A 72089-nucleotide genomic window follows, 5' to 3' on the forward strand; every position below is an offset into this window, starting at 1 on the left:
CTCTCTGACTGCACTTGAATTATGAGCGGCTGGTAGCTACTTGTTAGCGGAATGTAGGGTTCAACCAGCACGTGTGTTATGTTGAATACTGCTATGAAATGACGAAGAAACGAACAGCAGTAGGTTAGCAACATCATTCGGTCCGTTGGGTTTGAGCCTGTCGTTGTGGTCATTGATCTTGTACTGTTCCACAGGGTGTTTCACACGCCATTATACAAAATAGTCCTATCTTCAGTCACTGATGCAAATGGCACTGATACGCACAACTATCTGTCTGAGATACCACCTTGTAAGTATGTTAGTATGAAAATTATGTGCAGTGAGCGGGGTAAATTACCACCCTGATGAAAGCTGCTCCCACTAGCGATCAAAAACGTTGGAATATTATGCACCACGTTGTGCTCACACACTAACAAGAATTTTATTAATACTGACGCTGATCGTAACAGCTGTGTTCATGACTGCTCTATATGACAGTTGCTACGAGACCATGGTGGTCGAAAGCAGTTCACTGCTGACAGGCTCGATCTGGCGTTACTTATGTGCAATGAGTAAGTGGGAAGTTAATTGTTTAAAAAAGATTACAGTGCATCCAACTTAAATTCAGTGTCTGGATTATATCAGATTTATGTTTCTCTTTGTGCAGTTCTTCTCCACTCCTATCGCATCCTGTTTCAGCCGCCACCAGTTAAGTACCCAGCTGTCTTCATTTTAAAAATGACTTTCAAATGTAGAGCGGATGAACAAACATAAATCATCGCTTGAATGAATAAACTCTTCATTACACCTACGCAGCACTCAATACACGCTGGTAAACAACGATTTAAACAGGAAGAGCAGTGATAGTACTTGCTTATTCATAAGACAAAATTTACAATGACTGTTTCTTTCCGCACTGAATTCTATTACCGCCATTCAGCACAGCACTTAAAAAATCTCGTAATCTTGCCGAGTGAATATTAATCTATAACTATTCAAAATACTTTTCTCTGCGCCTATAAAACAAGACCGTAGAGAAATACGGATATGCTGAAATCTTATTTCACAACGACAGATTCTACATATATAGGCAGTTGAAGCTATCATAAAAGGTTATCCTGCAGTAATATAGATCTATCGGTCTGTTCGTCATATTGATCAAAATAAAACTCTTCAAAATACAAGGAACAGTAACATATAATACATACAGAACTTGCTACATGGCTCAAATTGCAAATCAGCTGGAAAGGATTTTTTTTCAAAAAAGAAAAATATCAGCACATATACACCGACTAACTGAAAATGAAAAGAAGAAAATAGTAGGTTTTGTGCACTCACCCATTGTCAGAATGAAATCACAAAAGAAAAAAATGCAAATCTTACAGTTGGCACATGTCAGAAAAATAAGAAGATGAGAAAATTAGGCATATGGAAAAGGAACTGTCTCTGAAAGAACCATTATACAATAAAAGATGAAAAAAACAATAATAAACCACAGAATTGACGCCAGTGGATAAAACGTGAAACAGTCAACTGTTATCAAGTACAGCCGCCTAAAACAAAGAGTGAACAGAAACCTGACAAAATTGAAAGTCTGTCCCGAAACGCAGTAAGAACGGACTCATCTTTGCAGATCATCATGTACCTGATGCTACAATTAATACCGATCGGCCACCGATAGATATCAAAAGTTTGTGGTTTCATTTGATTATAGTATCGGGGTGTTACTAATATTTGTCAACCATACTTAATTTGCAGTACTGTATCATCTGAACAACATCGGAAAGCCAATGACTTTTGTAACTTTTATTGGAAACAGCTTTGTATTGTTAACGAAGCCATCTGTTTCCAGTCTCGATCTGAAGCTTGGAATCCATGCCGGGATAAACTGATTGCCAGAGGTCTTCCTAGGAAGTTAATGGAAATAATTTGTACCAGCATCATTTCTCCACACACACACACACACACACCTTTCCCATTCCATACGTGAATGATGTCAGGGAAGAAAAAGCGTCAACATCCCGCTGTAGCCGGCTGTTGTGGTCGAGCGGTTCTAGGCGCCTCAGTCTGGAACCGCGCGACCGCTACGGTCGTAGGTTTGAATCCTGCCTCGGGCATGGATATATGTGATGTCCTTAGGTTAGTTAGGTTTAAGTAGTTCTAAGTCCTAGGGGACTGATGACCTCAGATGTTAAGTCCCATAATACTCAGAGCCATCCCGCTGTATGCGCCAGAATTTACCTGATTTTAAAGGCGTGTAGAGGATACAGTATGTCCGTAGATTCGTTATGGAACGTGAACCCCGGAAAAATGCGGTAAGCCTCTCTGTGATTTATGTAGTCTTCTGTGACGTTCTTACGTTCATTCAAAAATCTCGTGTAGAATAGTTCGGCTATACTTTGAACCATTTTTGTTTTTTCCGTTAATCCAAATTGGTAATGATGCTAGACCGACGAACAATAATTAACAATTGGCTATACTTTGAACCATTTTTGTTTTTTCCGTTAATCCAAATTGGTAATGATGCTAGACCGACGAACAATAATTAACAATTGGTCGATAAAGGTATCTGTAAGTGGCCTCTCTGGGGCATTAATTACACTTCCATAGGATTCTTCCAGTAGATCTGTCAGTCACCTGACTTTTCCACGATTAATTTATATAATTATTCCGCCAAAAATCACTCAATAAAGAGACTCCTAGAGACTTATATAAGAAGGTTGTAACTGACGCCATGAACTGATTGCTAACCGTGTAGTCAGAAAATATGGAATACTTTCGTCTGTTTAAGTAATTTGTATGTAATTACCTGTTACTAGTGTGTTGATGTTCCAGTAATGTATTTCTACGATTGCGTTTGTGGGTGATGTCATGGGAGAAATATCAATAACGTCATAGTGTAGACGGACATTAAAAATTAGTTTTCATTTTTCTTTGTTATTCCCTTTATTCGTAAGTTAGAAACAGAGTGGAAAGATTCTCAATTGCGGTTAGTTATTTCTTAGCCGTGCGCAACATGAATCCCGCTTTATGTGTATGATACAGATATTGATACCATTAGATTTACGCAAATAGTATGTATATTTAGCGAAGCAGTACTTTCGCAGTTCTACAGCGAAAGAACAGATGATGACACAGTGACTGAGTTAACAACAAACAGATTTTTGTAACGATAAGTACGGTCGATACGATCGAGTGAGAGGTGCAAATAACTTTGTTTGTAAACGAAAGTGATGGAGGTGACATCTTTGTTGCAGAGAACGTGAGAGATTGCTCCTATTCACAGGTATTCGTAATTCGCATACTTGTCGTAGCATTACAAATGTTCAGTAATCTGATAGGTGGAGTTTACTTGACAGGTAACCAGCCAGTAGAGTTGTAGTTTTTACATGAATTACGGTTAGCTGTACTGTCAACCGGACCGGTAGCAATTACTTTTTAGTCTTCTGAATCCAGAAGATAAGACATGTAATAATTAATATAACGAGCTTAAAACGATATACAATTGTTTAATAATTCTGTTTGATTTAACTTGTATATGTACAGAGTTGAGGGTAGAGCGTCAAAAACAAAAAACAAACAGAAATATACCATCTTGTTCAAGGCGTTGTTTAACCTTTACTTTTTTTTTTAAATGATCTTCCAATTTAAATTATGCCATTCTCGTCAGACGATGAATCTGAAAAATATAAATACGTAACACAATTCCTGGAATGCCACAGCAAAAGAAGTGTTCAATAATAGCCGATGGTAATTGAAAATTTTAGTACACGCACATTCCTACAGAATAATGAGTGCAGTGGCAATCTAAACTGTTGAAGAGAATAGACTTTGTATGGAAAAATGAGTACGCAAGCTTGCATAGAAAATTTACAGCCAAATAGCAAACTGATCGTTTCCTAATACACAACCATGCATAAAAAATTTCGGTTTACAGTTGCTAAAGAATTTTTTGATACAGTGATTTTTACACAGAATAGTTGGCAGACGGGCATTATTTAAATGTACACATCAATGAAACTTCTGGGTACAACGCAAAAAGATGTATGTATGGTAGTAATGAATACAAGGAGTTATTCACAATGTTTTAAGTATTATTAGAGAAATAATGGATAACGCATATGCATTTTCCACATTTAAACATATTTCTCTATCTGCAATTTATACATGTCACAGATGAGATACGTCAGAGAAACAAGGCGCCTGCATACATAAAACGAATATTTACATCCATTGCGAAACAATCCTGAACGAAAATGTTGTTGATAGACTTTATCGGCTAAAAAGCCTGCTTAGAAAGCTTACGGCTGCAACAGAAAATTGATCGTTCCGTAATACAAGAGCATGAATGTAAAATTTCTGGTTAGAACAGCTGAGCAGTTTCCTGATGATACTTGTTTTTGTTCAGCGTAATTAACAGACGAGCATTATATAAATGTACATGTCAACAAAACTCCTGGCTAGCATCCAAAAGAATGTGTTTGGTAGTGATAAACGTAAGGAGTTATTGAGGAAGCTTATAAGGATTACAAGAGCGTTCCATAACATATTTATTGTATACATTTAAACATTTTTCTTTCTTAAATATATTCAAGTCAGAAAAACAAGACGCTTGGATATAAAACGAGTATTTATATGCTTGCTGCGGCATCAAGTTTGCTTAGCTTATGTGCTTGGAAAAGTGGTTACAACACAAAGATATTGGTAATGCAGTAAATATAGCATGCCATTACCACCGACAGCGGATTATCACTACATTACGACAACTATACGACAACTATAAAATATATATTAAATGAACTGTTTAAGGTAACTGATTTTATACCGAACGTTTGGCATTCGCGAATTATTTAAATGAACATGGAGAACGCTTTTGCAGCCGGGAGAGCCTCAGTCTAACAGTAACGGTTAGTCATAAATTAGTGCCGAACAGAGCTGTTCGCCAATTGAGTCGTTAGCTTTCGGCCGGCGTTTCGCGCAGCCGGACAGTGACTTACGGCTTCCGCTGCGGTGCGAGCGTCGGCGCTACGTGCAGACCACGTGTCGCGGCGGCGAGCGAGGCGCGGCTCCCACGTGGCGAGCGCGGCCCCGGGCGCGGCTGCCGCAGCGCGGGCGACCGGCCGCCGACTGCGCGCCGCCCGCCAACCGCCGCGCCGGCCGCAGCCGCCGGCTGATCGCCCGCCGGTCCTGCGCCGTGCGACGCGCGCCTCGCCGCCGCGCGAGCCGGCCGCCGCGCACAGTGGCGCGGGCGCGCTGCCGCCGGCCGGCCGGCCGCGGCTGCCCGCTCGGCGCTCCGAATAGCGGCGTATCGCTTTCCGTAGAAACATACCGTGCAACAGGTTCGCGTTTAGCTTGGTGCAGTAATGAAGCCAGCCGCCGCTGAGAGCTGTTCTATGAAGTACTTTACGTTACGCTCTACCTGGGGAGCTCTGCTATCCAGTATTTTGCGTTACACTCTACCTGCAGAATATACAGGCACAGATAAGTTCCTAAGACAAGCGGCGCGTTTCACGAAGGCGCGCTCACACACTAGGCCAACGAACGGCAGCCAACCGCTTCATTGACCGAGATTTTCTTAGCTTTTCTATTTTTTATTTTATTAACAGAATCTTCCGTCGCTTCTTGGTAGAACAACATTATAATAAATGAAAAGCATCAGTTTGTTTTTGCTCTACAATATTACTTTTATTGCTAACCGGTTTTCGGCTTACAAGGCCGTCTTCAGACATTTACTGAGTATTATCACCAAAGAAGTTAAATGTTAGCAGACAACATTGGAAGACAAGTAACACATCTAGACTGTATGTTTCTGCTTCATGTTTACTATTAAAACAGTCTTGATCACGATTTATTTATCAAGGTGACCGGTTTCGACCACTACTGTGGTCATCTTCAGACCATTGAGTAGGAACCTCTTTCTGTTGGAGAAGTGATTCTCCAACAGAAAGAGGTTCCTACTCAATGGTCTGAAGATGATCACAGTAGTGGTTGAAACCGGTCACCTTGATAAATAAATCGTGATCAAGACTGTTTTAATAGTAAACATTTGTAAGACATTGATCACTGCCTTTCCCGTAATGTATTCAAAAGTAGTTTCTACTTCAGTCTAGATGTGTTACTTCTCTTCGAATGTTGTCTGCTAACATTTAACTTCTTTGGTGATAATACTCAGTAAATGTCTGAAGATGGCCTTGTAAGCCGAAAACCGGTTAGCAGTAAAAGTAATATTGTAGAACAAAAGCAAACTGGTGCTTTTCATTTATTATTTTTTATTTATTTATTTATTTTTTAAAGACATCACATTAATCACCGATTGTAAAAATTATTTGTTTCACAGTTGCATTTTCAAGTGTTACTGCAAAAGATTTTGCTTCAGCGCGTGTCAAACTTCAAAATCCTCTGTCGTGTACATGTGTCATCGTCAAAAACCGGCCTTTTCACTGAAGTCCAGTTACATGTTGAAGCAAAATCTTTTGCAGTGCCTCTTGAAAATGGCCTAAAGACCGAAATCGCGATTCTGAAGTAAATTATTTTTACAGATAATGGCGAATGTGATGACCTTTGAAAAATTCCACCTGACTGTCAACCGCGACCATGATAAGTTTTTCTTAGTGTGTACAGGTGGCAAATCAGAGCCAACGAAGCGGTTACTATTATTTGCGGTTGGGTCTGATGACGGTAACATCAAAGCGTTGCCGGTTGCTTAGCGTTCGGAGCTCCCTTCCAGTCTGAATGCAAGATCAAATGTTCATTGGTTCAGCAGTGGTTTGTTGTGTCCCTAGAACGGCTCTATGTTTAAGATTTTAGGAAAACTACAAATCGCGCTTTGTATGTTCTAGTGGCCGGATTCGCTGTTTAATTTAAGAAGTTGCATAATCACCAAGTCTGGAATTTACACTCTAAAGTACAGTAGTTGGCCGTTAAAATAATGAGTGAAACCAGCCAATAAAACATTCTGGCGGCAATTTCTGGCTGTCCTGAAAAACTTAATTTCAACAATGGCTGTTTCACCTGCAGGTAATTCCTATTCTCGCTAAGTTTGTGTATTTATTTTGTTTAAAAATACTGCACTACAGAGTCGAGTATGGGGAAAAAATTAAATCTGATAGAGTTTTATCGTGAACTGGAATGTTTATGGGCTACTAGGAACTGCGATTATAGAAATAAACTGAAAAGACTAGACGCTCGGAGGGAAATATCTGAGCTATTAGAAAGTGATATGGACGATGTGCAAAAGAGAATTGTTTCCTTATTGAACGACAAGGAGCAACGAGCAAAACTGGTAGCAACTGTTAAATTTCAGCTACAGATGCAGCTCTCCTAAAAGACGTGTTATCTTTGAAAATTGTATGGCCTCCACAATTCAACAACAATGCCAAATCTGTAGCTTTCATTACGAAAACCATATGAAACAGCTCATATTTCAGTTCACCTTTAAGGTAGACACTAATTCTGTCCCACCACACTGCTCCCTACTTTTAAAAGGAGAGGTCGTCCACCAGTGTCATTTCTTCTTCTTCTTCTTTTTCTGACGATCAGCTTCCTGCAGTGAAGTAAATGCTACACAGGCAATGACCGCAAAATACTCTCCTTCCCTCATTATATCGGCCAGTGAAATTAAAGTTAAAAGGCTACTGTGTAATAATGACAAAACAGGAGCAAGTCGGCCAGTTACCAGAGTCAACGCCGATTCCACGTGAGCGAGTCCCTCGGTGCCAACCCCTTCACTTGGTGTGGATAAGGAGCCGAATACCGATGTACGGCCGAATCCAGTCTCTGTCGTTCGTTGCCCTAGTGAGCGCACACACCTTAATGTGGGTCGTTAGGACGGCTCGATTACATTGCGTAGGTACTCAACGAACACCGGTGGCAGACAATACAGGAGAGGCATTGTTACCACGGTGAAGTTTACTGGTGAAATTTAGAGAGCGTAAATTCAGGGAAAAGTCAGGCAACACTTTGCTTCCTCCCACACACCTGTGAAATGACAACAACGAAGTAGTCGGAGAAATTAGGACTCATACGGAGGTTTACCGTTTCTTCCTAGGCGTCATTCGCGAGTGGAACAGGGCAAGGGGAAAAAATAGATGATGTGTTGATAGTGATGTTCAGCACTTCTTTCTAACTGTAACATGTTGCCAACATGGCTGTGGCTATCTGAAGATGTTTGTCTGACAATTAAAACTAGTCAAGTCAATTAGGTAATACGTACATTAACTACAACGGTATCTGTGTTGCCGCAGGCGATGCCTGTGGTTGATATACTTCTCTGTTTTTTCAGTCACATCTCAGGTTACGATCAGTGTTATAACTGGCTTCGGGCGTATATTCGCAATAAATTTTTTTGCCATTTTTCATGGTAGCTGAGAAAAGATTTCGTATGACAGTGTATGTCTGGAAAGCTTTGTCGGCGAAATGCGACTCTGACGCATAGATATCAACAGTATATATTCTGATTTCTGTCGTATGCCAAAAGTAAAACAGCAATTTATTTTGCAGATTTTAAGGCTTTAATGAAGTCTTTTTCTCCTTTTTATTGCAGTTTCAGCAGATGGACAATCAACGGCCGTAAATAGAGGAGTGTAATGATACTATACTTGTTAGAATTTTCAGGGAAATGCTTGACAAAGAAAGGAGAGAAAAAGTGCTAAGTGTACTTTTAAAGAGCACTGGTGATATTTAGATTCTGCTCCGTTATGCTGTTTTACGTGGCGAAACTGGTGAAACTTTCCTATAACGAGCATCTCAGCCTTCATGTTTAGGACACCTCTATTTCTTTTTAAGAAAATTTCACCACTGTATGGCATTCTACCCACCTACACACTTACTATTCATTTGTTGAGAGCCTAGCTCGAAGTCTCCAATGTGTTAGAGGACTTTTTAGTCAGCAAATTAGCTGGTTCAAATGGCTCTGAGCACTATGGGACTTAACATCTATGGTCATCAGTCCCCTAGAACTTAGAAATACTTAAATCTAACTAACCTAAGGACATCACAGACATCCATGCCCGAGGAGCAAATTAGCTGACTTCCCTCTATGTTATCATATGTACTGCACAAGTAACTCAATAGTCCATTATAGAGGGTGCATACTCGACCATCCCGGATAAATGAGGGCGTTAACTCGCCCTTCCCGACACGCAAGGAGGCAAACCTGCCCTGGATGGAATACGCCTCGCAAATTAACGACGATGGCAAATTTGGCAAATTTGGCAAATTTGGCAAATTGGATGCGGTTTTCAGGTGGTTACTCACACCAACTAGGTAAATACTGCGGTGGTTTCCATGTCCTTCCTGAGATACACGCTACGCAAATATTTAGAAAACGTTCTCACACTCGAAGATAAGATTAACATCGGTCAAAGGAATAAAGCGGAATGGACACTGTGTTGCAGCGCCCTCAAGCGACGGAGAGCAGAACAGTAAGCAAGCAACACACAGCACAGTGCAGTATGATTAGGCACCAGCTGAGCTACACTATGACTCACAAATATTCTTGGAAGGTGTAACATAATGAAAGGCAGCATCTAATAGCAAGAAAAATATCCGTATCACACACTTCCCAAGAGCAGAAATAACGTTATAATTCATTCTACCGGGTTGCTCTAACAGACTCTATTTTCCTAACCATCCAAAATCTTCAGTCTGCAGCGTTATACTGCAAGTATAAAAGTCTTACAGCTTGTAGTATGAGAGAATTAAAGAATGAAAAGACAGAGATCTCATGTTCGAATCAAACGCGGCTATTATCTTATCTGATTTTAAGTTCTCTTTGTAATTTTTTTTTTGTTTTCTTTGTGAACGTATTTGATTCAACCACTTAACTCAAAATATTGTTCGGCGTGCTGGAAGTATATGTGACTTAATGATGTTCCCTTCGTGGGGGACCACAGTCGCGTAGAAGTTTTTGAAAGAAATTATCGCAATTTGGCTGGTAATTCTCCATTTATTTCACACAGTCATGATTTCGGCTTTATAGCTATTCTCAAGTGCATGTTGAAATGTTAAAATATGTCTGACCAGTCTGTGACATGTCATCGTCGAAAAAATATATTTCTGGACCAGTTGTCCCATTACAGATGTGAGTACGTATCGAAGGTGATAATATGGCTAACACCGTGTAGACTGAAAACCTATTAACACAGAGTATGACGTATATATAAGTTAACGCCAATTGATGAACAGAAGTGACGAATGCAGGTTGTAGGAATATATTAGCTGATAAATAAGCCATACTGTGTGTTAATGGTTTTTCACTGTACACCGTGTCACCCGTATTATGTATCTTCGATAATTACTCTTATCATGCAATACGACAGCTGGTCTATAAGACCAAAAATATGTTCTTTCGAAGATGGCATGTCATAGGCAGGTCAGACATATTTTCACATTTCAATAAGGACTAGAGAATGGCCGTAAAGCCGTAAACATGAATGTGTGAAACGAGTGAACAGTTAACAGTTCAATGGCGCAAATTTCTTTCAAAAAATATTGGTGACTTGTTTTCACGCTGACAGTTGGGAATAATTTTAATATAACTCAACAACATTTTTATGATATGATTAATGACATCCCTTTTTCAATGGAAACTATAGTTTGGATATTGAGCAATTTCCGGAAAGACAGATGTGGTTAAATAACTACTTCGTGATAAGAATTATAAGACGATATTTTTTATAATCTGATTACTTACATTCCTTTTTCAAGGGAAACTATTGTTTGGCTTTTGCATAGATTTCGGAAAGAGATGGAGTGACGTAACATTCGTTTGGTCTGACAAGAGAGATCAAGTGATATTTCTCTGGTGCTTCTAGAGATCGTTTTACTTTTGCAATGTGTGACTACAGCAGCCAAAACAATATAGATTTACTAGCCAGCTGTTTTATTATTCATGAATTCATAAATCCTGTCGATACAGAAATCTCAGTTAGTTGAGATATTCAGTTCATAGATCCTTTTGTTAGTGACAGTGAAAGAAGAGGAATAATCAGTATTTCTATGACCTACTGTAAATATCTTTCGAACCTACGGATCGAGAAGGAAATTCAGTTGACGAATTCGTATGGAGCTATGAGATTCAATAAGAATTATTTTACAGGAAATGCTACAGTGTGAAGGGAACATACAGTAAATGCGTCTTTGACATTTCAAGTAGAGAATTAAAGTAAATCTCCAGTCGATACTCCTGGGTAGAATTCAGCAGCAGTGCTTCTACGATGCAGAACTGTTTTTCATGATCTTCGTGTATGCAGTGGTCAGTAATAAAGAACTCTGCTTGTTCCACATAGTCGAGTCATATGATGGTTAAGCAATGGCAATACAGTATCACATTAAATTCCATGTTCGATCAACTTCTAAGCGATAAAAAACAAAATGAAAATTAAAACACCTTCAGCTGTCAGTCGCATTCCTTTGTTAAGAGGAACTGTTGTTTAGACGGCTGAAGGTGTCTTTAGTTTTAAATTTTATATCGTACAGCCGAGGTCCCTCAACGATCTTGTACAAAGATGGACTTACAGAGACTTATCAAGGATATTTTACAGTCTGCCAACGACCATATCAACACCGGCCATCAATAAGCGTCTGCAATCAGTAACTCAAATAACACCAGCACAGGAATGTCCGTTTCCACGAGCTTGTGGTACAAATAGTTAGTTGGTCTGACCGACCATCTTACCACTCTTGAGTTCACATGAAGGAGTATACGGAAACAATACGTGGGATCAGATAGCGTATACGTGCAAATTTTTCTGCCAAGAAACGGGAGGCTTGATTTCTTTTATTCTTCTTGTTACATACAAAAATATATATTCCTTTGTCCTTACTTTTATTTACTTTGGTGAAAAACACTGAGGTACTATTGTTTCTGTTCTCTACATAAAAATTACTGATAATTTAAATTCATTCGCAAATGACATATTTTTTCACACCACCCGTTTAATATTCTCATTGCCTCCGACAAAATGACAGACTTAGATCTTATACATAATGAGCAATAAAAATTTTGGAACGTTCTATTTCAGTGCAGTAATGTGATAGCAGTAGATTTAGAACACTTTTTTTATTCCCTGAATTTTTAATTTTTGTGTTCACGCACTAACACAGAAGTTATTTCCAAGTTTAACAAAACTTCTGATGGGAAGTAAAGGCTTGCGGTTGGAGCCCAACGTTTTATGTTCCCTCGCTTTTTTTCGAACCGGAACGAGTTGGAGATAGTCCGACTGAAATTCTGCAAAAAAAAGTCTGCTTCCGGAAAAGCCGCTCATCCAACACTTCCACCCCTACCACAGTCACCACCACCACCACCACCACCACCACCATCACCACCATTTCTACTGCCAAGTATTGCCATTTCAACTATTGTCATTTCCTACAAGGGTCATCTGTCTTAACATGCAGTGCCTTCCTCTCATACTTAATTGCTGAAAGTGCATAACCGACACACCTTTGAACGATCAACTACATCTTGATGCATAGACGTATCTTCATTTCTTACAGTTCAAAAGCACCCTTTCAGCATTCGGTATCTGCTCCAATAGCTGCTTAATATCCAAAACACAGTGTACGTATCTACACAGCTTTGACAACAAGCTCGATGCTTACATTGTAAATTACTTACTGCTCTCCAGTTTCCAAAATTACTTAAGACTTACTTCTTGAATATACTGTGCTTAAGTGTTTACTTCATGCTGGAAAGATGTGCAACACGTTGTAGACGCTTGTCACGTGAAGTCTTACACTTTTCCAACGCCCTACTTCTTCTCTCTGTTTCTTTTCTTCTAACCTTAATCGTAACTTCAGATGATATACAGGCGCAGATCGAAGAGGGGTGAATGGCAAGGGGTCATGATCACTCCTTTCCCCTCCAAACTTAGTTTTTCACATACCCATAAAAGAATAAATGCAATACACACAACGCAATGTGATTTTTGCATCAAATTCATTATACTGTCAGTAGTTGAAACTGCTCCAAGGTTCCCAAACTGTGTTTTACATCTCGCCCCTTACTGCCACCAGTCCTATCCCAGAAGCGAAATTGCACCATGTCTGCCGTCTATCAGCCAAGAGACCTCGAAAACTATGGATACAGTGCTGGTTCCTTTTTCCACTATTTTTACTTACCACCCCTTTACACCTGCACTTCATCGCTAAAGGTGCTGCTTTTTCTGATAGTAAATTGTATGTAGTTTGACTGAAACTACTCCAGGTGTTCCAGAGCTACTCTTAGCAAGTCATCACTTCCCCACCTCCACACTACAAATACGAGTGAATACTAAATCACACATGTATATGTTTTGTAGAAATTGTTGCAATTACGTCCTCACTCCCACGGCAATATTCTCCTTTTATTAACTAGGTTGGTACTAATGTTGGTTAAAATTTTCCCCAGAGTTCCATTGTTATGCTACAGCGTACGTACACACACATTACCACTAAATGTTACGTAAAAGTTCATATATCTACACCGCAAATAGATGTATTGCCGGCACAAGAGATCTCAGGATGTATAAGCAAATACATATATAGAATAAAAATAAATAATAATCTAGAGATGACAAACCTTAAACTTCTCTACTTCCTTTGAATAATGCACTTCAAGACAGAGCTTTCTCGATATTTCCTCTGAACTGACCTTAGAAGTTGGTGGGTGTTTCTGCTTTCTAATTTACAAACGACAGAATATTTTACAACTGTGCTTTGGTGCACTCACGGATAACGACCATTCGCCGACAAGGTCACTATAGGCAGAACACTAGCTCACAATGGATAATGAAGGAGGAGGATAGTGACCATGGCTTTCGAAGGAAGCATCCCGGAACCCGTCTTAAGCGATTTAGGAAAATCACAAAAGATTGTAAGTAGAGATGACCGCAGGCGGTTTCGAACTGCCCTGCTTCCAAATACGAGTCCAGTATCTTCTAACTGCGTCACCGCAAGCGCTGTTAAGTGAATAAATGATTAATGCCAGATAAACATATTGCAAGAGTATGTCGCTTGGTTGAATTTGTTTGTAAAATAAAAACCATTCTTCGGAATCAGCGAAGTACGTCTAACGTATCGTATAGAAAAGACATTTTTGGCAAACAAAAACGTTTTCTAATGTCTTCCTAATTGTGCATCGCTTCTCGCCAATCAACAACGCAGGTCGCAGGTAACACTGGCATTGGAAACTTCCGTAAGATCGATTTCTGCTACAGTCGTGCAGCAGGAAGGTTTCGTTTAGTACGAATTTAAGCTGAGAAAGAGACTAAGAGAGAAACAGGATGGGAAATACGGAATACAATGTCGCTGTCAAAATATTTTACGAGTGCTTCTTCTTTTTTTTTTTTTTTTTTTTTTTTTTTTTTTTTTTCTCGTCCGCCGCTTCCTTCAGTGAGTTACGTCGACTGCTATTACGTAGCGCTTGATTAATTTACTGCGCGTCACGCACTGAGATATTTCACTTTATGATGGCTGATGAACGACAGGTAAGCATGCGAACAAAAGAAAACAGAATCTGCGTTCTGTAATTGCAGACAGCATTTCTCTTCTTGCGTGCAGGTAAGATCCGTGTTTCCTGTGACCACGTAAACATTCTTAGGGAAACGTTCCTTATTTATTGACGATTATCCTGTAGAAAAGCCAGTTTGTGTTTGATGCATTACAGCCTACAAGCGGAGAGATGCGAACAGCTGTGCGTCTGACAGTACAAACTGAAGTGTTTATTTTCTTCTTCGCCTTTCTAAGCTTTTGTAACATAACGTCAGCGGCACATAAGCTCATATGTCCATAGTCATCTTTGTTTTTCCTTGACAACTAAATTATTGGCCTGTTACACACGTTAACAATGAAATTACTGCAATAGGCGGTGGAGTCTGCAGGTAGTCACAAGCTGAATGTTTAAGGGGAGCTGTCAGAAATGGCCGGATGCCGCAAATGGAAAAGCTCTGCACTCAAAATTTAGTTTGCATATCGTGTGAATAGGTTCCTCCCTCACTCATTTCTAGAAAAATAACTTATTTATCAGTGGCTACATGAACTGAATTGTCTATGGTATTCATTTATCGTGTTATAAAGTTCTCCTTTCATAAGAGCAGAGTCAGACAGTAACATCTGTATGACAATTCCTTTTTAAGATAAAAATCGGTTTACGAGTAAATAAACAGATTAATAACATAAGTAAATATTCGTTATATGTTACTTTACCACTGATTTCCCCTCACCCCCCCCCCAAAAAAAAAAAAAGAAAATTTAATAATAAGCCACGGTATGAGAAAGGCGTCATTGACAAGTAAGACGCATCGTTTGGCCAACAAAAAAGTAAGCAAATATATTTAAACTGAAAGTGGGTTTCTCGCATTATTTTCCAAGAAAATTGCATCAGAGAATCGTATTTCATACAGTAAGGAAGCAGTGTAAACGGTAAATGTCCTTTGTCGGCTACTTTTAAGAGACCAACTCCTGTACTTTATTTTGTTCTTTAACCTTAGAATAGAGAGTCCAAAATCGTTGTTAGCTTAAATTAACACTGGGAGTTGTTTCTGAGTCCACATGAAAATTATGAAAAATTGTATCATATTCATCCAAATACTTTTGTTATAATGTTACGTGGAGCACATACACGACCTATCCTATGTTTTCTTGTTTGTTTGGCGCTAGTTCCTTTCACAAGCGCCGTTCATGGGAATGTGCATATGTCATCAGCGATGAAGATTATGTCATTTAGTTGCTCAATGGACTATACAGGATCTACGTAAAGACCTAATGTAGGAGGGTAGAAAGTGATGGCAGCAGTAATTAATCTGAACGTATCTGAACCTACTGCTAGCGCACTGGCTTCTTATTGCAGTCATCTGCGTTGGAACCTCGGCACAGGACACAGTTTCAACGTGTCTCTAATATTCAAAGCACGCGTATGATACACTAAACGGTTGAAGTATGTCCCCTCAAGAATTTATTTACTTGTACAGTAACTGTTAACGAAGATCGTGCACTTACAATTTGTGAAACACCTTCTATCAGTCTTTACGCTAAAAAGATATCACCACATAATGCCACTGTATTCAAAGTATTCTAATACTTCGTTTGAAAAAACCTTTGAAAGAGTTGTGTTACATCAACAAAACATTAAACGCTTCATAGGACACCTTTCTGAGTTTTCAAATTTCGATCTGAAACAACACAGCACAAAGCAGAACAGTAGTTGCTCATGTGCAATGCCAACCATATTTTCTACTTAAATGGAGCGTAACTGAAACCGAATTTTCGTTATCGTGTATAGTTGTAAATAACAACGTATGTGGCTCAGCGGATAAATTTCAGAATATGCTAATGGTTCTACTTCAAGCACTATGTTTCACTGACACCACCCACACTATACGCTTGAGGCAGAGCTGCGATCTTTTGATCAAGACTAAATTAATATACACGATAACTGCATTTTACGCACCAGAGGGGAGCTGGAGTCGAATTCCACGTGTCTGTTACCCACACTGAACGTCATAATTATTGCCACTTCAGAAGTTGGCACGTGTCTGTTCTTGCTAATCAACGACACATGCAATGAAAGACTAGAGTACAGGCCGGTATTCTGCTTTCATTGTTGTGGTCTTATGTATAACTGACTCCTGATGATGTGCGCAATCTTGCTCCGGAAAAAAATGTGGTTATTAGAGGTAACGCACGACTACAGAAACGGAACTTATAGTGTCGTTTGAAATGAAGCCACTTTTATGCAACTATCAGCAAAATAAAGCGTCACCTCGAGACGAAATTGATTTCAAACAACTCTAAGCAACATGAAGTAGCTTGTACTTTTCAGGTGCCTTTCTAACAAACTTGCGATATTGCGGAGCTATTTATATATTTATCTTGCCGGACTTGCCAAGTCCCTACGCATACACTAGCATAAAATGCTTGAAGAGCCATAACCTACTTTTCGTATTAAACAATCGTGACTAAAGATCCGAAAAAATTACTTTCCTAGGTAATATGGAACACTCTTTTCTTAAAAAAAAGCCTTGAAATGAGTAGAAAATGACTTTTGTCGCTTTCCATACCACGGAACAACGTGAACGTACCCATGGAGTCACTGTAAGTTGTTGGGAATCGGATGTTATTGAGAAGGCTTTTGCTACAAAACATCAGATGACTGTGTGTTGTGTGATGTCCTTAGTTTAGTAAGGTTTAAGTAGTTCTAAGTTCTAGGGGACTGATGACCATAGATGTTACGCCCCATAGTGCTCAGAGCCATTTGAACCATTTACAAAACATCAGAACTTTATATAATTTTCAATAGTGTTATAAATTAATGAAATATATTAATGAAAACAAATAGTTTAAGAGCTTCTTTACATAAGGGAAAAATGACACACAGAAAAAGTACATTAAACAACGTGAGATGTGTGGGAAGATTCAAAGCGTCCACAGGATTCACGGAACGAATTCAGTAACTGTTCCATTACTGCACAGAACCGTTTCTGTAACAAATCTCTTAGAAAATTCTTTTGCCACCTTCACTTGATACTCAAGAGCAGCACATCCTAGACTGCAGCACATTGATTTTCATCCGACGATGTAGAGGGAATGTTGAACGGCCCCGTCAGTCTTACCAATGTTCCAAGAAAGTGTCGACTGGAGACTCGTAAACTCAGCTCTTCGTATTAATCCAGAACATATCATCGACGTCATACCTGGTCATGGGGCTGTCTGTGGAATCAGGGCGATCCACTGTGCCATAAACTCTATAAAACAACGACCCATTTGCAACTCGTGAATAAAATAGAAGAATGGAGAAATAATTCTCAGTTACTAATTTGCAGGAGATTCATTGATTTAAAGGAAGATCTACATGTAATTTTAACAAAATCTGTTTCAATAATCCTTGAAAAGCAATATCGTTTGAGGCTTTTTGTCATAATCCTATGCGACAGCCATACCTGAGGGAGCTTATGTTGACGTCTAAAAGGAAAAACATACGAGCACTAGAAAAAACAACACCTGCTGCGCTACTGGAAGTCTGTATATTCCAAATAAGTGCTTCATTGCTGGTGGTCCATGGTGGTATATTGATGAGTTTTTGTATTTAGGTCAGTAGAAGACAATGACTGGTTGGAGGGGCAAAAATATCGGAGGAGTGCTAAAGAAGTTTTTAAAACTCAGTCTCCATTGTATCCGAAGTGGAAAAAAATTATCAATATTCTTGACTAATGACAGTCAACAGCGACTTTTAATGCGTAAACCTTGCAATAATAATTTAGGTTTGCTAAGGAAGCTGTAGGTTTATTTATTCATTTATCTATCACGTTCCCACGAACACTGTGAGTCCGAGTTACTTGCTCATGGAGTGAGTGAGTACACAGTTTACTGAACACCTATTCAAAAGAGTTGAAGAATTAATAAAACACGAAAAAATGTGAGTGACTGTATAAATAACACATTACAACGAAATGTTCGCAGCTACTACGAGGATCTGCTGTACAGAACAAAAGGTGTGTGCCACACGGAAGCTTTCCAACTTGAATACTTGTGAGTTTATCACCATTTTCATTCATTCCAGCTGGAAGCCTATTGAAAAAGAAATCTTCTGAACAGTGCACACTATTCTGTACAATGATTACGGACGCGTTGTTCAAGTGCGTATCGTTTTTCTGTTTAGTGTTCACTGAATGAACCAGTACAGTCAAAAAGAAATCTCTTGATGGAATATGTGTACAGAGATGACAGAGTTAGAATTAAGAGACACCTCAACAGCGGTCTACACGAAGTTAGTGAACTGACATCTCAGATCAGTGTACAGCTCTTTTCTCGGCTGAGAATACTCTTGATGAGTGCAAAGAGCTTTCTCAGACGAGATAACAGAGCGAAAGAAAGCGAAGTAAACAAGCATTCGTGTTTCATTGTCTGAGACAGTACTGATTGTTCTTAAAGTGAAAAGAATAGCATTCACACTATGCGTAAGATGTTGAATGCGAGGTGCAATGGAAGGTAGGAACATGACATGGGAGAACATAGAGGAGCTACATTAATTCGTGTAGCTGTATACTTCAGTGCATGAAGAAGTCAAGAGGATGCTTCATTCAACAGTAGATGCCAAGTGTCCGATCTCGACGGCGATTATTATTATTCGTATAGCTTACGTAGTCATTTTACATTCTTCTGTTTCAGTGGTTAAATATACGTAAAATAGTACATAATATGAAAACAAACCAAAACGCGTGTACGTTATTGTTAAATTTCTAGGTCTCTTAACCAGTCCAGATATCATAAATGTCACCGAATGTAATTCATTGACTCCACCAGGAAATTTCCGTAGTAAAACCTCTTCGATCAGTTGTTACGAAGTTTACACAGCAAAGCCACATTGGCACGCCGGGACATCTTTAAAACTCCCATTCTCAGAAACAAGAACCACACATTTATTATTCTGTATTGAAGACTAAATCCATTCACTCGTTTAATATTGGCAGTAACTAGGCGAGAATCTGCTGTCGGAAACTTCTGCCAAACCTGTCTTCATTTCTTGACACATATCACATGCAAGAGGCTCATTTTGCGTTTGTCAGAGTGGTTTTCTGGTTTGCAGTCTGTCGATAGGCGTGTTCTGTAGTTAATAGTACGGATTGTGCGGAAGTGAGTTCTCATGAGTAGTACTCTCTTAAACAGCTGCTGTTTCTCGTCTAATTCACGGTAGTGGAAAACACAGGAAGCGTACGAAGTGGTCGAAGTGGTGCTGATTCAGTAGTGCCAGCCATTATCCTCACTGATTTAGTTTAACATCCATTTTGCATGTTTTTCCGTGTTGGAGCACAGACACTTCTCTATCGGAGAGAAGACCAATGCCGATACAGCAGTTAGTCTTTGCACCCCGTCCGGAGTCAGTCAGGTTTTTAGTAATATCAGTTCTGAAGTTCACTCTTTTGCTGTATTTTCCATGTGTTCCTAAAAAATAAGGACACGATCTAAAGTGAGCCCCAGATATTTTGAACATTGTTCTTTCGGAGGAAAATTATCGAACACCACATCTAATCTGTGATTCGCCTCACGGTTATTAAGATGGTAAACATGTACCTCTGTTCTAGATTTATTGGTTTCAGTCAACAATTCTTGAAGGAATGATCCATAGTCTCTTCCAGATTTCCTGCTTGATAAAGTAGTCCAAGGTAGTTAGAAAATTGCATGTTTTTAGCATCTGTATTGGGCACATAGCCGCTGTAAAGATTAAAATTGTTTGTGGATAGCACAGAGCCCAGAAGTAGGCGATCATTTAGCCTTCGCTGTCTACTACCATTTTCTCTAGGCAATACTTTGAATCACATGTTAATAAGCATTCTATCCATTGGATACCCCACGATTTTGCATGATATAATATCTGCAAATCTAAGCAGCAGGCCATAGTGTCATTCTGTATCAAATGCGGCCTGAAGATCAATTAATGTTACTGCAGTCTCTAATTTACATTGGTAAACTTTTTCAGTCACTGACTGAATTCAATTTAGTAACATCCTTTCCAGTAGTTTATAAAGTACGCTATATGATATTTGTTTATTAAATATTTCATTTATTTATTTAACCTGATCTGGTTAGGTCGATTTGGCCCTCCCTTACATCTGACGAGGGTTACACATCTATGGCATCTATTACAAAATAGTTACCTAAGTAAATAACAATTTTAATATGACAACTAGTATTACAATTATTTGAGTATCTGAAGTGACGGCGTGAGTAAATTATACTGACTGTGAACTAACGGAGTTGATACTGCCATTACGTGCAATATCGCAGCTGCAGCCACTGACAGTAATAATAATAATAATAATAATAACAAAAAAATGCCTCTGAGCACTGTGGGACTTAACAGCTATGGTCATCAGTCCCCTAGAACTTAGAACCACTGAAACCTAACTAACCTAAGGACAGCACACAACACCCAGCCATCACGAGGCAGAGGAAATCCCTGACCCCGCCGGGAATCGAACCCGGGAACCCGGGCGTGGGAAGCGAGAACGCTACCGCACGACCACGAGATGCGGTCGATAATAATAACAATAACTATAATAATAACGACAATAATCTTGACATTAATAACAAAATGATAATGGCAGATGAAAGAAAAGTTTATAGGTTTACAAAACAGATGTTTTCTGATATAGCGAGTTCTGGGAAAGGAAATTTAGAGAGACTACATCGGCTAAGAATACTGGGAAACAAGGAAGATCAGGTTGCAAAAACGGGTGTACAACGGTAACGAGTACGACGAGTACGTAAGGGGCAATGATGACATTGTTGCTTTTATAGATATGTCATTACCTGAATAAAATTTTCACTCTGCAGCGGAGTGTTCGCTCATATGAAACTTTCTGGCATATTAAAATGATGGGCCGGACCGAGACTCGAACTCGGGACATTTGCCTTTCGCGGTCAAGTGCTCTACATTCTGAGTACCCAAGCACGACTCACGCCCCGTCCTCACAGCTTCACTTCTGCCGGTACCTCGTCTCCTACCTTGAGCACTTGCCCCCGAAAGGCAAAGGTCTCCAGTTCGAATCTCGGTCCGACACACAGTTTTAATCCGCTAGGAACTTTCATGTCATTACCTGTCTTCAGAAACTGTAGATGTTACTTAGTTCTCTAATACAATGCGGGAGGTTGTTCCAGAGTCAGATTCCTGCTACTGAGAAGAGGTGGTTGAACGATGCAGTGGGACTAAAAGGATTTTGGTTTGATGTGAGCGGGTGTTACTGTCGTGTTGTTGAGAGAAGAGCGTTGAGGTCGATGAGAGATATGATTGACTGTGCTCGTTGATACGACAGTAGAGAAGACAGAGGGCACGAATATCTCTGCTCTTGTCTGCACGCAGACAGATTAACTGTGCATATGATTGTGAAATATGAGCAAATATTCGAAAACATCACAGATGTAAAGAACACAGGCTTTCATTACCAGTGCCAGGCGCTCCTGAGAAAGGCCTTGCAGGACAACATTGCTCTAATCAGTACTTGGAAGTATGAGTGTTTGTAGAAGTTTCTTTTTCAGGTCAAGATGAAAGAGCTTTTTTATATTTCTTTAAGGCACCGAGAGATGGTCAGGCTTCTTGCACGTTACCCACCACAGCAAGAAAAAAAGTGCCACGAAGTCGTTACGCTGTCCGGCACTTTGCACCTGCTCAGTGCGCCGTGTCGTTACTCCAGCACGGACTTTGCCTTAGCCTTAGAGGACTGCCAGTACGGAGACAGTGCAGACAACGGCGCCCACGTAGGCTCCTAGAGGCGCTTCATTAGCTCCATTTTTTTCTTTCAAAGTCTATCCCCTTTAACTGGCTTGCGCAAAGGTGAGTGGCGTAACTGCTGGCAGAGAGCCGCAGTCGCGCATCCATCGCAGCGAGGGCCAATCAACGTCGTGCGTAATCGTCATTAATCCGCGCCTGGCGACCGCAACGGCGCCACACCGGTTGCCCGGCAACAGATCGCATCGCAGCAGATTAACATTCCCCGGCCGGGAGGCCGCTTAAGATGCGTGCGCCGTGAGCGGCTCTCTCTGACACGCAATGCGGAACGTTTCGCGTGCGCCGGCCTTGAAACAGTACAGGATGAGCACTCCGGGGCCGGCGGCGGGACGCGCAGGGACTCCCAACGCGCACTCGGGTATTCCGTACGGCTGACCGTCATCAACTTCCTACACAGACTGATTACCGGCGCTGCTCCCAGATTCTAGATACCTGCTCCAGAGGGTCACTACAAAAGGATTCCATCTCGCTTTCTTTGTTCACCGTTTCGTTCTTAGTATACTAAGGTAGGTTCCTTTTATTATCACGCGGCTAAGAATCGTAAATGAAGACTCTCAAGCAGTGAGCTACATATTATACCTGATGTGCCGTATCGTATGCACTATGAACCGAAATTTTATGGCCTAGTGGCATTGCGGGTACACGATGCAGTAAGAAAAGTACAGGAACTGGTCGAGAATATGGGAACACCCCGAGAAATGCTTGCTTCATCTACATCTACATCTACATCTGCATGAATACTCTGCAAATCACACTTCCGTGCCTGGCAGAGGATTCTTCGAACCACTTTCACAATAGTTCTCTATTGTTCCAATGTCGAACTGCGCGCGGAAAATACGAACACCTATATGTTTCTGCAGGCAACGGCCTTGCCGCAGAGGATACACAGGTTCCCGTGCGATCACCGAAGTTAAGCGCTGTCGGGCGTGGTCGGCACTTGGATGGGTGACCATCCCGGCCGCCATGCGCTGTTGCCAATTTTAGGGTTGCACTCAGTCTCGTGATGCCAATTGAGGAGCCACTCGACCGAACAGTAGCGGCTTCGGTCAAGAATACCATCATAACGACCGGGAGAGCGGTGTGCTGACCCCACGCCACTCCTATCCGCATGCTCTACTGAGGATGACACGGCGGTCGGATGGTCCCGGTAGGCCAATCGTGGCCTGAAGACGGAGTGTTTTTTATATGTTTCTGTGCGAGCTCTGATTTTCCTTATTTTACTACAATGATCGTTTCTCCCTATGTAGGTCGACGTCAACAAAATACTTTCGCGTTCGGACGAGAAAGTTGGTGATTGAAATTTCATGAGAAGATTTCGCCACAACGAAAAAAGCCTTTCTTTTAATGATGTCCACTCCAAATCCTGTATCATGTCAGTGACAATCGCACTCCTATTTCGCGATAACACAAAATGTGCAGCTCTTCTTTGAACTTTCTAGATCTACTCCGTTAACTCTATCTGATAGTGATCTCAGACCCCGCAGCAGTACTCCAAAAGAGGACGGAAAAGCATAGCGTAGGCAGTTTCTTGACTAGATCTGTTACATTTTCTGAGTGCTCTGCCAATCTACATCTACGTGATTACTCTGGTATTCACAATAAAGTGCTTGGCAGAGGGTTCAATTAACCGCCTTCAAAATTTTCTCTCTGCCGTTCCACTCTCGAAAGGTACGCGGAGAAAAACGAGCACTTAAATTTTTCTGTGGGAGCCCTGATTTCTTTTATTTCAGCGCCATGACCATTTCTCCATACGTAGATGGATGCCAACAGAACGTTTTCGCAATTGGAGGACAAAACTGGTGATTGAAATTTCATGAGAAGATCCCGTCGCAACGAAAAACGACTTTGTTTTAATTATTGCCACTCCAATTCACGCATCATGTCTGTGGCACTATCTCCCCTATTTCGCGATAACAGAGAACGAGATGCCCTTCTTCGAACTATTTCGATGTCATCCGTCAGTCCCGCCTGATGCGGATCCCACACCGCACAGTAGTACTCCAGAATATGGCGGAAAACCGTGGTGTAAGCAGTCTCTTTAGTAGACCTGTTGCACCTTGTCAGTCTTCTGTCAATGAATCGCAGTCTTTGGTCTGCTCTCCCAGCAACATTATCTATGTGATCCTTCTAGTTCACGTTATTTGTAATTGTAAACCCTAAGTATTTACATTTGTGTGACTTCACATTTGTGTGACTTACCGCGTAATCGAAATTTAGCGGATTTCTTGCAGTACTCATGTGAATGACTTCGCACTTCTCTTTATTCAGGGTCAATTGCCTCTTTTCGCACGATGCAGATATCTTATTTAAATCATTTTTCAATTCGTTTTGGCCATCTGATGACTTTACAAGACGGTAAATGACAGCATCTTCTGGAAACAATCTAAGAGGTCTACTCATATTGTCTCCTACGTTGTTAACTTAGATCAGAAACAACTGAGGGCCTATAACACTTCCTTGGGGGACGCCGGATATTACTCCCGCTTCACTCGATGACTTTCCGTCTATTACTACGAACTGTGACCTTGTAAGTAGGCTGTTTATGTTTTCTTTATGTAAGTAGGCTGTTTACGTTTTCTTATTGGCAAAGTTACGTAGCGCTCTATATGAAAATCACTGGCTGTGCTGTGTGCAGACTGTGGCTAGTTTGCATTGTTGTCTGCCATTGTAGTGTTGGGGGGCAACTGGATATGAACAGCGCATAGCGTTGGGCAGTTGGAGGTGAGCCGCCAGCAGTGGTGGATGTGGGGAGAGAGATGGCGGAGTTTTGAAATTGAACTGCTATATATATTATGATTATTAAGGTAAATACAGTGTTTGTTCTCTATTAAAATCTTTCATTTGCTAACTATCCCTATCAGTAGTTAGTGACTTCCGTAGTTTGAATCTTTTATTTAGCTGGCAGTAGTGGCGCTCGCTGTATTGCAGTAGTTCGAGTAACGAAGATTTTTGGTGAGGTAAGTGATTTGTGAAACGTATAGGTTAATGTTAGTCAGGGCCATTCCTTTGTATGGATTTCTGAAAGTCAGATTGCGTTGCGCTAAAGAAATATTGTGTGTCAGTTTAAGCACAGTCATGTATAAAATGTTCTAAGGGGACGTTTCAACCTTTCTAACAGGAAATCACGAATCCAGTCGCACAACTAAGGCAACATTCCATATGCACGCAATTTGGTTAGGAGACGCTTGTGAGGAACGGTATCTGGAAATCTAAAAATATGGAATCAATGTGAGATCCCTTGTCGATCGCACTCATTACTTCATGAAACGCAGTCTTTGGTTTGCCTTCCCCACAACATTTTCTATGTGTTCTTTCAAATTTAAATTATGTAATTGTAAAGCCTAGGTATTTAGTTGAATTTACGGCCTTTAGATTTGATTGATTTATCGTGTGACCGAAATTTAACGGATTCGTATAAGCAGTTATGTGGATGACCTCACACCTTTAATTATTTAGTGTCAATGCTTGAGGATAAATGCAGATGCTAGCAAAGTCCGCATGCTATGCTGTTGTATCTGCGCACAAGTGGCACCGGTGTGATGTCCTCAACATGTTGTTAGTGTCAGTCGTAGTCAGAATAGTTTTCTGTGTAGTTGTGAGTGCATCACGTCGTAGCTAAGTGAACTCTAACGTGGGCAAATTGTAGGTGCTCGTATAACGGATGATTCCTCAGCCGAGATAGCCGAAGTGTTCCCTGTTACAACAGGCACCGCATCGAAAATTTATACACCACACAGGAAAAGTGGAAGAACATCTACCGCTTAGTTAGAACGTAAGCTTGTGTTATGTGATAATGATCATTCTAGAGGACTATGACGAAAAAAAGAAAGGAGGACGAAAGATGCAAAAGTCATTACAGAATTGTAAGTCACGTTTGCAAACCTTGTCAGCATTAAAACAACACAAAGGGAGCTCCGTGAGCAATTGCACGGCGAGATGGAATTCCAAAATCTCTCAACAGCAAAGAAAATATGAGTAACCGGAAAACTTGGTGGAAAATCCATATATGTTCGACTTTGGAGCAATGTAAGAACGTCATTTAATTGGATGAGTCGTGTTTCAAGCAGTCCCAGGAATGTAATATGTCAGGAGTTCGGTGGTTATTTGGGTAGCTTTATCAAATGGTTCAAATGTCTCTGAGCACTATGGGACTTAATATCTGAGCACATCAGTCCCCTGGAACTTAGAACTACTTAAACCTAACTAACCTAAGGACATCACATACATCCATGCCCGAGGCAGGATTCGAACCTGCGCCCGTAGTGGTCGCGCGGTTCCAGACTGAAGCGCCTAGAACCGCTCGGCCACATCGGCCGGCGGTTGCTTTATCGTGGTACTCCTTGACCCCCATGAGTATTTTGCAAATTCGCATTATTGCTAAGGACTACGTGACCATTTTGGCTGATGAGGTTCATCGCATGGCACAATGTTTGCTCGTGAATGGTTTGTACTGTGTTCCAGGGCCTCTGTTAACACATATCTCATAATCCAAGACTGGTTTTGTCAGCACGAGTTTGAACTGACGCAACCCTCCTGGTCACGACGTCACTAGATCTCAATATTAGTGAGCCTTTTTGCTCTATTTTAGAGGGAAGGGTGTGTGATCGGTATGCATCTACTCGAACTTGCCAGTATTTTACAGCATTGGTGTCAGATTCCCTTGAAAACCACTTTCGACCAGTATTTATCCATCCAGAGGCGCCTGGAAGCTGTTTATTGAATGTCAACAGGTTTACTACATCGTATTAGGCGTGTTAATGAGTTGCATGTCTAGTGTTTCCTTATTTTTCCCACCCTTGTATATAAGCAAAGCTGAGAAAAATGAGAAATCATTCTAAAGATGAAACGGGCAGCCTATTGGGCAATACACACACATAAGCGATTTTGACAAAGGACAGACTGTCACGGCCCAGTATCTGGAAACGAGCATCGCAAAAACAGTTCAGGTGGCCAGTTGTTCTCGTGCTGCGGTCGTGTGCGTCTATGGAATGTGTCTGAAGGACGATGGAACTATAAACAGGCGACAAGGTATTGGAGGTCCTCCCCACATCGCAGAACATGCACGGCTTGGTCTTGCCTGCTCTGTAAAATTGGACAGGCGCAGATATGTGGCAGAGTTGATGACAGAGTACAATACTGATGCAGATGCAACTGATTCGGAGCACGCCAGTCAGCACACGTCATTGCCAATAGGGCTCCACAGAAGACCCCATGCTACTTCTTTTTCCTCCGCTTGCATCGTATCTTCACGGGATTGGCATATTAATTTGGATTTGGCAGTATTACTGGTAGAGGGTGGCCGGATGCCCTTCCTGTCCTCACCCCTTCACCCTCCCCCTCACTCCCCCCCCCCCAAAAATTACTCTTCAGGGACGGAGTACGTGTATCCCATCTGTCTGAATCTATTGTGAGTTCGTTCTCGGAATGTTGGTGAATCGTGCGACTGAGGGAGCGTGTGAGGACCGGTGAGGTATTCATCTAGTCAGAAGTTGGAAATTGCCCAAGAAACACGTGTAGGCTGGCCGGCACTGCAGCGGGCGGATTCGAACCGGGCCAGCGCGTTTCAACGATCACGGAAGCGGCGTGCTGACTCGCGGCTATCATGCTGACCTAGCGACATCCCCGATTTGCGACTGCAGCACGCACAGGGATAGTTGAGATTGGACCGTGGGTCTTATAACACTAGCCCGATCGGCGTGTGCGGATAGCCACTTCATCCAGGCGAACCACTGCTCGGAACATGCAACGTGCCGTGGACGCAGGCTGTCGATGGCAATATTACGCCATTGGAGACACTCACCAGGGCTTCCATGGGACCTATGGTAGTAGTCGAAGGTTCCGTGACAGCTATGGACTTCATAAAGATTATTGCAGGTCACCTGCATCCCTTCACAATTAGTTTCTTTCCCGACGGAGATGGCACATGCCAGCAGCAAGAATCGCGTTACAGTGGCATGAGGAGCTTCTGAGTGAACTCAGGTTTAAATCTTGGGAACCAAATACGGCTGATCTGAACTCGGTGGAACACGCCTGGGACGCTATTGGGCGCCAATACAGCGTTCACAAACCACCAGTCCATAGTTCGCGGTCACTACGTGGCTTGTGTGTGGATACCAGGTGCCAATTACTTTTTGGCTCATCGGTGTAGGCAGAGTGTTTCAAAGAAACGTTCAATTTCATAAGGCCATATCTTCTTCACGAATGAAGATACAAATCTGGAACTTACGTTTTGAACCCTAAACTTCTTGTCATATGGGTCCACAGGCTCTGTAATTTTTTACATGAATTCATGAAGAACTGTCTAAGGGTTTTGTTGTTAGGTACGGCAGTGGAACAAAACTCATGAACCCATACGTGAAAACCGAACTTGACGTCGTGTTGTTATCGGTAGAGTCCTCGCTGCCGGAGCTATTTCGGTCCGTGTTTCGCCCGTGTATCCCCACTGCGTGCCGCGCGAGAGAGCAATAACGCGGAAACAAAAGGCATATTGCGTTCTCCGTTGCAAAAGGAGCAGTCCAGTTACACTTGTACGCCTTAATTTCAGAGTACGGCACTGGACCCCCTACAGCTCATTGCGTCCGACGTTAGCAGCAGCAGTTAGAAGAAACTTCTTGTTTGTGTAAGGCGAAATGCGCGTGTCTAAAAAAAAAAAAAATGGTTCAAATGGCTCTGAGCACTATAGGACTCAACTTCTGAGATCATCAGTCCCCTAGAACTTAGAACTACTTAAACCTAACTAACCTAACGACAACACACACATCCATTCCCGATGCAGGATTCGAACCTGCGACCGTAGCGGTCTCGCGGTTCCAGACTATAGCGCCTAGAACTGCACGGCCACTCCGGCCGACTGCGCGTGTCTCTCACATGCACTCTTTCAGGACGTAGAGCGTATTCAACAGTTTTGCGCGTAGTCCATAGAAGTTTACCCGTGTCAGGTAGCAGTATGACATTCCTTATTTGTCTTCCTAACGTGTTTTGCGGTTGAGATTTGTGTTTCAAACATACGGGATTCAGTGTTGCAAGCTCTTCCTGATGCACATAAACGACAACCTATATATGGTAGAAAAAAATTTCTTTCCACGTTTAGATCTGAGTCGAAAAGCTACGCTTCACTTAAGTGGAAATGTGAAAATGTGGGAAATGTGAAAGAAAATCTGGTATTTTCATTCGGATTCAAATCTGAGAACTCAAGTGCACAATGGAAATGTCGCGGGGCACTCAGCAAGTAGGACGGACACTCTGAAGTCGTGTAATACGTATACGTAAAAAGAATAGAGTTTTAAGAAAGAGATAGAGAGAGAGAGACCGAATAACGTCTCGTCGATGTGGTAGTCAATACTGAGTAGTTTATAAGAAATATCCAGTCTCGTTCGATGCCTCAGTATGTTGCACAGGAGCAGCGAGCTCATCACACTTAAAACTATACGACTAGTGGACGATGTCCAACTTGAAGAAGTCGTGAAACATGGTGTAAACAAAAGTTTTTGTTGAATGGGATGTTATGTTCTGTTATTAGAATGCTGACAAAAGTCATTTCCCTGCCATGAAATTAAAATACAGTGGCAGGGCGGAGAAGATTTACGACCTTTGCACTGGACGTTCATATAATAATTTGCACTAACAGGCCACATTTAAAATATTACAATGGCCTGAAACTCAGCAAGTTTTGTTTTTGAAACGATTGCAAATATTAATTAAAATATTCGAAAAATTGAGCAATTATTTGTGAATTTTTATGCGACATTTATATTCGCGAAATTTGCATGACTGCAAATAAAACGACGGACATTTAATACACTCATGCATACACCGGTAAAAATTAATTTTCGTTTAAATGCTGCCATCTGAAGTCTTAGTTTACGTCCGACTAACAAACAGGTTATTCCAATATAATTCAGCGACAGTTTTGTATGTTGGTATGGACTTACTGTATTATGCTGACTTCCATACAGCTACTAAACAATACCGTGATACGAAGAAAGCTGCAGTGATTAAGCAGTGATAGTATGATGTATACACTCAGTAAATTTGGCCCATCTTCAGAAACACTATGAATAGTGAAAACAACAACTAAAACGAACCGTATTCTACATGTGAAAATTTAAAGATGGCGAGGAACGTGAATTTATGTCCGTATAAGTAATGGGGTAATGGAAAATTATAATGAATCGCAGTTCTGCACTGTGCCTAATGGACAAAATACGAGAGTACGGAATATATTTACGGATTACGACGTGTAGTAATGTGTGTGTCTTTGTAAGATATATCCGATGTTTACCTAACGTAAAATGTGGTATATACATATATAAGTTTATGTCACGTATGTGCTTCAAACCGACGCAATTTCGAAATTAGCTAATTGCACAAATTGAATAAAGAACATTATTCTCCAGACTATGGATTATGTTTTGATTGGTAAAACTTCGGTCGTTGCTCAAATGGAAGTGACGCGGGTGGGATAAGTGTTGAGGAGGCTGAGCTGGCAAGCTGTTTAAGTATACAGTTAGTAATTTAATAGCTCATTTTACACTCTGGAATGAAGAATGTAATAGTCTCCTACAGGTTCCTAAGTACTGCGTAGCTAGCGCTTGTGACGACATGATTAATCGCGGTTCGTACAGAATGAAACGATTAATCATTCGCCGTGTTCTCAATCCGCGAACGGAATGGGAGGTTGGTAAGTTAGATTCAAGAGGGGGGCGGGGGAGAGGAATCAAAAAGAGTTAATTAGGAACAAAAAATGGAAGCAATGTGTTGACTAATAAGTCAAGTTCAAGGTTTTTCCACCTTTGAGACTGATGGTAGGTTTTTTCCAGTTTCTAGTCATAATTATGATATTTCGCTTACTTTCCTTTACACTGATGCCATTCCCCTCCTTTAGACGACGGGTGTATAGTAAATAAAAAACGCAAGTTTCCACCCGCCTAGCATGTCCACCTTCATCTCTGACTTTATTGTCATGGAAATACGAAGTTACTTCTTGGTAAAAAAATCATTAAGAATTTTCGAAAGCTGAAAATGTCAGTGCATAAAGGACTAACTAGGGAAATACTAAAACTATAAATTAAAAATGGAGCCACATGGATTAAAAAGTGGAAAGTAACAAACGCATCTTCAGTCATTTGTAAAGTGACTAGAGTCATTGTGGCTACAGAGATGTACACTGAAGAGCCAAAGAAACTGGTACAGCTGCCTAATATCGTGTAGGGCCCCCTCGAGCACGCAGGATTGCCGCAACACGATGTGGCATGGACTGACTAATGTTTGAAGTACTGCTGGAGGGATCTGGCGCCATGAACCCTGCAAGGCTGCCAATAAATCCGTTGGAGTACGAGGGGGTCGAGGTCTCTTCTGAACAGCAAGTTGTAAGGCATCCCAGATGTGCTCAATAATGTTCATGTCTGAGAAGTTTGATGGCTAGCGGAATTGTTTAAACTCCGAAGAGTATTCCTGGAGACACTCTGTAGCAATTCTGGACTTGTGGGGTATCGTACTGTCCTGCTGGAATTGCCCAAGTCCGTCGGAACACACAATGGACACGAATGGTAGCAGGTGATCAGACAGAATGCTTACGTACGTGTGACCTGTCACAGTCGTATCTAGACGTATCAGGAGCTCCATACCACACGAACTGCACACGCTTTACACCATTATAGAGCATCCACCAGCCTGAAAAGTCCCCTGCTGACATGCAGGGTCCATGGATTCATGAGGTTGTCTTCATACCAGTACACGCCCATCAACTCTATACAGTTTGGAACGAGACTCGTCCGACCAGGCAACATGTTCCAGTCATCAACAGTCAAATGTCGGTGTTGACGGGCCCAGGTGAGGCGTAAAGATTTCTGTCGCGCCGTCATCAAGAGCACACGAGTGGGCCAACGGCTCCGAAAGCCCATATCGATGATGTTTCGTTGAACTGTTCGCGCTCTGATTGTCTAGCATTGAAATCGGCAGCAATTTGTGGAAAGGCTGCACTTCTGTCTCGTTAACGATTCTCTTCAGTCGTCGTAGGTTCCGTTCTTGCAGGATCTTCTTCCGGTCGCAGCGATGTCGGAGATTTAATGTTTTACCGGATTCCTGGTATGCACGGTAAACTCTTGAAATGATGCTACGTAAAAATTCACGCTTCATGGCTACCTCGGAGATGCTGTGACCCATCGCTCGCGCGCCGACTATAGCACCACGTTCAAACTCACTTAAATCTTGATAACCTGGCATTGTAGCAGCAGTAACAGATCTAACTGCGCCAGACACATTTTGTCTCATGTAGGCGTTGCCAACCGCAGCACCGTATTCTGCCTGTTTACATATCTTTGTATTTGAATACGCATGCCTATACCAGGTTTTTTGGCGCTTCGGTGTAGAATTCAATGATAATTATGAAGTTAATTACTGAAATAGACAAGTATGACTTCTCAATGTTCATAAAGCAATACGTCATGCGTTGGAAAACAATTACCGGAACTCAGAAACTTAGAAAACCTTCTATGAGAACTCTGCTTCGATGAATCTCACAGTCCGAATGTGACTTGTTGATGCAATCGTGGGAGCTGGAAAATCATCGAGTTCTAGAATTTCCGGCGGAGAGCGAATCTAAAGACACCTTCAATACTCTCATATATACTGTTCAGGATGATACACGAGTAAAAATAAGAGAGATCTGAGAGACAGTGAAGATTTAAAATCCTTCACCTAGACGGGTAACAGTTTGTAGCACAAACAATGCAGATGTCGCAATCACCAGCTTCAGAAAAAAATCATAATTGTGTGACCACTTCAATGGGGAACTTCCACTCGTTAACATACAATGCAAGGGCGTTTTTGAGGAGAGGAATAGTCAAAGCACTAGGGGCAGTGCTAGAAAGGAGGCAAAAAACGTTTTGTGCCCTTCGAAAGTTATGAGGATGATAGCATATGATGAGTTGACCTTGGACAACGATTACGTTAATCATAATGCTTCAGGTAACATGTGCAGAGTCAAGCTCCAGCCAGTAAACTAACCAGAGATCATACTTGCTAGTTATTAAATATGCGTCTGCCGGTGTACAAGAGCCTAAACTTTTTCATTTACTGTGATTTATACGAGGGGACATCAAGATGTAAGTTCCATATTACTGTAACAGGACAAGTAACTTTTACTCAGTGCTGCACTTCACGTCGACGTGACACAGATAGATGACACTGTTCTTCGATGTATGCACTAATTCGACGTAAAGTACGTTTGCAACGATCTACTAACTGCTCGAAGGTACAGATCCCGCTCATTGTCATGTAGTCATTCCCTCCAGATGTTCTTCCAGCTTTCTGAAGAGATGGTTCAAATGGCTCTGAGCACTATGTAACTTAACTTCTAAGGTCATCAGTCCCCTAGAACTTATAACTACTTAAACCTATCTATCCTAAGGAACATCACACACATCCATGCCCGAGGCAGGATTCGAACCTGCCACCATAGCGGTCGCGCGGTTGAAAAGATGGGAATCGCATCATGCAAGATGTACACTCCCACAACAGCACCAGCCATGTCTGTGTGGTTCTGGTTAAATTGTTGGCACCATTTCACTACAGAAGGACGTGATACCGCTTCCTCTCCTGGAACCCTTTAAAATCTCCTATTTTTTCCGTATACAGGAGATAAACAAACTTAACATGAAAACAAGTGTCTGAAACCGTCATCCACCAACGTAACAGAACATTCCATTCATAGGAGACAAATTTATCTACGCAGCAACTAGCTCCATCTTCTCCACTGGCCACCGCGCCTATCAGTCACGATTACTGAATGACAAACAGCATTACTAGACAGTTTGCCTGTGGTCCATGAACATACAAAGTCACATTTTCTGTCCTAGTGATGGCGTAGTGGCAGGCGCCCGCGCCTATAACTTCGATGCTCTGTAGCATCGTAGGATAAGGTTTCTGGAAACATGTTCCTATCCTCAGTTTGTTGTTCAAGACTCCCTCTACAGCCCCTCATAGTTTTTTCACAACATTTCTGGGATACCCTGTATACAATGTTTCTAACAGTAACTCTTTTATTACCTGATTAATTCCAAACCTGAAATATAAGATTATACTTCTTACAGACTAGTCGAAGAAACATATTAACTTATTAGGTTCGGTTAGTAATTATATGACAAAATGGAAAAAAATTGTTGCCCCTGAAGGGCATTATATAGGCAACTTTCAACTGACATCATGCACTATGAACCAGGTTATCCATTTATTAATGGAGATATCTCGTACGTTTGTACTGGGAATCTTATTTTGGTCATTTAATCCTCTGCTCCCTCGTTATTTCATCTCCCAAAGCTACCCATTCGTCTTGAGTTGAACATCTTTCCCTTGTTTCAACCAGTCGTTGCCTTATGTTCCCTTCGAAACGCAAAAATCCATCGGTCTTTCAATTTATCCAGAGCCCATCTCCAAAATTTCCTACCTTTATGCAATTTCTTCAGTTATGAACTGCATTTCAATACCAGTAAATTGCACTGAGGAGATAAAAGTCGTGGCAGAACTGTTACTTGCACTCAGGTGATTCATGTGAAAAGGCTTCCGACGTGGTTATGGCCGTCCGACGGGGATTAAGAGACTGAATGCCGAATAGTGGTTGGAGCTAGACGCATGGGACATCCCATTTAGAAAATGGGTATGGAATTCAATATGCCGAGAACCACAATATCAAAGGTGTGCTGAGCATACCAAATTTCTCACCATGGACACCACCGTGGCCGATATCCTTCGCTTAACGAAACAGAGCAGCGGTGTTTCCGTAGAGTTGTCTGTACTAACAGACAAGCAACGCTGTGTGAAGTAACAGCAGAAATAAATGTGGGACATACGACGAATGTATCACTTAGGACAGTGCGGCGAAATTTGGTGCTAATGGGCTATGGCAGCAGACTACTGTCGCCGAGTGCCCATCCTAACACCAGGACATCGCCTTTAGCGCCTCTGCTGGGTTCGTGAGATTTCGGTTGGATCCTAGACGATTAGAAAACCGTATCCCGGATAGATGAGTACCGATTTCAGTTGGTAAGAGCTGTTAATAGCATTCGAGTGTGGTGCAGACCGCACAAAGCCATGGACTCAAGTTATCAATAGCCGGCCACTGTGGCCGAGAGGTTCTAGTTGCTTCAAATGGTTCAAATGGCTCTGGACACTATAGGACTTAACAACTGAGGTCATCAGTCCCTTAGAAATTAGAACTACTTAAACCTAACTAACCTAAGGACATCACACACATCCATGCTAGAGGCAGGATTCGAACCTGCGACCGTAGCGATCGCGCGGTGCCAGACTGAAGCGCCTAGAACCGCTCGGCGACTCCGGCTGGCTCTAGGTGCTTCAGTACGGAACCGCGCTGCTGCGACTGTCTCAGGTTCGTATCCTGCCTCGGGCATGGATGTCTGTGATGTCCTTAGGTTAGTTAGGTTTAAGTAGTTCTAAGTCTAGGGGGCTGATGACCACAAATGTTAAGTCCCATAGTTCTTAGAGCCATTTGCACCATATCAAGTTGTCAATAAGTCACTGTGCAAGCTGATGACGGCTCTAGCATGGTGTGGGCTGTGTTTACATGGAGTGGACTGGGTTCTTTGATGTACCTGAACCGACCATGGAAATGGTTATGTTCGGCGATTTGGAGATCATTTGCAGCCATTCGTATTACCAGGCCACAATTATTTGCGAGTGGTTTCTAGAACGTTCTGGACAATTCGAGAAAATGATTTGACCACCCACCCAGCATTTATGAAATATAATCGAGAGGTAGCGTTCTCGCTTCCCGAGCACGGGGTCCCGGGTTCTATTCCTGGCGGGGTAGGGATTTTTCCTGCCTCGAGATGACTGGGTATTGTTGTGTCGTCTTCATCATCACCAATCATCCCCATTACGGTCGGAGGAAAGCAATGGCAAACCACCTTCACTAGGACATTGCCCAGTACGGCGGTGCGGGTCTCCCGCGTCGTTTCCCTACCCTCCGTCACGGAGTATGGGACTTCATCATCACCATCAATCGAGAGGTCAGTTCGTGCACAAAATCCTGCACCGACAATACTTTCGTAATTACTGACGGCTATAGGGGCAGCATGGCTCAGCTTTCCTCTGGGGACTTCCAACGTCTTGTTGAGCCCATGCCACGTCGAGTTGCTCCACTATGCCGGGGGAAAGTTGGTCCTACACGATGTTAAGAAGTATGCCATGACTTTTGTCACCTCAGTGTATTACCAGAGGCCACATTAATTACGTAATTTTAAGTTTTCGATAGGACAGTTGTGTAAGTCTTCTAACATCATGTACGCCACATACACAAACAGTGGTGCGTACTGGACGGAGAGACACTTTGAGGTGGCACGAGTTGCCACTGTGTGGCGCGGTGGAGGCCGGCTGGTGGTGTTTGCCGGCAGCTGCGGGCCGCGCTGCGGCATTACAATATTAACCGGCGCGGCGCTCTAAGGACTGCAGCAGGCAGGCAGGCAGCCCAGCGCAGCACAGGTGGCGGTGCGGTGCGGCGCGGCGCGGCGCGGCCTGGCCTCGCCGGGTCACTTCCGGCGCCTATCTGCGCGTCATCGCGTCACGCCGCCGCCGCCGGCGCTATCTGGCGGCCACATCTACACGCCGCAGCCAAAGCCACGCTGCTCCTGGGAACCCTACCCTACCACCGGCCTCCCTGCCTTTTCCGTCCTGCCTTTCTTCCCTTCTGTCCTTCCGACTCTGCTTACGGCGGCCCGACTCGGCGAGCGCCTCGAGGGACGTGATCCTTCCTGCTTACCACCGTACTTCCTCCACAATAACTTTGCGCCCGAGGACTGACGTCTGTTTTGAGCGGAAAAGTGATTCTATCTACACCTCCTCTTCTCAAGCCACCGTGAAGCGCGAGGGCCTACGTAAACAAAAACTGGGTTAAAACCATATTGACCTTTCACTGATCGTAACTCTTTCAAAAATAGGAGAGATTTTTGACTTATCACTACCAACCACAAACACACCCCTTAGAAAAATTATAAATGACTGTGCTTAAACTGACACACAGTATTTTTAGCGCAATGCAATCTGACTTTCAAAAATCCCTACAAAAGAATGGCCCTGACTAACAATAACCTATACCTTTCTGTTGTGTACATAGTTCCGCGTAGTCAGCGCGTACACAACTTTCCCACTAGAGCGCGCCCCCCTAAGCCTAATTTTTTTTTATGTGTGTGTGTATTGTGGACTGAAGAGATCATCCTTGATGACTTATTCTTCTAGGATGGGATGTAAGGATGCAAGGAAAACACTTTATTTATTACGCATTCAGTTAGGTTTGGGCACGCAATGGGTCCTTTAGCCTGCTGTCTTTGGTGATGTCTGTCTCCTGTGGAGGGTGAAATGTGTCAAGGCTGTTATGTGTGACTGCTTCCTCGTGTTATGACAGATTGCCTATGGGGGGTGAAACGTTATTGACTTCGGTACGCGATACTTGTGCCATCTTGCAGGGTTTACGTTTCCTACCGATTGTAATTCTCGAACTTCGTCCCTAAGGGCATCGATCTTGTCAAAAACTCGTAGAGCCTTGTCATGGACCTTTTCTTGTATAGTGTTCTCGCGGAGTGCGGTGCGGATGTCGACGTTTCTTGTCCACCATGGAGCTCCCTAAGCACAACAGCGCAGGCATAACGCTCGTCCGTCTCTGCACTACGAGCTGGCGCTGCCTTAAAGACGGACTAAATTCTGCTTCCGCCGATCCGCATATTAATATGTAATGCAGCCAATGAGATTGCTGCTAACGTAGAACCAAATGGTTCAAATGGCTCTGAGCACTATGCGACTTAACTTCTGAGGTCATCAGCCGCCTAGAACTTAGAACTAATTAAACCTAACTAACCTAAGGACATCACATACATCCAAGCCCGAGGCAGGATTCGAACCTGCGACCGTAGCGGTCACGCGGTTCCAGGCTGAAGCGCCTTTAACCGCACGGCCACACCGGCCGGCCAACGTAGAACCTTTTGTCCACGCGGATCACACTCGCGCAGTGATACCTAAACGCGCGAGGTATAACGAGTGTACAGACCTCCGATTAGTCAGTCTGCATTAGTCTGCACTAGTCTGCATAAGTCTGTAGTCAAGTTTCAGTCTGCGCATAATAAGATTACCATATTCCTGTACATAGCCATGAAGATAAATGAATAGACACTTTGTCAAGTATCAGAGATATGTGAGAATAAGATTAACGTACCAAGACCAAAGGATCTTCAGATTGTCAATTGTAGACAGCATCCAGAATCAAGTTACGTAATGTCTATCCTTTTTATTATTTTAATAAATGTATGTGAAAATTAATCAAGTTCTGTTTAAAGTTGGTCACCGTCAATCTGCTACTCTAACTGTGCAGGTGGCATTTCTATCGTCTTACCTAACGGCAGAAGATAAACACGCCACGATAAGACCATGAGACATATTGCTGACACTCGCCTACTTCGTTAGAGCGACAAGTCAAATAATCTGATGGTGTGTGTACCGAAGGTCTTACAGTACGCACACCACACTTTCGTGAATCACTTACCTCAAAAAATCTTCGTCACTCAAACTACTGCAATACAGCGTGCGCCGATACTGCCAGCTGAATAAAAGATTCTGACTACTGAAGGCACTAACTACTGATAGGCGTAGTTAGCAAATAAAAGATTTTGATACAGAACAAACAATGTATTTACCTTAATAGTGTTCAAAAGTCATAATATATATATATATATCAGTTCATGATATCCAGTACTAGAAATTTACTCTTCCTGACGGACACACGTCCAGATCGTCCGCTCTTAAAATTCTGCCATCTCTCTCCCCACATCCACCACTGCTGGCGGCTCACCTCCAACTGCGCAACGCTACGCGCTGCTCACATCCAACTGCCCAACACTACAATGGCGACTATTCCAACAATGCAAACCAGCCACAGACTGCACATAGCACAGTCAGTGTCTTTCATATAGACCGCTACATGGCGTTACCAACATAAAAACCTAAACAGCCTACTTACAGTGTTTATAAATTAGTTATACAAAAGTAATTTTTAACTTTGAAAAAGGTATATAAGTCACAGAAATGTTTGATACAGGATTGAATGTAGTGCATCTTCAAGTTTTATTCACATTTAGCCCTGTTAGTTCCAGACATTCCCGCTAGTTGGTATTCGCGAATGAGTCATCATGGAGTCGTATAATGGTGTAGCCTGTGAACAGTGTCGTTTATCGCTTTATGAATCCGAATCCGCTATTAGAGTTCAGAGACAGTTCAGGACTAAATATCGCAAGCTACAACTAGAAGATAAAGTGTTATTAATTGGTACAATCTTTTCACCAAAACTGAGTGTGTACCAGACAGCATGCCAGCCAGATGTCTCCGTCGCAGTAATTGAACAATTTCAGCAGTCTTACATTCGTAGTCTGCGTACATCAACGAGATGTGTCAGCTTAGTGTTACAGTGTGGAAGGCATTGCAGAAGCGACTGTCATTCAAACCCTACTGAGCCGTGGCGACTGGCGCTAGTTATGCTCCAATTACGTCGCTGATATCGACACTCGCGTGGTCTTGTATCTCTGATGGTTCCGCCGTTGGTTTTCCGGGTTGGCGTGTGGCCGAGTGCTCTCTCTCCGGTCGGCGTTCAACGTGGCAACACGTTCTGAAGGCAGCCCCTCGCCTCCATCCGCTGTGCCTGGGCCTCACCGTCCTCGCCGTTTGCCGTGCTCCGGGAGGACGGCGCTGACTAGTCGGCGCGTTTGCGCGCGAAACGGTGGCGGGTCCGTCACCTCATGCTGGACATCTCATCGCGTAAATGGAAGCATTAAGTTACGTATGATTCGCATTCTGCTGTTAACCTTTGAAGATTTGTGAAACTTATGGTGACATTTTGCATCTACCGGAGACCACTTAAAGATAGTTCTGAATAAGAGAGTGTTATACGGAACATACGAAGTCTAAAGCTTAGATTTGTTGTTCCCGCGGAGCGGAGTCTAATTAGATTTTTACTGCTGGTTTTAAAGCTTCCTTTCAGTGTTCAGATGATGTTCAGATGTGTGTGAAATCTTATGGGACTTAACTGCTAAGGTCATCAGTCCCTAAGCTTACACACTATTTAACCTAAATTATCCTAAGGACAACCACACACACCCATGCCCGAGGGAGGACTCGTACCTCCGCCGGGACCAGCCGCACAGTCCATGACCGCAGCGCCTTAGGCCGCTCGGCTAACCTTGCAGTGTTAATCTGATGCAGTATGTTAATTAGTGTGCTCCTTGCCCAGTGTTCTTTGATATGAAGGGCAGAGCTTTTGTTAAGTCAGTTTCATTGTGACCACTGATATGCTTTAAAAGGACTTTTGTAGAATTAGACATTCTCAAATGAACCAGCCCTTCTTACTCCAGCGCCCTCTTTGGGTCCTGTACTAATGTAGTATTCCTTGGTCTGTTATTAGTTTTTCTAACTTTAGTTTTAGTTTTTTTTTTATAGATTTCGGAAGGGCTCTTTCTGGCCTGGCCGGTTGTCAGTTTGCCATGCCGCGCGGACCCGGCCGTTGCTTCACTGGCAGTAGTGTTGGCCTGCTACTTGACAGCAACCTCCTGTGGGTCCATGCGGAGCCTTGGCCAACCAAGCGATTCGCTTAAACACTCTATTATTGCTATATTCCAGTTGGTGTTGTTAACTTTTCTCATGAATATGGTTACAAGGCAACTTCATCCAACCGTTTTTTTTTATAGCTGATCTTTTCACTTGTTGATGCAGCTAGCAAGTTTTTAAGATTCTGAATTTGTTTGCTTTTATATTTGTTAAATTCATTAACTTAACGGGTGTAAATAATTTACAATTGTAAGTTTGTGAAAGCCAGTTGTATTATTTAAGTTCTTAAGTTTCAGTAACTTGCTCCACTGTCACTTTAGTATGACGCAGTGTTATGCAAACATAACTTTACCTTTCCCGCCCTTTACTATTCTTTAATAATGGATCTTACCCTATATATGTCTGATTAGCAATCCATATTCTTTTTAGCACTGTTTATTGTCCTCAAGCGTAACGGCTTCTCACCTAGTTTTTTTTTATATATACTGCAATTTTATTTAATGCTTGACACTGATCTGTAATAAAAGATCATGTATGTATAATTTCACTTGTACTTATTGGTACCACATAAATTGTTAATTTCCAGAATGATTTCATTTAATGGAAACGGCCAAAATGTAATTAAATTTATTGAATTCATCCATTATGTAATATGTCTATAACATATTTATTTACATAATAACTCATAGATTACTGATGTCACATTGGTTGTTGTATGTATGGTATATTTTATAGGGCCTGAACATGACGTTGTTACAACGTTGAAACAAGATGCCAAAATAAAATCGACACCTTAAATACAGCTGGAGGTATTTATTCATTTTTAATAAAAATATATACCAACTGACGTCCCACTGTCCTCCATTTCAACTATGGATGTACGAAGATTTTCTTAAGAGGACAAAGGTCCGAATTAAAATTTTATTGTAATTCTGTATCAATGAAATTTGTCCTTTGTTGAAATTGAAATTATGTACGAACCACAAGTTTGTCCATTAGCAAAGATCCCTAGCTTCCTAGGAGCTTTGAGTAGCTGGGGTTGGCAGTAACACGGCTCACCTACAAACTGGAGTTGTTGCAAGCTTTAAGAGATAGTGACGAAGAAGAATACGAGCTCAGTTTCGTGTAAAGATATTCTTTTACAAAATGCAGATTGAAGATCATTTTCTTGATACAATTATGTACTGTGACGAAGCCACCTTACATACCTGCAGTAAAGTGAATGTTCGGACACGGGGTGAGCAGAAATCGTGTCACATAATCGAACATGTTTGGAACCCGCGTAAGATAAATGTTTTTGTGCTGTAAGCTGTAACAAGATGTATGGTCCTTTATTTTTTGTCATGTGAGCTGTAACTGGCATATCGTACCTGGACACGGTTGAATATTATCTAATGCCTCAATTACAGCAGGATGCGGGGACAGAATTTATTTTCCAGCAAGATGTCACGCCACCAACAACACCAGCTTGAAGTTGTCGCGTATGTCCATAGGAATGTGCAGAATGGATTGGACGTGGTGGAACAATATCCTGGCTACCACTATCAGCTTCTTTAACCCCAGAGGACTTGTATTTAAGGTTACATTAAAGAGAGAGTTTCTGTTCCTTCGCTTCTGGGAAACGTCGACGAGCTACAGCAACGAATAACATAAGCAGTTGCCACCATATATCAAGACCTGCTTCATAGAATTTGGCAGAAAACTGATTACAGATGCGATATTAATTGTATAACAAAAGGTAGCCACACTGAAAATTTCTAAATAAAACTTGAAGGTGTACTACATTCCGTGCTGATTTAGACGTTTATGTAAGTTATTAACCTTTTTCACAATTAAAGGTTACATTTCTATTACTAATAAATAAACGACCCATATTTGTTGACTTCGTAAATTGTTTAATGCAGCAACATGTTTCGAGGTATAAACCTCATTCAGAGGCTACAATGGCAAAACAAAAGCATGTAACAAAGATGCTCTGAGGTACTGAAATTTGTCTGCACATTCTTGGAATGTGCTGTGTCCATCCTAAGCAGAAAGAGAAGGATAACCTAATATGCGGTAATATTCACTTCCTATGTTGGTATGCTATCTACATAAAAGAGTCAATAAAGACTCACTTTGTTCATATGAGACGGCCGTCTTCTTATGATATGATCATCTTCTTATGATATGATCAGTTGCCTCCATTGCTACGGCCCCTTGGATCTTGTAGATTACTGTCCATAACCTTGCACAGTAAACTTAAAACGCAACATCGCAGTCAGCTTTATTGTACAACAGAAACAAGATGGTGGTCACAATGAGACTTGCTTCGATTTAACTATCGATAAGCCTGATGTCGCCAATCACTTGCAATGTCTTCAGCGAATCCGTTCCTGAATGTCTCATATTAGTTTATGAACTATACTGCAATAAAATAGACAGTGACCATTTGATGTTATAAATGACAGAAGAAAAGTTATTTTGAAGTATTACAAAGATACTGCTAGAACACAGATCTTCTTAATTTTTATGTATTATCTATGAAATTCTTATAATAACTTTTTTACTGTCACTTTTAACATCATATTGTGACACTCTATCTTACTGCAATATATTTCATCGACTGTCATCACTGATTTGGCAGCAAAATATGCAGAAGGTATTGCAAGTGATAGACAATACCAGGATTGACATATCGATAGTTAAATCGAAACAAGCTTCATTTTGATCGCCATCTTTCTGGTGGCGAGTATAGTTGATTCTGCTGTCATGTTTTAATAATCCTTTGCAAGTTTATGAACAATGGACAACGATGTAAGTAGTCAACAAATTTTTATGACCTGTACCAGCTTTTGCATAACATTTAAAAAAATCCTTGCTGTCAATAACTTTGACTACAGTTTACATTGATGAAAATGGAAAGAGTTATAGGCCTACCGTGAACATGTCGAACACTAGGAAACTGATACTCGAGTAGATTTTTCGTATGTGTGATCGAAGTCTCATAGCGGCTTTACAACATCAACATTTTCAAACCACTTTAAACAGGAATTTCATAGACCGCGCACGAGAGAAATTATAAGACCACCCCAAAAATCATAAAAAACTGATATCTCTTCAGTTTAGAAAAAAACCACCACATACATAAAGCACAAACGCATGACAGACAGGTACCTAATGACCGCATAAATATGTGAAACCAGACACTACACAAATTCACTGAAAACATCAGATAAGAAAAATAAATCCCCTCTCTCCTTCCCCTCGCCCTCCTCCTCCAACTCCTCACTCCCACTCTCGCTTCCGTTTCACACCTACCTGCTCCTTCCCCTTTTCCCCATCTCATTATCAGTTAACTCCCTTGCCCTACTTTGCAGTCACTGTACGCTACCTTTACACATTTGAAATACGTTACGATTCACCACCAGGAGCTGCTGATAACGATTTATGTGTTGTACAACCAGTTTCCGTCCACGGAATATCCTCAGACACCCTGTACGCCAGTGTAAAGAACACGTGTAAGGCTTTACAAATTGAACTGTGTTCTTTTCATTGGTATATAGGATACTCGATGATAGTCTGTGGCCCGAAACTGGTTGTGTAATAAGAAAGTGTTGCCAGCAGCTATTGAAGGTCAAGCATGTCGTTTTTCAAATATTTGCAAGCTATGGGGCACTACCTCGTCATAATACCTTAGCTCATCTTTGTCTTATCTCCCTCCTTCACTCTCTCCCTGCAAATATTCTCCGTTTAACTCTTCAATTCTTACACAAGGATAGTGAACAATTGCAAACCAGAGATGAGGAAAACATTTCAAGATGAAATGAAACCATAAACCAGCGGTTAAATTTTCGACTACTACATACATAAAAACATAAAAAGATACATTTAGACAGGATTCTATTTAAAATAAATTTAAAAAATTTGTTCGAGGAGAAAGATGATGTAGGCGAAAACGAGACTTCAGACGTAATAACAAAAAAGCCACACTTTTAGAACGAACTGTTTTTGGGTCAAAAAGGAAACCAAAATAAACATTTATATTTCATCCTTAAGCACGCTTGTTTACAGTATTTTCAGTACAGAAAAAAACCGTTGCTACAGATGACGAATGGTGTGAACGTTTGGTGGATATTGAGCTTGGAAAGTTTCAGGTACAGATCGCAACGCAGTGTGCCCAGAGAATGTGCACGTGCAGCGTGACGGCATCTTTCGGACTTCATATAGCACAGATCGCTGAATATGGTGCAATGTCTACACGGTGGTAGTGGCGATGTGGACGTAGGACAAGTGTTGCAAGAGTAGGTACGGGTTTTTCCAGAAGGACTACACGACGAAACGGTCGTGGGATTGTTGGACTAGCTTTGATGAAAAGACAAAAGACATAAGTCGAAATCCGGGCGGATGTTACAGATGAGTGTCATCACGTCAGGAGCAAATTATTGTAAACCGGGTTGAGATCTAAAATTGTTATACATTGTTTACCTTTGATACCATACTATCCGCTATTGAAAGAGAAACACCTGACTGCACTATGTTTCTTCCTTCGCCTGAGAGCTGGTGTTGGGTGGAGGGGGTGAGGGGGAGGAGGCCCATCCCTGACCCCAAGTTTCGGCGCCGTTGTCCAGCGGCGAGTCTCGCTCCTGTCTGTGGTGCTCAGGTCGACTGCAAAGTGCCTGTATATAGCCACGTGAAATGTCATAGGAAGCAGTGTTTCATTTCACTGAAGGACGTACGCCTGGTTTTCAGGCAGGATTCCCCCTTTAGTTCGATGCTATTCCAATACAGTTGGAGAACCTGTGCAATGTTATACCAGTTTTAAGAAGAACACTAAATGAGCTGAGGCGTGAATAGCAATTTGGATTGAGGAGAGAGGCGTTCTAGGGCAAACAGAGAAGTCGCACAAAGCCAATGTACCAACCAGGGTAGCGTTGTCGTTAGTGCATCTGTCTAGTGGGCAGGGACCCGGTTTCGAATTCTGGCCTCGGTACAGATTTTCATTCGCCGCTTCACTATGGATATATGCACAGTACAAGAGTGTATTTCTTTCCTTGAGGGACACACACACCCACTCTCTTCTCTCTCTCTCTCTCTCTCTCTCTCACACACACACACACACACACACACACACACACATACACGCGCGCTCGCACACACACTCCTTATTGTTCAAATGTGTGTGAAATCTTATGGGACTTAACTGCTAAGGTCATCAGTCCCTAAGCTAACACACTACTTAACCTAAATTATCCTAAGGACAAACACACACACCCATGCCCGAGGGAGGACTCGAACTTCCGCCGGGACCAGCCGCACAGTCCATGACTGCAGCGCCCAGACCGCTCGGCTAATCCCACGCGGCACACTCCTTATTCTGATGCTGACTGTGGACATCGGTCCCGAGTAGCATGGATGTTTGATCATTCATTCCCGCTATTTGATGAAGATATCCACGTCATCATCATCTTCTTCTATAGTTAGCAGCACCTGGCTGAGTCTAAACATAGTATCTCCATCTTTGACTGTCCTCTCACCACATTTCCCTCTCTACTGTGTTCCAGTCTTCTCTTCATCACACGTTCCTCCACCCCAGCGATCCATCTGTCTCTCGATCTTCCCCTAAATATCTTGGCTTCTATTGTCGTTTCATGGTCCTACCTTCGTACCCTGTCGACTCCCATTCTTTTAACAAGCCGTAACCGTATTCATCTTGTTTTTTCTATAGTCACTTGGGTGGGTTTCCCTTTCACTGTTTCTTTCGTATCTAATTCCTTACTCTATCCTTTCTATTGAGTATTATTCTGCTGTCTTATTCCGGTTCTTCGAAAGCTTGTATCCTGTTCATCTGCCTTTACTTTGTTGTTGTGATCTTCAGTCCTGAGACTGGTTTGATGCAGCTCTCCATGCTACTCTATCCTGTGCAAGCTTCTTTATCTCCCAGTACCTCTGCAACCTACATCGTTCTGAATCTGTTTAGCGTATTCATCTCTTGGTCTCCCTCTACAATTTTTACCCTCAACGCTGCCCTCCAATACTAAATTGGTGATCCCTTGATGCCTAAGAACATGTCCTACCAATGGATCCCTTCTTCTAGTCAAGTTGTGCCACAAACTTCTCTTCCCCCCAGTCCTATTCAATACTTCCTCATTAGTTTTGTGATCTACCCATCTAATCTTCAGCATTCTTCTGTAACACCACATTTCGAAAGCTTCTATTCTCTTCTTGTCTAAACTATTTATCGTCCACGTTTCACTTCCATACATGGTTACACTCCATACAAATACTTTCAGAAACGACTTCCTGACGTTTAAATCTATACTCGATGTTAACAAATTTCTCTTCTTCAGAAACGCTTTCCTTGCCATTGCCAGTCCACATTTTATATCTTCTCTACTTCGACCATCATCAGTTATTTTGCTCCCCAAATAGGAAAACTCCTTTACTACTTTAAGTGTCTCATTTCGTAATCTAATACCCTCAGCATTTCCCGACTTAATTCGACAACATTCCATTATCCTCGTTTTGCTTTTGTTGATGTTCATCTTATATCCTCCTTTCAAGACACTTTCTTTATTACCCACGAATTCGAGCACAGTATACACGGTACTGCGTTTGATAAATATCTGACTAATGCATCATGGAGTAACACTTTCCAGCTCCATCACTGTGGTTGCTTTCTTTTCAGTTCTAGGTTATCGATACTCCCTTAATAAAGCAGTCTTCTATGTGGGTTCGAATTTCTCATCATTTCATAAAAGGCTATAAAAATGTTTTCGTTCGAAGTGCCTACAGTCCAGAATCAGACAAAGTCACCGAGAGTATTTAGGCAACCACCCATTGACGCATTAGGTTGAAGATACCCGTTTGGTAAAACATGGTGTCCTGCTGCTTGAGCAAGTCCATAGCTGCCTGCTGCACGTTCTCCCCTGAGAGGAATCGTCGACCTTTCAGGGTCCTTTTTAAGAGAGCGAAAGCGTGATAATCGCATGGGGAGAGATCAGGACTATAGGTGGGGGTTCCAGTGTACCCACTTCTGAGTTAAGACGTTTGTGGTACGGGACGAGTGTCATCATGAGGCAGCAGCACCCCATCCCAAAATGGTGGTTGTCGACAGACATGCTGCCCCATACACGTTCTTCATTCTCTGATGGATGTACATCGGTATTTGTCCCTTGACAGCCAAGAAAAGAATAACAGCACGTTCGTCCTGTTTTGACTGAACTGGTAATAACTGCACCATACTTCATATTTCCGCATTCACCGCACGCACGTCATAAAGACACCAATACCAAATTAATCCCTTGTCTGAATGTCGATGCTTGTATACCAGCATCGGAGTCGCCCTACGATGAATATACGGTGCAGTAACACCCTCAAAAGGGAACTTTCTGATCACCTCTTATACGAACCTAAATTTTGTCTATCCAACTATGATGTCTAACCACTCTCATTACGTCATCATCCAGGTCTTTTCTTATGCCACCATTTATTTCGTCAGCTCTTCTGCCTGCACGTCTGCAACTTCATAACGGCCACAATGACAACCTGTACTAAAAAGTTCTCTCTTTGTCCTATATACTTCTCCCGCTTTTGCTTCTCGTTATTCTGAATTCAGGAATGGACATTAAAAAGGCCAATGTACTGGATTTAGGCGCCCGGATCACCATGTAATTCCAGGTCTTTTTCAAACCAGTGTCAATTAAAACTGAAGTTCACAAGGGTGCCATTATTTTTTAACCTCAAGAGAGTGAAATATGCTGGACTGTTGAGTTGTGGTAAAGTGCCTGGACGGCCCAGATGATTGTGGATAACTGCACACCAACATTGTTACCAAGTCGATTTTGGTTGTGATTAGCAGAAACCGTTCCAAGACGACTAGTGCTAGCCATTTATGGGTTTTATGCAAGTTTATTATGTCATCTCAGTCAAATATAGTTTCCCAGGAGAATAAAACGATCCGGTATGGATATGTGGAACCAAATTTTGTATGACCCCTGTACCCAAATAAATAAATACCTTTCTATCTTAGGAACCAAGCTCCAGCATATGTTAAGGATGTTTAGACATCCAGTATATCATCAACGTAATCAATGTAACGCTATCGATCACACAATATCGACTATTCTCTCCCTCTCTCCTCTTTTTTTCTTTTTCTTTTTTGTTTTTTTTTTTTTTTTTTAGATAAGGAAAACCGACTTCCATGATCATCTTAATGTCATAATATGCAACTTACTAGAGTTCTAAGATATATGTGTTCGTACTTCCTGACTTCCTGGGCACATTGGTGAAGCCAGTCTTCAAATAGATATAAAATGTGTGAATGACTGTTATCGTGGCATTTCAACGTAATTGCCCTTTACGGCGGCAGCTCTTTCACTGAATGTTGATGCATATGAGAAAGTTATTCAAATAACGTTTTGTGAAACTGTCGAAACCATAACCAGTTCGGTAATGGATGCGCCATTGGCTTAAGAATTTTTGTAACTCTTTGTCACCCATTGACTATTACGAAAACCATTTATGGTGCACTACATCTTCCTTAACGCTTCATGGACACTGATTCGTTTTGATTTTACTGCTCTTAATAATTATATTACTCGAAAAATAAAACTACATTTTCCTCTACAATGTTTTCGTCGTTTACGTCGAGGTTTTTACTTTTGAATAACTTGTTTACAAGACAGGCCAATAACTAAAGTTGACGAGGACGTCCTGTCGTCAGTGTACATTTGTCTTAACACAGTTCCAAATAACAGGCAACACGACTTCAGTGTCCGACATGAGAACTTGTTTATAGACTGGCAGGAGGTCTCTGAACAATTATGTATTCTTGTAGGGGCAAGGGAAGTAATTAAAAAGCGTCCGTAAAATTTTCCTACAGCGACAGCGTCCACATTCTGCCGTTTCCGCTCAACGTTATACACTTCGCCTTCACGTTTCAAACTGGTTGTAAATAGCCTGCAAAATAACTACTACTTCTGCATCCTGGACACAGCTGCCATGTTGTTGCTACTTATTTTAAAGCAAAATCCTCACTTCTGAGATAAATTACTGTCGTTCCTTTGCTGTTGTCAGAGAAACACTGTGTATCTGACCTGACTTCGTAGACTGCAACAAAAATTTGACAGTTGGGGAGAACATAGACCATATTGTCCGCACTGTCATGTTTTCGATTTTATCGCGTCGTTCAAGTTGACAGGTTCATCATGAAATAGCGATCCACGTCACTTATTAAAGACATGTATTGCAGTCTAGACAGTATACCAGTTAGGTTCCTTTCGAAGTACGCTAATGAAACATTCCATACAAAACTTCTCGCTCCACAAAACATCGATACCAAACGGCAGGAAATTTGAAGAGCCCACAACTACACTCAAGAAAGGATTTAGAAGTAACCTGCTGTATTTTAAACACGAATATTTTAGCTTAGGCGTCACCGTAACTGTTATCGATATCGAATGAAACAAGTTTACCGTTTACTTATCCCCACAATGCGTTTCGAAGCTTTAAAGCTCCATCATAAGGAGGATTTATGTGGATTAATACAGCATGATGCTTTGACGTGACGTGCGGCATTATTTCCAGTAGTAACAGGCTCCTTTCTCACATGTATACCACACACTTCATAAACTTTATATAAAAGTGTGATGGTATACCGGATGTCCGTCCTGACAGTCGCCATACGTATGTTCTCTGATGTTTCGGCATTTCGTCGTCTCTAACTGGAAACAGCCCGAAGAAATACTGCTCAACAAGTCTTTCATGTGACTCTCAGTGTCGACGGAAAGCTTCGGATTGTTTCCCGTTACAAATAAAGAGATTTTTAAAGCACAATTTTACGCGCCCATTCGACAGAGCGGTCCGAAATTAATCTAACGCAATACCTGTTTTATCGATATGTGTTAATAGGGACAGCAAAAGACGAAGAATCGCCAGTACTCCACAAGCAAATGAGCTGCAGTGCTGCATGGCGTTGGCACTCAGCGCGGGACAGGGTGGTAGTGTCGCTGTTGGAGTCCTGGTTATTCTTCGTGTTTTACTATCCTTATTAATGCATTTCGATGGATCGAATATCATATTAGACTAATTTTGGACTGATCTCTCTAATGGCAATATATTTTGTTGTCTCTTATCTGTGTAGGGAAAAATGGTCATCGTAATAGAAATAAGAGAGGTCAGAGCTCTCACACAAAGATTTAGGTGTTATTTCTCGCAGGGCCTATACAAGAATGGAACTGTCGATATAGTCTGAAAGTAGCTCCATGAACTCTCTGGCCAAATACCCAAATACAGAGATGTCATGTAGATGCAGGTGTGCAGTATATGTAGAAGTGGATGGAGTAGTCTATAGGTGAGTATCTAAATTAGACTTCTTGTGAGCGGTATTCATATCGTCGAAAAAAAAAAAGACTACATTTTATCTCATTGATTGATGCATAAGTTTAGTGTTCTGTTAACGGGAAAGTATTGTATGAAATGGTGTAAACAGAAAATTTAATTATTCTCAAATATATTCTTAAACTTTTCCAACGTCGCGAGAATATTGACACCTGTATAAGGAATTTAGATATTTTAGTGAAATTAAATTAAGTCATAAAATACAACACATCCCTCATATGCACGCTTCTCTTCCAAACAGCGTCAAGATGGCTGTCAAGTTTAAAATTACCTTCCGACAACCTTTGTTGTAACGAACGCTACCCTTAAGTTTTGAGTGCACGTCTTTATCAGTACGCCGGCGATGATAAATGCCGCGTGGGATTAGCCGAGCGGTCTGAGGCACTGCAGTCATGGACTGTGCGGCTCGTCCCGGCGGAGGTTCGAGTCTTCCCTCGGGCATGGGTGTGTGTGTTTGTCCATAGGATAATTTAGGTTAAGTAGTGTGTAAGCTTAGGGACTGATGACCTTAGCAGTTAAATCCCAGAAGATTTCACACTCATTTGAACATTTTTTTTTATGAGAAATCATCCGGTAACATTTAACTTGTATAGTGTGGTCAGATGCAACTAATGGATACTTTTTCGCTGCTGTATATTAGGATTCGAGGATTCGAATCAACAGTCTTCAGATGGGGTATCAGATACGATCGCGCCTTATCGGTAATGTCATGGTATTCATTGCCCTGACATAATTAGTACGTTCCTTACAGACAAATGTTTAATCCCGGTTTTAATCGATGTTTCAATTTGTTTGAGTTTATCATGCATCTCACTTCCACAATCAATATGATATGCCCTAGCTATCTACTGTTACAATTTTTCCCTCTCTGTTGCACGTAGCAGTGCCAAGTTAAATATTTATAGATGCCCGGGTGAGATGTTCTATTAACGTGCAGTAAGGGACTTCCTTACAGTTGTTCTTCGACTATATTTTCTGGTGCCTCACAATTTCGAGTACATCTATCCAACCAATTTGAGGTGATGTTCGTAAAGTACACAATATTCTAAGACAATAAAGCGACGCACCCCTAAGGAGTTATGTAAACTGGTCACACATGGACGTAAATTGATATTCCTGCAGGTATCGACGGAAAATGCAAATCTGTAAACTTTGGCGGCCGATGGATCAATGTGCGACATTGCAGCGCATTTTCACCGCCCAGCTCGAAAGGCTAATAAACAGGGGACAAGTCGACACCACTGCATAAAGTCTTCACAAATTTCATTCCGTGTACTCAGCTGGACAGTAACTATGTCCAGCAAAAGGCGCGTGAACAATATACGCAACAGTTAACATATGAGAGTGGACATGTAGTTGGACTCAAAGAAGACGGTTGGATTAACTGGGGAATCGGTCGACACTTAAATAGCCACAGTTCGATGTTGTTGGCCCAACACAGCCTCAAGGAGGAAGCCATCGACCTAGAGAGACAACAGAATATGAGCACCGAACTGTCCTCAGAGAGCCACACAGAGGCCCAGACTGAACATTATCCTCGATCCGTCGCGCAATTGGTGCTTCATTGACCACAAGGAACATCAACATGCGCCCCTCAGAAAGTTCACCTACTTCCAGTGACCTCTGTAACCATCAAGCCCGATTGCAGTCATGTCAGGCACATTCAGCCTGGAATCCCAGTTACTCGAGTAGAATTGCCTTCAGTGATGAGTACTACTTCGAACCGAGTTCCGATGACCAACAAATACGTGCCTGGAGGCGCCCAGAGGGTGGTGGGACACCAGCCTAAATAGTGCCCGCCTTACGGCCCAAAAACCACGCATTAACGTCTGCGGTACCGTTTCGTTTCACAGCAGAACTCCTTTGGTTATCGTACGCCGCACCGGAACAGCACAGCCGTACGATTTTCTACGCCCCGTTTTGTTGCCCTTCGTGCAAGATATCGTGGCCTTACATTTCAGCAAAATAATTCCCTCCCGCACATGGAGAGAGTGTCTACTGCTTGCCTTCGTGCTTGCCAAACCCTACGTTGGCCAGCCAGGTCGCCGGATCTTTCCCCAATTGAGAACGTTTGGAGCACTACGGACAGGGTTCTCCAACCAGGTTGAGATTTTGTCGATCTAACGCGCCAGTTGCACATGATCTGACACGATATTCCCCAGCAGGACATCCAACAACTGTATCAATCGATGCTAAGCAAAATAACTGCTTGCTAAGGGTCAGAGGTGGACCAACACGGCCGGCCGTTGTAGCCGAATGGTTCTAGGTCCTTCAGTCCGGAACCGCGCGACCGCTACGGTTGCAGGTTCGAATTCTGCCTGGGGTATGGATGTGTGTGATGTCCTTAGGTTAGTTAGGTATAAGTAGTTCTAAGTCTAGGGGACTGATGACCTCAGATGTTAAGTCCTATAATGCTCAGAGCCAATTGAACCATTTGGACCAATACGTTAGTGATTTCCTCAATCTATGAAGCTCTTTCTCTTTAGTAAATAATCCAATTTTTCTGAAACGGTAGTCATTTGTTTCCTTGTACGTGAACAACACACATACCAATTTCATTTCCATTCGGATAATTTATTCGTGATACCTCGCTTTGTACGCCTTACAGCGTTTGTCATGGCTCTGGGTCGGCTGTGATCCAAAAGATAGTCCTCCGTTACGCGAATAAATTTTGGCATTTAACCTGGTATTTCTTTTCTTTTTTTTGTACTGTTACTATTAGTATTGAAAGTGTCATTTATTAAAAGTAGATGGGCATGTTATAAATGCTTAATTACCTATACATTTAAGATGACACTGATGTAAAATTTCCCATAATGCTGACAAGGAATGTATACAGGGTGGTCGGAAATTGCCGTTAAAGACTTGTAAGACTTGTAGAGGGGAGTGAGTACATCGTATTTTGAATAGGAATCCATGTCCGGAAAAGTCATCCAGCGAGGCTACAGAGCGTCAAAGTTCTAGGCGCGGGTGTCTGTAAATGTACGTATACACGGGGTGGCTCCGTGATGATGTCACAGTCTTTCTAGCATGATAGTGAATAATAAATGTATTAATTTGAAGTAAGGATCCCTGTACCGGAAACGAACGAGTCGAAAGTTATAAACGGAAACCGTTCTGACACCTCCGACAGTTGAATACACGTACCGATTCTTGTGTTGCGAAGAGTGTAGGGCTGGTAACTTTCAGTAGTGGTAGTGTGGACAAAAAAGAGAAAAAAATGTCCAATAAACGTGGGCTCTAAAGTGCGTACCTTAACAGTTATGAATACTTGCTCAGTAGAGGAGATGCGTTTCACATTAGCGAAGATGAACGAATGGTCATAGCTCCTCAGGTATGCAATTTTGAGCCGACGTTTATTGGACATTTTTTCTCGTTTTTGTCCACGCAACCACCACTGAAAGTTACCAGCCCTACACTCTTCGCAACACAAGAACCGGCACATGTATTCAATTGTCAGAGGTATCTGAACGATTTTCGTTTATAACTTTCGACTCGTTCGTTTCCGGTACAGGGATCCTTACTTCATATTAATGCATTTATCGTTCTCCATCATCCTACAAAGTCTGTAACATCATCACGAAATCACCCTGTGTGTACGTACATTTAAAGACGTCCGCGCCTATAACCTTGACGCTCTGTAGTCTCGATGGATGACGTTTCCGAACATGGGTTCCTATCCAAAATACGATGTACTCACTCCCTCTACAAGTCCTAGAAGTCTGTAACAGGAGTTTCCGACCACCCTGTATACTATTTACGGAGCATATTCCGCTTCATAAAAATTGCGCAGTCGTGGACACAGGAACGGTTAAGGACAGCTCAGACCGACGTCAACACCCACATAAACGGCTAAGCCGTCAGCCTCCAAGCCCCTTTTAAGGATTAACTGGATGACCTCATAAGTGAGCGATGCAAACGCTATCGACATCCTGCTCCACATCTTTAGGGTGTTGTCTTGCCACATCATAGTGCAATGATTCAGATGGCTAACTAAAGAAAAGCAGTAGTCGTCTTACATGCATGTTAACAGTAGCGACCTTTTCCTGGAGACTACAGTTAATTGAACACTGCTAGCACTTCAGGATTACTTTCGAAGGACGTATGCTACAAGATATAAAGTATCCTGTTACCGGCAATTACTTGCCGACCAAATTAGGTCGGCGACGACAAGTGGTATTCGAACTGAATGAGTATAAAGCTTGGCCGCGGAGGTTTATCCAACCAGAAACCACCGATTCTCCAAACAATAAAGCTCAAATGCGTAAAACAACTTCAAGCATCTTATTAAAAAAAGAGTTAATGTGTTAAACATTTGAAGTTATTTAAGCGTGTAAATAAAAAAGTTTAGAAAAGGTATGAAATTACTTGTACAGGTTATTGCTAGCCTCTATGTATTATCCTTATCAAACCCCGAAAAAATATAACCTGTGAAATTAGCGCTCCATGTTGAACAAAGGCTAGTTCTGCATGCATCTCATGGTTTATGAAGTCATATCTCCTGAACAATGTCTGTGCAATGACATAATTTTGCAGTTACGTTCAGTTGTATATGTGGATATGTGTTCAAAATATGTTGCAAATAGATTCAGCAGTAATGAAGTAATAAACTGCCTGCGTGATGCGCCAGTTTTACTGCCTGAACATCGGAAATGCGATAAATGATAAACGTGTTTCCTTCTATCAGTTTGTGAGGGGTCTCAGTGAGAGTAAGTTTAGTTGGAAAGTTCGATGCTAGTCGCTTAAATGCTCTCGCCCTTAAATTCTGAATGAATGTGGTGTCGGTATTGGCATTCGGTGGGTTACACTACCTCAGGGCATATATACAGTTTCTAACTGCAGTACTCTTCTTTGTGCGTTGAATCATTAACTTAAGATTACAACTCTTAATGAGTAGACTATCACTGAAATTTAAATTTCTTAATTCGGTCAATAATTACATGAAATAGAGAAAAACCAATTTTTTGTTACCCCTGGAATCCGTTAGGTGGGCAACCTGTGACATCCGTTAGGTAGACAACCTGTAATTATATTAGTATCATATTAATACCTTCAGCTGCTGATGGGCGTTGATGTATATCAACGGGGACAGGTGAGAAAAGTGTGCTCTGACCGGGACTCGAACCCGGGACCTTCCGCTTACATGGCAGACGCTCTATCCATCTGAGCCACCGAGGGCACAAAGGACAGCGCGACAGTTGGAACTATCTCGCGCACGCCTCCCGCAAGACCCACATTCTCACATTGTATGTCCACGCACTACATTCGTAGTGTCCCACCCCAATACACTCATTACTTGTGGAAGACATTCTTACCAAGTCCCGTAAGAGTTCGGGAAATAGGTGTGCATCCACACAGAAGAAGAAGGTCATGGGCGGTGTTGCCAGAACTGTATACTTATATGGATATGGTGTCTGTTCTTTCGGACATGTCCGAAAGAACAGCCACCATACCCATAAAAGTATATGTAATTACATTGGTTGACAGTGCACCCCGTTAGTCGTTTAGTAATATAGTTAACATTAATAGAATAACAGACGTCTACTGTCATGCAATTGGAGATGTAAGGAGGTGGAAAGATACGCGTTCGTATAACTGCAGTGGCTGAGTGTACGTTTTACTGAAAAAGATGCCATGTCTGTAATACTGCTTCGGCTCCCACATGGTAGTCATGACAATACTCTTTCATATTGCCTAATTGGTTGTGGAGAAATTTTCGAATGATTTCTTTAGTTGTTATGCGTGGCAATTTGTAAAGAGTGATGAAGAATGGCTTGAGAGCTACGATGTTTGCCTATGCATGGTTCTGTAGGAGTGGTACACCGTCGACCTTCTTCGAGTACATATCTAGACCTGAGAGGATGAGAAATGATTTTGTAGTCTTCTGCATAGTAAGTCAGAGGAGGAGTGCAGCCGTGGCCTTGTTGCAGGGATCATTGCGTAATTCGCCTCATTGTGTGTGAAATCTTACAGGACTTAACTGCTACGGTCATCAGTCCCTAAGCTTACACACTACCTAACCTACATTATCCTAAGGACAAACACACACACCCATGCCCGAGGGAGGACTCGAACCTCCACTGGGACCAGCCGCACAGTCTATGACTGCAGCGCCCCAGACCACTCGGCTAATCCCGCGCGGCAGTCTCGTAATTCGCCTCAAGTGTCTGCGGGAAATTACGGAAAGCCTCAATCAAGACGAACATGCAGGCAGCAGGATCCCACTCTTTTCAACAAGAGTGTGTTAGTGATTTTGCAACGTCGCTCTGCAGACAGTTTAACGCGAATCTAGAAATTCTAGGTAATGTTAATTCAAGGTATTTCCACAAAAGAAACTCACGTAGGGTGGCACAAATAAAGTCTTCCGTCTAACAGCGGACTTAACCCACTATTACAGATTTTTTTTTAATTTGAATGAAAAATACACCTAGGAATAGGGCGTGACACACAAAATACTGTGTTACAGTTGTAACATAGAAACTTTGATTTAATTTTGATTGATTCAGTATTTTAGGTATGTTTCCATATGACAGCAAACCGAAAATACTGATTAATTATTAATCACTCAGTTACGGACACATGGAAACATAATCCGCACTATCATTAAGCATCATTCTACATGCCTTAAAACTTCAACTAGATGTGAACTAAGTGGCAAAAATAATTCACTTTTTCATCTGTTTTGCCCCATATTTACGTGCACTGGACCTCAATCTAAGATTATCGATATTGAAGTGTTTCTTTCAACATAATGAGGCCCCTCACAGTCTAATTCGATGCAGCCAGACTACGTGTGTTGCCAGATAGCAACTTCATGCACATGCGAGTGTTTTGCTTGACATTATAGGTAAATTTACGGTAGGTTGCCAAATGGCAACACCATGCAGAAAAAGAGTTAACAGGAAACCTTGAAACTGCCAATGAAAGAGGTAGGAAAGAGAAACAACCCCTAGGTGAAGATAGGAATGGCATTGCAAAATTTTCACGAATCAGTAACAACACTAATACACATGTTTCCCCGATTAACATTCGATAGATGTTCTTCCTTTGAATTGCTTTACAAAATGTTGTAATCACAAAGAAGTATAGAGTAATACAAGTGATTGTCACATGCTCTCAAGTAATTTACGGAATCTGATTGGATCATAATCATCAAACAAGAATGATGTTAAAGGCGACACACCAAGCACTGTTTGCTAAAGGTATTACCGTGTATTACAGGTGAACACATACATTTTACCCACCAACGGCAGTTAAATTTACCTAGTTCACTGCGGTGGAAATCACTCAACCGCGGGAAGTGCGATTCATGGTCACTCTTTACTGTCCAGTTTCATTTGTTTCTCCCCTACAGCTTTAGACCAATGCCGGAATTCCTCCTACGTTAATGTTAACACTCTCCCGCTGGTCAAAGAAATCTGTGAATATTTTTGTTGTCCTCTTTCGTATGTGATTAGTATCCCCTGTAAGTTCTGTGTGGTATGAGTTGCACATGTTCTAGCAGCATTCTGTGATGATGGCTCGCACTGTGTTTGGTAAGAAATCTCCTTTGTAGATTAATTACATTTCCCCAAAATCCGACCAATGACCCAAAGTGTGCCACCTGCTTCACCTAAAACATTGCGCATGTGATCATTTCATACACACGCAACTGGTTATATAGGGTGATAAGAAACAGTGTGGAAAGCTTGTAATGGTGGTGGAGGGTAGGATCTGCTGTGAAATAATTGGTAAAAACGAAATTGATAGAAAGTACCGTTTCCGATTTAATTAGCGTTGAATTTTTTTCAAACGGAAACACGAAACAAGAGAGCGGCACAAAAATTGGACATCGGACGATGGCAAGGATCAATTTTACTACCGTCCAATTTCTTTTTTTTCGGTTTCAGCTAACCAAACGAAGGACACGTTTGGCAACACCGCCTCTGGCAGCCATCTTGGATTTGCGCACACAACGACTTGATTGAATAACTTGAACACTAATTAAATCGGAAAAGTCACAATGTATCGAATACTTTTCTGAAAACTTATTTCTCAGCACAACCTAGCCTGCAACACCTTTACAAGCTTTCCAGAATGCTTCTGACCACCCTTGTATACATACACGGTATTGGGTGTACCGACACTTTCATTGGTGACAGAGGACAGTCAAATGGTCAACGTTAAACCAGTATTTAATTCATTTACAGGCTAGTAATTATAGCTATTAGCAGTGGTATGTTTTTAGGCTGGTTAGTGCACCCAGCTACATGCGGCAAGTGCAAGCCATTAATGCAGGAGTCGAGAGTTCTGTGTGTCTTGAGGAACAAATCGAGGATAGAAACCCACGTCCGAAAACGTCCTCTAACAACGCTACACAGTGGGCCTGCCACTAGACGACTCTTGGCAGCAAACACGACTTTGTACTCTGTAGACCGTAGGTACAGCGTCTTGCAGTGGTGTCTCATACTCAGAAATCTCTCTTCCTCGCAGCCTATGCTGACCATTATCTCAGAGCCCTTTTTGCCTCTCGAAGTAGCTTCAGCTCAAACTTCTCAGCTTCCCTCAGTTCATGCTGTCCTGACGTTCTGAGTCATTTACTTGTGTATAGATATTCGTATTCGATCACTGTGTCATAGTGCCTGAGTTTAGCATTTGTTGAGATTGTCTGTGTCTTGTGTAGGACAAGTGTCCTGCAAACAGCAGTGGATACCTTCTCTCTCATGCTGTCGTTCGCTTCGTTTTCTCTAGTCTACAAGTGTGCTGTTTCATCAAGCCATCTCAACATGCTACTTTTCCTATTTTATAGTGCACTGTTTCTGTGTGATAGGTTTACCTTTGGGATGTTGGTCATGTACTTTGTTTTCTCGAAAACAACTGGGAGGTCAGATTTTTTCCTCTTGCTCGTTCAGCAGCCTTATCTTTTCCACCGCTGTACCTGCATTTATTGGGAGGATCGCCAGGTTACGGGTGAATGTAAGGCAGTTGACGCTGAAACCGTTATATGATCCTCCAATGTGAGCTTTGGTCAGTAAACCTTTCCCAGTCAAAATATCATTTATCGGAATATCACAGTAATTCCAGCCTGAATTTGTATACCTTCCCATAATTGTGTTTCGTTACACCTGTTTTAGATTTTTCCGGTTGTGGTATCATAGGTCTATATCAGCTCATTGGAGTGCCCCACTGTTGTTGGCGGCAGCTCAAGTTTCTGTCAGGCACCCGAGCGGTTCTAGGCGCTTCAGACCGGAACTGCGCTTCTACTAAGGTCGTAGGTTCGAATCATGCCTCGGGCATGGATGTGTGTGATGTCCTTAGGTTAGTTAGGTTTAAGAAGTTCTAAGTCTAGGGGGCTGATGAACTCAGATGTTAAGTACCATGGTACTTAGAGGCATTTGAACCATTTGTCAGACGCCCACAGTGGCCGTGCACGATCCAGCAGACCCAATGGAGCATGACTGCTGTGCCACACTTCCAGCAGCTGTGTACCAAGAGCGTCCTCTGTCGCCGCGACGTGGGATGATCGGTGGCAGACACGAAGGGCATTCGCAATGAGTCATGGCTCAGTCACAGCGCTGTCGACACAGGGGTTGCGGGCCTGTTTGGATATTTGTGGTAAGGGCTTACAGAAGCAAACTGCTAGGCTCATTGGTCCCTAAACTTACGCCCTACTTAATCCAACTTAAAATAACTTATGCTAAGGACAACACACACAGACCCATGCCCGAGGGACGACTCGAACCTCCGACGGGGGGGAGCCGTGAAGGCGTGACAAGGCGCCCTAGACCCTGTCACTGTCGCTCCCGCATTAGTTAGGAGAGCTTCACCCTATGATACTGTACTCTAATAATGATGACAAAACTAGAGGCTATATTTGAATTTAACGTCGTTTATTCTCTTTAAAACATGCTACCAGTTTCGACACCATATGGTGTCATCTTCAGGCCCCTGACATAATCTGCCATCCACAACTGTTTCCATGTGTGATGAATAAAATCTTATGCAGCGGGTCAAAATTAACTGGATTCCATACCTTCCGTGGCAATAATTAACCCAGCATGGTCAGACGGCGTGTTGTTTTCTGACCATGCTGCGCTTGTTATTGTCATGACAGTTACGGAGTCCAGTTAATTTTGGCCTGCTGCATACGATTTTGTTCATTGCACATGAAAACGGTTGTGGATGGCAGGTTACTTTCGGGACCCGAACACGACACCATGTGGTGTCGAAACTGGTAGTATGTTTTAAAAAGAATAAGTTACATAAGATTCAAATGCAGCCGCTGGTTTTGTCATCATTGTTCAAGTACTACGTGTCTGGCTGCGGTCCGACTTGATGAATTACCAGGGACTACTAAGGTGTTGTTGCTCTTGCATGAGCTGGACTTTATTGCTACATGTTCATTAGTAAAGAGTCCACCTACGCTTGGAGAAAGCTACCAGTTAAGTAAAGCTTCTGTTTACTGTATTTTGTTGTTCGCTAATCATGTCTGCTCCTATCCAGCTTTTCTAGGACGACAGCTGCTGCACCCCCGTGTAGCCCGCGTCTCCTTATCATTTTGTACGAAGTTGTACACAACACTCTTTCCTCATCGTATGCTTGTCTAAAGATTCCCATGCTAACTTTTTTATTGTGTCGCCGAGTGGAGCAGGGTGTGCAGAAACGGAGAAACGCTGGTGGCTATCGCGCGCCGGCCGGCAGTGGGAACGCGTTTATTATGACGGCTTATCGGCGTCGCGCTGGGGGCGGCGGGTCATGCGACTCGGAAGTCCGGCGTCATTGTCCGGGCCGTGGCCGCGCCTCCCACGACTCGGCCGCCATTGTGAGTCGCCTTTGTGGCGCGCGACCTCTGCCGACACACTAAGCGCCTCATTATGCGAGGGGCGCCGTTTTTACGGCGACACGCGCAGCCGCCAATACCGCCGTCCAGCACTTCCTGCGCCGAACTGCCGCTCCGATCCACAAGGTGTCACGTGACGTTGGGTGCACGAGACGCGGACACAGGAGGAGAATTTGGAACAAATTTTGCACCGTTTGAACTGAGACAGGTATCTGATACTGGTTCTGTAGCGTCTCCAGTCACAATGATATGCGTCAGAACCATATCATTGCCTGCCCACTATGTGTGCTATTGCTGTCGCCTCGGCCAGTTCCCCGCTTGCAAGGGAAAGTGGTGAAGACGATGAAAACTTGAGAGGACTTACGTCAGTGCTGAATACGCCTCTAAAAATAAACTATTCATTAAGTTTCCTTTAATTTACGTCTATTTTCACAAACTTTTTGTTAACATATTACCGGTTTCTCTCTATAATGACCATCATCAGATCTGAAGCAAAAAATTGGAAAAACATAAATACACTCGCAGATTGTCTACAGCTTAAAAACAATACATAGAGCATAATGAAAAGTACTACTGACAAATATGTGCATTTGTGCGCTTTAGGTATGAAGAGGCATACCTGTGTTCAAATGTGTGTGAAATCTTATGGGACTTAACTGCTAAGGTCATCAGTTACTAAGCTTACACAGTACTTAACCTAAATTATCCTCAGGGCAAACCCACACACCCATGCCTGAGGGAGGACTCGAACCTCCGCCGGGACCAGCCGCACAGTCTGGCATAGCTGTTTTATAAAAACAAAGTCTTAATATACTGCAGCCATAGTGGCATCGTCAAATGTTAAATGCAGAGTTAGCACCAGCATCGTCAGATATATATAAATAACATCATATGCAAGAGTTATGTTGTCAGTAGAACTACTGTTCAAAACAAGCTGCCGTACAGTAGCCACAAGATGTTGCACGATGATGGTTCTGACTCTGCATTTAACATTTGACGATGCCACTATGGCTGCAGTATAGTAGGACTTTGGTTTTATAAAACAGGCGTGCCTCTTCATACTTAAAGCGCACAAATGCACATATTTGTCAGTAGTACTTTTCATTATGCTCTATGTATTGTTTTTAAGCTGTAGACCATCTGCGATTGTATTTATGCTTTTCCCATTTTTTGCTGCAGATCTGATGTGGGTCGTTATAGACCGAAACCGGTAATCTGTTAACAAAACGTTTGTGATCATAGACGTAAATTAAAGGAAACCCATTGTATATATGGGTCACTGTTTTATTCGCGACAATGTCGCAGCTTGTGAAACTATTCATTGTTGTTCGATTTCCTTTTTTTAAAGCACTGTTTTGAGCACTGATGGTGAGGAAGAATGCATCTGATACCACACTTTGTATAAAGCGTTTTTTATTTGACGTTGTGAAGATGGACTGCGATGTAAGCGCGTCAATATAAATTTAAAAAAAATTTGTGGAAAACTTACCCGTTTATTTCTATCGATCTATTCAGGGTTGACATTGGTCGCAATCCTTCAGCGCGATTGTATGTCGTACCATCAGTTGATAATGATGAGCTGGACCTTCCCTGTTCCTCCTAAATGGATTGTAGTCGGACACGACTGAGCTGATTTTAAGGGCAAATAATTTCTTCATCATGTTTGCTATTTTCTAACGTACATGGCAGAGAAACTTCTAAAAGCGCTGTCGGGAAGCAGCACTTTACAGGAGTCCTATCAGTCGTAGCAGGAAATGGCCAATAATTCTGCTCCTGATTCTGACTGGCTAGAAGATATATGGCTGGCAATGCCTTTCAACAGAGATACCAAGGTGACGATAAAAGATCTTAGACGGTGACTCCAGTATCTGCACCAGGCAAGTGGATAGCCAGCATAAGGTAAGACAGACAATCGTGTACAACATTCTCCATGACAACTGCCACTATCCGTATCACTTGCAATGCGTTCAGCCCTTATTACCTACGGACTTGCCTCCTCAAGTACAGTTCTGTCACAGGCTCGTCGCACAGGCCATTTCGCTGCTGGGGTTTCTATGATCCAGTCTGTTCACAGATGACAACGGCCTCCCCACAGTGGTAACACATGTTCCAGTCAAATAATCGAAGTTAAGCACTGTCGGGCTTGGCTAGCAATTGGATGAATGACAGTACAGGTCCGCTGAGCACTATCAGCAAGTGGGGTGCACTCAGCCCTCGTGTGGCCAATTGAGAAGCTACTTGACTGAGAAGTAGCGGCTCTGGCCTCGAAAACTGACGATGGCCGAGAGAGCAATGTGGTGGCGACATGCCTCTCCATATCTGCATCCGATGATGCTTATCGGCTGAAGATGACATGCTAATCAGTCGGTACCATTGGGTCTTCTGAGGCCTGTTCAGACAGTGTCTTGGTTTATTCACAGATGTAGGTACCTTTACGAGGAACGGTATTATCAACCTTCAGAATACATAACTGTGTGTTGTTGAGATGATATGGCGGTTATGGTGACAGCGAAGTAACGGCGCCAGTTGAGGTTCAGTGTGCGGGCAGTGACTATTGGCGAGTGCCTCGTGGGACAAGTCATCGTCCTGCAACGCATCACAGCTGAGTCATATTTGAACTTTCTACAGGAGACCCTGCCTCTCCTATGTTTGATGGAACAAAGGATAATGTTGGTGCTCCAGCTCATTGACCTCTTGAGTGTGCACTAAAACCCAAGTAGAGTCAGAACATTCTAACTTCAGTGGTTTTTCTCAAATGAGTTTGGAGTCATTGACACCCACGAAGTCAAAGATCTTTTATCTTCACTTTCAAGTGGTTGTATCTCCCTTCGAACGATTCTCCGGTCATATGTCCATTTCTGCTCCTTATCCTCTCCCTGATGGTTTCCTGCAGTTCGTCCTCATTTAGCAAAATCACCCTGTGTATATACACACATCAAAAAAAGCTTTGCATTCCCTCAGTTCCGAGAATTCCGGGATCTGTACAGAAAACTGGAATACAGATCAACATAAACATCATTTCCGTCTTTTTTATTGATCATGAAAACCACACATTGCATGTTGTATACCATCATACAGCAAGACCTTCAGAGGTGGTAGTCCAGATTGCTGTACACACCAATACCTCTAATACCCAATAGCAAGTCCTCTGGCATTGATGCATGCCTGTATTCGTCGTGACATACTACCCACAAGTTCATCAAGGGGCTGTTGATCCAGATTGTTCCACTCCTCAACGGCGATTCGGCGTAGATTCCTCAGAGTGGTTGATGGATCACGTCCCCCAAAAACAGCCGTTTTCAACCTGTCCCAGGCATGTTCGATAGGGTTCATGTCTGGAGAAGATACTGGCCACTCTAGTCGAGCGATGTCGCTATCCTGAAAGAAGTCATTCACAAGATGAGCACGGCGGGGACGCGAATTGTCGTCCATGAAGACGAATGCTTCGCCAATATGCTGCCGATGTAGTTGCAGCTGTTATGGCGCCTTCCATGACCACCAGCGGCGTACCTCGGTCCCACAGAATGCCAACACAAAACAGCAGGGAACCTCCACCTTGCTGCACTCGCTGGTTAGTGTGTCTAAGGCGTTCAGCCTGACCGGGTTGCCTCCAAACACGTCTCCGACGATTGTCTGGTTGAAGGCATATGCGACACTCATCGGTGAAGAGTACGTAATGCCAATCCTAAGCGGTACATTCGGCGTGTTGTTGGGCCCATCTGTACCGCACTGCATGGTGTCGTGGTTTGCAAAGATGGACCTCGCCATGGACGTCGGGAGTGAAGTTGCGCATCATGCAGCTTATTGCGCACAGTTTGAGACGTAACACGACGTCCTCTGGCTCCACGAAAAGCATTATTCAACACGGTGGACTTGCTGTCAGGGATCCTCCGAGCCATAATCCGCACGTAGCGATCATCCACTGCAGTAGTAGCCCTTGGGCGGACTGAGCGAGGCATGTCATCGACAGTTGCTGTCTCTCTTTATCTTCTCCATGTCCGAACAACATCACGTAGGTTCACTCCGAGACGCCTGGAGACTTCCCCTGTTCAGAGCCTTTCCTGGCATAAAGTAATAATTCGTACACGGTCGAAACGCGGTATTGACCATCTAGGCATGGTAAAACTAGAGACAACACGAGTCATTCCTGGTGGAGTGACTGGAAGTGATCGGCTGTCGGACCCCCTCCGTCTAATAGGCGCTGCTCATGCATGGTTGTTTACGTCTTTGGGCGGGTTTAGTGACATCTCTGAACAGCCAAGGGACTGTGATACAATATCCACAGTCAACGTCTATCTTCAGGAGTTCTGGGAATTGGGGTGATGTAAAACTTTTCTTTAATGTGTGTAGATCCCTACAGATTCATGTACCATTGTGCAGGCGAAGGTGGGCTGTACGAGGTGAGTGACAACAATGCAAGCTTACGGCAACACTGTGAGAGCAGGACATTTTCGCGTAACAGAGCTTCCGACAAACGCTTTTATACCCTCTGTGACCCTCTCGGGTTCAATTTGGGTTGCCGTCAGCAATGAGTGCTGGTCAAGAGCGGTGCAAGTGTGAATAAGTATGCCACTTCTATGCAAATGCCGCTTTAGATAAATACAGTGCTTTTGCTGGACGCCTGTGGGAAAGTTCGCTTTTGATTTTCTGTTTCCTTAACGTATTGACGAACGCGAACCGATAAAGGATGCATTGCAATAACCGTGATATGAGACTGCCACAGGCTTCCTGAAGGAACGTTCTGATATTCTTCAGCGGGAATTAAACTTAAATCAGCACTGTCGAGTGCCTAATTCATTTGGCCCCTTGCGATTGTTTACGAATCTTGACTTTCACTACTGTAAATAACACTGGTGCTAAGTACCCTCCGCCACGCACTGCGGACACTACGAATGGAAGTACATTAGACGTAGATGTACGAGACACAGGCCATCCCCAACCAGTCGCGCTCCCGGTCGCTAGGATATCCACCCTAGCCTAGCAGCCCGTGGGAGTCAGCCGAGGAGCGCCCCTGCAGTACTTGCAGGAAATTTACGAGCGTTAAAACTCGCGTCACCTTCCGGCCCTGGCGGCCGAGTGTTTCAATTCGGTCCGCTGTGCCGGAGGGGATGGCTACGGGGGAGTCCGCTCAGTGCTCTGCAGAGACGAGAAGCGAAGAGACGGGAAGAATAAAAAACAAAAAAGAACCGGGGCGTCCGGCGGGCTGCCAGTTGTCGCAGGCAGGGAGGCAGCCTGGCATCAGATTTATAGGCAACCGCCCGCCGCCCAGAAAAAGAACAGGACCACCCTAATAGCGGGCTCGACCCACATACGTCCTAATGACCGCCAGTGATCGGCATCTGTAGCTGGTCGACGTATGCCACACCGTACTGACAATATCCATTGTCGCTTTCAATATCAAGTCTAAATTTGTTCAAATTACCGACCACCATGCACTATAAATTGGTTTGGGCGGGTAGACACATGGCATTTATGATGGACGAATAAAGTGTGTATTTTCGTTTGTCCTGATTTTCACAAATGACAGAGAATTAGAAACATATGAGGATTACAATTTTTCTTTTCCAACAAATCGGTCGCAAAATTAAAATCGCAGTGAAAATTCTGTGAAGTATTGTGCAGATGCGTCGCGCAGTAGCCGTAGCATCCCCGTCTAAAGCGTTACGCAGCACTTTTCACTTCAGATTGCTCAATGAGCATGTAAAGAGGGACTGAAAATAGTGTCTCCTGCCAAGTGTGAAGTCTTGGGGAGGGGTTTCGCCTCATTCCATGCAACCCACATAACATAATTGTCATGTGTTTCCTTCTTCATGACAATTCTGGACCTTACTCTGCAGGGGCAATGAAAATGCTATTGCAGCGTTTTCCGTGGGAAGTGTTTCATAGCCCACAATACAGCCCATAATAGGTTCCCCCTGAGTTTTATCTCTGCTCATATTAACCGCTGGCTGTGAAGACAACATTTTGACACAGACGACGAACTGTAAACCAGCGTAGAGAGCAGGTGGAAAGTGCAGGCAGCTGCGTTCTACAATATTGGAAAGCTGCCATAGTGCTTCGACAAATATCTACTTCAGAGCGGTGACAATGTAGAGAAGTAGCTGCAAGGTGTAGTTAACTGTTGCAAACAAATCATTAATTTTGGTTTTCACAGTGGTTTCCATTTCGTGAATGATCGGACATTAATTTCCGAAAAGTCGCCATCTTATTAAAACCCACAGTGCAATACAAACGCTAATTCAGATCGTGATATAGTACCTCCAAAGTCACTGGTTCACTGTCCAGTTAAAAGATTGACCACAGCCCAAGATTGCCCATACTGTGATATAAACTGTGCGAACAGTTTGAGTCGTTTTCAAACACAGCCCTACTTGAAACCGTGAAAACTTAACTGAAATAATAGATGAGTTTTCCCAAAACCACGATGAGACCTTTATTGTAAAACGTAACAACAGGCAGTACATCCGATAGATTTTTCATACAGGTGAAGAAGTATTCATACTTTGCATACCGTAGACACCCTGTGATTCAAATATGCTCTTCTATTTCGAGTGATTGCAGTTTCCTATCTGACTTGCATTCGCTATGAGTAGCAGTAAGGTATAGGGCCAGATATTTAACATCCTGGGCAACGCCAGGCACTGCAGCTAGTCAGAAATGTATGAGGGCTGTTATTATTATTATTATTACTTTTCTTCGATCTATAGGAGGCTAAAAAATAGTCCTTGTATTAACAACATGAACTGCATACGAGCGCAAAAATCTTCTTTGTCTGCATGTCTCTCTTACAATTGTAAGGATTAATAGGGATTAGGTCTATGAAAAATGACTATCTGGTTTTTGAGTGATCAGTTTCTCTAAGAAAATAGTGAACTGACCACTTAGAAATTTTATAAACGGTCTGTACTAGTCATCACTATGTTTTCAGGATACTAAGATGAGGAGATTCTAAGTGCGCTAACTCTGAAAGCTCAGGTGTAAGTGTAAGCCTAAGAGTCTCAGATATTATGTAAATCGGCTTGTAGACTGTGTGTCGGTATTCCTGAACAGAGCACAACATATCCAGAGGAGAGCTCCACACTTTCTGTACACTAGTGTCAAGGTTGAGGTTGTTATTATTAATGCCCCATAACTTTGTTCCTACATGGAGTTTACGACAATATGGGAGAATTTGATTTTAATCCACAAATAAGCTGGACTGGAAATGTGATTGAGTTTTGGACTGCAGGTTCTACGATTTGAGAGTTCGGTGAGTTTCCCTCTTAACTCAGGTGCATTGCTGAGCTCACCACCGTAAAATTTTGTGTTAGATGCTGGTAGATTATTGACAGTTCGTAATGTACACGGTGATTGAGATGCCCCTACTGATGGGTTAGCACGAAAATATGGCCTCCAGCGGAAACGTATCCCAGTACAAAATTTAACTATGTTAAATTCCCTACAAAAAAGATTCTGTTAATTTCTTTTGTAGGACTGCTAGTTTGCAAATAGCGTTCGAGACAATATGAAAAACTGGCTCGTGGATTTTTAAGGTGTTGCAGTTGGCATAAAGCCCTTCAGTAAGGGCAGCTGATTCTCCCTACATGAAGGGTGGCAAAGGTGCTAAATATTCGTCACCATTTCGTCCGTAGGGGATGGCAACAATTCTAACCACTGGTACATTCTATCAATGGACACCAAAGGGCAAAAACTCATGATGTATCAGATATTTGCTTGCGGGAATGGACTGCTACCAGATGCTTAATATGGTCGTGAAGCAACCACCGGGAACGTAATGCTGTTACCCAACATATGCAAGAGATTTCACAGTGCACATACCACAAATTACACGGGAATGAAAAGCATGAGGCTTAGACCAATGAGTGTGAGATGTTTGGTATGACAAGAAACCAGCATCTTTACCAAACCAAGTAAATGTGTTGAAAAGATCCCTTCCTATGAGGCTGTGATTGTGTGTATATGTCCAGTGGGAGTGTTCTTGCATGTGAACTGTGATATTAAAGACCTGTAGTGCCAACATGCAGTGCCTTATTAAAAAGCGAAGCACCAAAAAGGGGATTGGCAAACAAAACGAGACTTCAAGCGTTGGGAAGGTATGTAATGTTATTTCACTGGTTACAGAATCGAGTCAAATTTACGAAGAACTAGGCAGTATGATCCCAATTAAGACCAAGACCCTTTGGCCTATATGCAGATACTGATTCAATGGGAACTGTGTTCTGAGGCAAGCAAGTTCGCCTGGATAGAGTTGACGTCCGAGCTGATCACACACATGTTGTATGTGGAACAGATATGGGAATCTTGTTGGCCAGGAGAGTACCTCAACATCACGCAAGCAGTTCGTAAGGACACGACGTGCCATATGTGGACGAACATTGTTCTTATATGCATCTATGAAAGAACATAGTGTTGACGACCCCTAGCAGTAAAAAATAAATTCGAAATTAATTCGCTGAGTGCGAATTTCTAGACATCAGCTGTATTAGGTATAGATCTACTACCCATACGTGGCATACGAAAATTTGTGCCGTATCAGGACTTGAACCTGGATTTCCCACTTATCGCTACTGGTCGCCTTAACCACTTTGTCAATCCATGCACGCTCCCCAGGCTGACCAAAACTTCCATATGCAACACTGTCTACATACTTAATCGTAGTCCATTAAGCGGGAGATGTGAGAAATCCGGGTTCGGGTCTCAGTCTGGAACAAATTTTCACATCTCACTGTTAGTAGATATACACCTAACACAGCTGATGTCAAGAAATCCTCAGTCGGCGAATTAATTTCGAAGAACATTGTGTTGAAAACATGTGGACGCAGGTTGCCAGTGAGGTACAGTTGCGTCGTCACAATTTCCCCAATCACTACCCACCACGACCTGATGTGAGACTCGATGGTTGTCCACACCATGACACCAGCGCCAACATCGCTGTGCCTCTTTCAAGACATTGGAAGAATCAGACCTCTCCCCAGGTCGCCATCATATTCACCGATGGTGATCATTCGGGGTGGTGCAGATCCGTGACTCATCGCTGAACACGATGCGATGGCATTCATCAGCAACCCATGCTTTCCGGTTACGGCAGAATTCCAAAATCAGCCGTGTGTGTTGTGCTTTTTGTGGCAGCATACGTATGGAACGGAAGTTACCTAGTCCAGTAACTGCTAGCCTCCGACCAACAGTGTGGAACGACACAGGTTGTTGCAGGGAGATCATTGTTGGTTCTCGGATGTCAAACGCGGATGAGAAGGGGTTGTAAGTTCTCGTGTGACAAGCGCAGAAGAGAAAGGATTACAAGATGATTAGTGCGCAATACAGGTATCCTTCGTTTATGTCGTCAGATGGGGAATCTTAACGACCAGTACTCCTGCCCTCATGTACTCACGTACTCCAACGACAACTACCTGTAATTTCTTAATACCAAACGAATCTCGATATTGCACGATTCGACCATCTGGCCAAATGGGGACCCATAGCGAGGCCTCTTTCTAGCTCTGTCAGGTGCTGACTCACACAAGTGAGGACCATCGTGTCTTCCACAGTCTTCACTCAACACCTGACGCCTTCCACGCACTTTACACAGGGTGTTCGCAAATTTCCGTTACAAACTTCCAGGACTTTAGAGGGAAGCACTCCGTCTTCAGGCCACAAGTGGCCCATCGGGACCATCCGACCGCCGTGTCATCCTCAGATGAGGATGCGGATAGGAGGGGCATGTGGTCAGCACAACGCTCTCCCGGTCGTTACGATGGTTTTCTTTGACCGGAGCCGCTATTATTCGGTCGAGTAGTTTCTCAATTGGCATCACGAGGCTGAGTGCACCCCGAAAAATGGCAACAGTGCATGGCGGCCCGGATGGTCAACCATCCGAATGCTGGCCACGCCTGACAGTGCTTAACCTCCGTGATCTGACGGGAACCGGTGTATCCACTGCGGCAAGGCCGTTGCCTACTTTAAATCGAACTGAGAGGGTAATATTTTGAACTGGAACCCATGTCCGGAAACGTATCGTTTCCGTACTAGAACTATTTGAAAGCATGTTGG

At 42.6% G+C, this 72089-nt stretch overlaps 1 non-coding gene and 1 pseudogene across 1 annotated transcript; one reads left to right on the plus strand and one right to left on the minus strand.

Annotated features, from left to right (window-relative positions):
* The first annotated feature begins 23102 nt into the window (after positions 1–23102).
* LOC126102516 (5S ribosomal RNA) lies at positions 23103–23220 on the plus strand (annotated as a pseudogene).
* A 33107-nt stretch (positions 23221–56327) lies between these two features.
* On the minus strand, positions 56328–56402 carry Trnat-ugu (transfer RNA threonine (anticodon UGU)). Its single transcript has one exon. It is a non-coding gene; the product is annotated as a tRNA-Thr (tRNA).
* Between the last annotated feature and the right edge of the window lie 15687 nt (positions 56403–72089).

This window comes from Schistocerca cancellata, chromosome 9 (genome assembly GCF_023864275.1).
Source record: "Schistocerca cancellata isolate TAMUIC-IGC-003103 chromosome 9, iqSchCanc2.1, whole genome shotgun sequence".
NCBI lineage: Eukaryota > Metazoa > Arthropoda > Insecta > Orthoptera > Acrididae > Schistocerca > Schistocerca cancellata.